This window comes from Humulus lupulus, chromosome 4 (assembly GCF_963169125.1).
Source record: "Humulus lupulus chromosome 4, drHumLupu1.1, whole genome shotgun sequence".
Taxonomy (NCBI): Eukaryota; Viridiplantae; Streptophyta; class Magnoliopsida; order Rosales; family Cannabaceae; genus Humulus; species Humulus lupulus.
The window spans coordinates 78,901,858-78,973,946 of NC_084796.1; the positions used below are offsets into that span (position 1 = coordinate 78,901,858).

Consider the following 72,089-nt stretch of genomic DNA (forward strand, 5'->3'; position numbering starts at 1 on the left):
ACTTCAATAAATTTACCATATGACAAGTACCACGGGAAAAAAATTCTAATGTTGATGCCCTGGCTAAGTTTGCGACCCCCAAGGACGCCAAGTTAATCGATGTAGTCCCTACAGACTACTTGGCTGCTTCGAGCATCTCAGCCCCCTAGGAGGTAGAAGCATTCCAGCCCCAAAATGGTTGGATGAAACCCATTGTGAGGTATCTTGTGTCCATGTAGTCACCGCAGGATAAGAAAGCAGCTTCGAAACTACTTTACCAGGCGCCTCCGTACTTCATCATGGAGAATAAGCTATACAGGCAAGGATATTCATTGCCCTTACCCCGATGTGTGTCCAAGCAAGAAGCCAGTCTTCTACTCCGGGAAGTACATGAGGGCTTTTGTGGGGACCACACTGGGGGGCAGAGCCTCGCCAAGAAACTTTTGACACAAGGGTACTTATGGCCCACTATGAATGGTGATGCGATGGATTACGTCAAGAAGTGTGACAAGTGCCAACGCTTCACCAACATAACCTGAGCTCCTCCGAATGACCTTATCGGGTCATTGCCCGGGGGAAAAAGAGAGTGAAAGATGTACTTGTGGCGGCCGAATACTTCACCAAGTGGGTCGAGGTCGAACCCCATGCTACCATCACCTCCAAGAGGGCGCTGGATTTCGTCATCGAGAATATCGTTCGCCACTACGGGTTCCCAAGGAAGATAGTCTCCAACAATGGCCTGCAGTTTGATAGTGAGTTGTTAACGGATTTCTATCAAAGGCATGGGGTGGAGAAGAGCTTTTCCTCCATAGCTCACTCGCAGGCAAATGGGCAGGTGGAAGCAATCAACAAGATCCTCAAAGCCACCTTGAAGAAAATACTGGAGCAGGCAAAAGGAGCTTGGCCCAAGGAGCTTCCTAGGGTATTGTGGAGTTACCGCAATACTGCCAGGACCTCCACTGGCCACTCACCATTCTCCAAGGCCTACGGGTACGAAGTCATGCACCCACTAGAGGTAGCAATCTCCATGCGCTAGGGAGATACGTATGATCCGACCACAAATCACACTTTACTCCGAGAGTCTCTGTACCTCGTGGAGGAGCTCCGCGAAGCTTCTCTACTTCGGGTAGCGTCCTACCAACAGAAAGTAGCCAAATATTTTAACTCTAAAGTGACTGGTAGAAAATTTGGGGATGGATATTTAGTGTTTCAAATACTCTTCTTAGCCACCCGAGATCCTGGTGTTGGAGTGTTGGGCCCTAACTCGAAAGGTCCATACCAAGTCGAGAGCATTGTATGTCCAAGGACTTACAAACTTGCCCGACTAGGTGGGGAGTTGGTACCCCGCATTTGGAATGTTGAGCATCTCCCCGATATTACTAATGATATGAGCAATGTATTTTTCTTAAATCTTGTAATCATTTTGTAGGCTCCAAGCACAATTAATGGAAACCAAGTAGGCAAAACACGGTAGAGAATTTAAAAGAATATTCTTATATTTTAGTTCATTTTTTATTCTATTTGTACTGATCGTAGAGCACCCGCTCGCTGGCCTGGACAAGTGAACGCAGACTTTCCCTCCAATCACTTGGGGGGCATGGGGATAGGGCAGCCTCGCAGACTATAGTGTCTCATGGAGGATGACCTAGGAAACTAAGCTCATCACGAAGTGGAGTAATCCTAGTGTCAATACCCAAGGAATATAAAGATCTAGGGAACTAAACAACGTTTGGGGAAGCCCATGACTTGATGCTTGTAGCGCGAGAGCAAACTTGGGTTATCTTTTGAGGACTTTGAGCCCGATGAGCCATGACCAAGCTCTTAGATCTTGAGATGCGAATGGAAACCCAAGTCCTCTATACTCGGTCCTAAAGACCTAGGAAACTATGCTGGGCATGAACAGAGTAGGCTTAGTGTCACGAAAATTCGAAGATTAAAAATCATAGTAGCGCGAGGGAAAACTTAAGTTACCTCCCAAGGACATTGAGCCTGAGGAGCTATGACCAAGTCCTTGAAACTCGAAATGGGAATGGAAGCTTGAGTCACCTATACTCGGGCCCAAAACTTTGATTTGCCAAAACTTGAGCACCGTAAGGTTAATCCTTGCGCTGGGAGTCAAAGCCATGGGAAGCTAAACTAGTCGACAAGCAAACCAACGTAAATGTCATGGGACCCCGAAGCCAAGACATGGGAAAGATTCCAGCGTCAGAAAAAATACAAGTAATGTGAGGATTGACCTAAGGTATTCTCCCGAGGACTGCGCACATCGGAGGAGAGAAAACCAGGTCCTAATCCTCAAGATGTGAATGGAATCTCGAGTCATTTGTACTCGGGCATAGCCCCAAAATAATTATAACATCCCAAATTTCCTAATGTGACTTAGTGCCTGGATTAGGGGGCCGGGAGGCAATAACTGTGTTATTATGTGAATTATATTATAATATAATTATGCTTGCATGTTAGAAATATTAAATATGTGTATGGGGGCCAGTTTCTTATAAGAAGGGTATTTTGGTAATTTGACCACGTTCAGGGTATAAATGCAAATATGTGCTTGTGTAATTGATACCACATTATTATGTGGATATTATTATATTTTAATATAATGTTTGATTGATTAAATAAGTGTTACAAAAAGTGATTATTTAATCTAGTGGGGGAATGTTATATTATTTCATATAATATAATATTAGATTAAATAATGTGACAAAATGTGATTTGTTAAACCTTGTAACATATTATTGAGAGTCACAAAATTAGACACATGTGTGTGCCCAAATGTGACATATTTTGGAGTTACAAAATCAATTACAAATTTGTAACTCCCAAATATTACCCAATAATGTGTATATTATATGTTACACATTTGAGATTGGATTTCACAAAGTCATGATGATATATGACTGTTGGAGACATGTTTTTAACTCCCAATAGGTGTTTGGAGGTTACAAAATCATGTGGGAAAGGATTTGGGACGTTTTGGAATGTTTTGGAAAATTACTTTTTTGTGCTGAAAATGGCCTGTGGCCGCGGCCTGGGGGACAGAAGCCAGTGGCCACGGGCACTGAAAAGTCGTGGCCACGGCCAGTGAGGCTGACAGCCTATGTGAATTTTCATTTTTTTCCAAATTGAACGGTTCTAACATCCCAAATAACTCCCAAATCTCCATTTCATTCCATAAACATCCAATTAAACATTGGTAACATCCATGAGGGTTGGTGGAATTTGAAATTCAAAGGGGTATCTCAAACTCTATAAATAGGAGCCTAATGCTCACTTGTAAGACACACCATTTTTCATCCATAAAGTACTTGGCTGAAAAATACACCAAAAGGCTTGATAATTCCAGAGAGCTATTTCCTTGAGAGATCCCTTAGTGCTCAGAGAATAGGGGAAATAAGCTTTTGGACAAAGGTCTTGAACCTTGTTCAAGTTGGTGATCCCCACTACTCTACACTTTGGTTGAGTGTGAGAGTTTGTTTGTGTTTTCATTCTTTTGTTCTTCTTATTTACTTGTATTATTATAGTATTGAGTTTGTAATCTTCTTCTTCTACATCTTTCTATTTACTTGTATTTTGAGCAATTGAGTTGTAATATTTATTTAATCAATATTATCTTGTCCATTGTATTTTTGCATAGAGTTGTATTTGGTTTTTCCATATTTCCATTGAAGTATTAATATATATTCTCTAACAGATATACTAGATTTACTCGACGCGAGGTGATCCCGATGAGCAAGTGAGTGGAAAAGTCACAGCGGGTTTTTATACTCGGCTCGGGTTGAGCTTGGGGGTATTTTAGTAATTTAGTACATTACCGGGAATTAGTGGGTAATGGGAAACTATTGGTAATCATTTGAGAATATTGGAGGTAACGGGAATCAAAAGGACGTAAATTGTGGATAGCGGGGTTTGAGACAAAGGACAAAATTGCCCTTGTGAGCACTTGATGAATAGGCTAAGGTTAAGGGGCAAAATAGTCATTTCTGTCTAAGTATAGAGTTTGGTGGGCTGGGAATCTCTGCGATGGTTAAGGAAACTAAAGGAAAGAAGACTCAGTAGCTTACCCTTTCTCTCTCCCTCGTTTTCTCTGTTTTCATGAAGCTTTAGGATTTTTGAGGAAAAATTGGTGATCAAGCCTAGGAATCAAGGTGTTAGGCTTGGGGAACTAGAGGATTAGCTCAAGAGGATCAACATAGCAGAGGTAAGGTCTTTAATTAAGATTCAAGTATGAAGTAAGTTTAAAGTTTTGCATGTGTTGATAGGTGTGAGGATGAGTTTTGAGATTATTGGTGAGTTTTAATCTGGTAATTAGTTGGGTCTTGCTGCAGGAAAGGGTTGTGTTAGTTATGGGAATTGAGTTGGAAGATTGGGATAGAATTGGGTGGTTTTTTAGTTGGGTTCGGCTAAGGAAAAAACCCAGAAATTCTAGGTTTGAAGGGCTGGGCCGCGACCTTGTTCTTGGTATGCCGCGGTCCTATGGAGTAAGAAGGAGCCAGGAGGGCTCAGAGGCAGAGGTGGGCCGCCGCGCCTCAGAGGCGCGCCACGGCACGTGTTGGTTTTCCAGGGGGGCATGGGGACTTATTGCCCTAATGAGGTTTTTAGGTCGGAAACTTAACCTCTTGGGCTCGGGGTCGATTCTACTTCCTTGTTGAGTGGAATTCGACGACCCGGAGGCTAGGATTTGGTCTGGAAGCTTTTATTCTCCCGTTGTTGATGGAATTCCTTATTATGGTTGTGACTAGGTCTACGCTAAGGGCTCAAATCAGGGATCGTACTCAATGGGCATTGCTAGTAACTTGCATTCGGATCGAAGGTAAGAAAACTGCACCCATTATGTGAATGTGTGATTAGAGCTTAGTCAATGCTGAATACAGCTACGATTAAGGCTTGCATTCAGATAGCAGTGACATGTACATATGCAGTCCGCTCGACCACCACTACCGAGATGCTCAAGGGAACTAGGGTTAAACCCAACTTTTTCCACCTAGGTCAGCTTATTATGTAACTTGAGTGTTGTAACCAACTTTTAAACTGATGTTTTTGGGATCCCGTGTAAAGAACATGTTTTTAATTTAATGAAAATGGTTATGAGTTGACCAAAGGTTTTAATACCTAAACCTTTAGTGGCTTTATCATGCATTTAGTCCAAATGACTTGTTTAGCAAGTCCAGCACTGGTTTTAAACACACTTGGTGACAGACCCTAATTAGTAGGGCATTACCATAATCACCCTGGCAGTAAGAAACCTAAGTAATACAAGTGTTGACTCGAGATGTGAATAGAAATCTAACGTCACGAGGCTCGTCCTAAGGACATGAGACTCAGTTGCATGCTCCAGGGACTTCCACATGGAGGGGGTCTCAGTAGTTGTACTCGGGGGGCAGTGCCATTAGCCCTAAATAACATCACGGGGACAGCGCTCCCCAGGGCACGATTATCTCAGTACATTTGACCTCCTAGAGCCTGAGTTATTGGCACTTGAGGATACCGAATGGCATTAAATTTAATCACGAGGACTATGAGCCTAGGAAGAAACACTAAATGTCCTGAGTGTCAATTTTGAGATAGGAAACCTTGAACCCTATAATGCAAGACATCCTAAGGCCCAAGTTGTTGGGAATCGGAGGCGTAGGATCGTAAAATTTTCCATTTGACAAGGCGTTAAAGTTAATCCTAAGGACTTCGTGCGTGGGAGACAACACTAAACGCCAGAAGCCTCTAAACACTAAAAGGAATATCTTCATGCTCTAAGTATAATGGGTGGCCTAGACCCCGAGTTGTTGGGACTCGGGGAGATAGGACTGCGTTAAGTGTTCCCAATTTGACCGCACAAAAAGTAAATCCCAAGGACCACGGGTCTGGGGACAACACTAAGTGTAACGCCCTACTACCTTAGAGCCGTTACCAAGTGAGTTTTAAAAGAAACTTTGTGCAATGAACTCGCTAACCGAGGTTTTTAAAACAAAAGCGTGACTAAGCAAAAGTTAAGGCTGTAATCTTTAAAAATGCGTTGTTTCATTGAAAACTTCTAGTATTTAACATTTGGGATCCCAAAATAAGATTTGAAAACTATTTACAACTTAAAATAAGTTTACAGTTAATTAATTATTAAAATCATAGATTATTACAGCCATTTCTCGAATAAACCCCCAACCAAAGCAGTCGGGCAGGCCAAACATGTACGCGTCGCTTCACGCTCTCCGTACTCATGGCTGGTGGGCTCAATCTTTGCTCTTACCTGCAACACAGAGCACCCGTGAGCCGAAGCCCAGCAAGAAAACTCATACAGTATATAACATATGCGAATTATATAGTTAACATATCAGATTATCCACAGATAAACAAGTATTCCATCAAACTAAACAAACACGGCCATGTCGTCCCGGAGGCATTACCTAAGCCTAGGGTCTCGGTCCTCACCGTAAGGATATCCCCTGTATCCATTGGGTCCCACCCTGTCTACAAGCACTTCACGTGCTAAGTGTTACTTCCGGTCCCACTGCCGTTCTCAGCCTTTCGCCGTTCTTGGCTCCTTGCCGTTTCAGCTCTTTTGCCGTTCCCGGCTCCGTTGCCATTCCCGGCTCCTTTGCCATTCATTCTTACTATAATCACAAATAGCATAACTTAAATAACATTCAAACATATATCAATCCAATTAAGTCTGCACCCTAACATGTACTGCAATATAGGGTCGTGCCGTGATATCAATTCAATTAAGTCTGCACCCTAACATGTAATACAATATAAGGTCGTGCCCTGATATCAATTCAATTAAGTCTGCACCCTAACATGTAATGCAATATAAGGTCATGCCCTGCAATCACACTATGGGCCCATGCCCGGTCCTACGGGTGCTATAGTTTTGTTACCTGTCAATTTGATAGCTTTCATCACTTCACTCCTTGAGCACGATCCCACTTGAGCCTTAGCGCACACCTAAACACAGCCATAGGCCAAAGTCATCACACAAACCTCAAGTCTGAAAACCTAGCCTTGGGACCAATCCCGAGCCCCCCGGGAAGTCCTAGATCCACAAAACAAGATCGTGGAATCGAACCCTAGGTCAAAATCCCTTAAAAATAACCCAAAAACCCCTTTCTGGGAATAGGGTAGCGCTACAGCGCTCAAAAGAGGGCGCTATAGCGCTACAAGCAGAACCGCACCACCCCAGAAACAGGGCCTAGCGCTACAGCGCCCAAAGACTAGCGCTAGTTGCAGGCAGGCAACCCTCATTTTCTTTTTCTGCGATTTCTTTGAGCCAATCTCAACCCAAACTTCCCCAAATCTTTACCAAACTCAAAATCAAGCTTATAAACACTCTCCACTCATCCCAAGCATCCCAAATCCTCAAAACCCAAGCACATTCATCCCAAATCACAAAATTTACCATGATTAACCCTAAACCCAGAAATTCAGTCAAACAACAAAGTTAAAGGCTTAGAATTCATACCGTTGATGAAATTTCGACCTTGATTCAATTCCTAGACCTCCTTAGCTTGCTCTCCTCAAATCTTGCCCAGAAATTCCCCTAAAGTTCCCATCATTCAACTTAATTACACAACTTAAACCAGCCAAACCCAAAACTGAAAACTCTAAAAACTTACCTCAAAAGTTGATGTGTTCTTGCTAATCCCTTGACAAATCTTCAAGTCTACCTTAGGATCCTTGATGCTCAGCCTATCCTAGCTCTCCACTGAGCTTTGCTCCAAGAAATTTGAAGAGAAATGGTGCAAGAATCCACAAACCGCCCCATTTGGAAAAACCCCTCTGTTTTTCTCTCTTTTCTTTTCCTTCCTTTTTCTTTCTTTTCCACAGCCATCTCACTCTCTCTATCAATCCCACTAAGTATATAAAGCCTCAATAAACTTACCTCTAAGAAGCCAATTGACCAAAATTCCCTCCCTATTAATTCTAAACCCATTTGTCCATGTAGGGCCATTTTAGTCATTTTACCCAATTCCTGCTAATTCCTCAAGTGTCTCTAATATTTTCCCGTTGCTTCCCAATACCTGATAAATCACCAAATATGTATTCCTCATCATCAAAATTAATCTCAATACATTCTCTAAATTCCTGTTTATACCCCCAGGCCCGCCCCGAGCCGGGTATAAATTCTCGCCTGGATTATGTATTCCTAATCTGCTCTCTCTGGGATCGTCTCGAGTCACAAATCACAGATACCTCCACATCACAATGTGGTCTCAACAATCAGCACGTATCAATACAGTTATGCCCAAAATGGCCAAAATTACAATTATGCCCTTCTAACACAATCAGGCCCTACATGCATACTAATACACATATTCATGCATCTCAAATAGTCAAATAGTCATATAACATGCTTTAAATCATAACCATGCATTTTACTCATTAAAGTCACACATAAATCCCCATATGCCCTCCAGGCATACTAATCAAGGCCCTTAAGCCTTATTAGTGAATTTGGGTCGTTACACTAAGTGCCTAAGCATATCTAAAAACTAAGAGAAGTTGATAAAGACTAGAGCTACTAAGATCTGAGCGAAAGACCTGAGTCTAAGACTCGGGGCCCACAAAATGTGGGTGAGTTGAAGTTTCGGACTCTCGCGACATTACGACACGATGAGAGGCGTGAAAACCCAACTAAACTGGTGAGACCAAATTACATAATTATTATGTTTTAGCATGTTAATAAAAAGCAATAATGGTAAGAAAATTAGTGTAAGCTGCAGAGGTTAAAAGGTATTTACAATTGGGCTCGGGGGTGCGAGCATTTAATTGTCTGTGCCCTAGTAAACAAAGGCACACAGACCTACTTAAACAAAGGGAAATAAAATCACTTCATGCTCTCTCCTAGAGGAACTTTTGCCACCATCTCGATGATAGGATCCAGATCAGGAGTGTGGCTGGCCGCCATGGCATTCCTTTCCTAAGCTGTCTTGGCCTCCTTGGTACACAGATGCTCCCTGAGCATCATCCGCATATTGGGCTCCTCAGGGAATGATAGGTCCATGTCTTTGTTTCTTTGCCACACCACAAACATGGTATCATCATCCATCACATCAAGATCCCTCTCTAATTCCTCTGCTCAGAGCCTAAAGTTCTCGACACGAGATGTTGTGAGCGTAGCTTCTTCTCTGGCCTTAACAGCCTCCTCATGCACTCTGGCCAGCTCGGCGACTTGGACCAAGGACTCCTTGTGACTCAGTAGGAGTTCCTCCTGAACTGCTGTGAGCTCCGCTGACAGCTTTTCCTTGGCCTCCTCCACAGATCAGGTTTGGTTCGTGGCATCTTCCAGCAGCTTCATGGAGGTGTCCTTGAGGGATGATAGCTTAGACTGCTCTATGGCCAGCCGAATCTCCAATCTAAGCCACATGCCTTAAGATCCTCAAATTCCTTCTGAAGAAGCAAGTGCTCTGCCAGCGAGAGCGCAGTCTCCTTGAGTTGTGCTATTTCCTCCTGAAGCTCCTTCAGCTCAAAGGACCTCATGGTCACGATGTACCTGAGCCGCTGGTTAAAGGCTGCATTCTACACAAGAACAATATTCATTAGCTAAGTAAAAAACTAAGACAAGAAAAAGGGGAGTTAGAGGTATTTGAACCATACCCTCAGAGAGATGTGGCGCCCGGCAGCTATTAGCGAGATCTCTTTTTCACTGCCACAATGAGCGAAGCTATGGAAGGGCATGTCGTACAAGGACGCTACCATTCCCTGAAGTAGCATTGCAGCGAGTGGGTCATCCTCGCGTTGACTCTCCTCAAGAGTATAGCCTCATACTCCCCACAGCTAGAGGGATGTAGTGTCCCAAAATATTTACTTAGCTTGCTAGATAGTAGTAGTAGCTAGTATTAGTTAGTAGTATGTTAGTTACTGTGGATTTTGGTTCAAGTCGGGACTTAGTTGGAAACTCATAGCAACAGTTATGGATTTTATAAGTTTAACCTATAGTTTAAGAATATTAATTATAACATAAGGTCTGATTAATATTGCTTCTCCTAGATATATTATTTATTATAACCTAAGGTTTAGATAAAGCCAATAAGAGCATGACACTTGTCATGCTCATGATTATTAAGGAAATTAAGTATTTTGATGAATAGTTTTTGTACGCCCTGGTTTTCCCACAGGCTGATTAGCAGGCCGAGCTACGGACTAATCACGATTAGCCCATTAACATCCCCAAGATCGGAGCTCCCGTTTCGAGGTCGTACCTTCTTAGCTCGAGAAATCCCTGAGGACTCGCCAAGGTTGCCCAGGACTGGGGGAAGGAATTCGAAGGCCGAAGGTCAGGTCAGGGGAGCAGCTCGTGGCACGAGCTATGTATGGAGCTCTGACCCTCTGTAAAGTCAACACACGCAAGATAAACGTGCATATATCTGACATCACGTGTCCGATATCTCCCTTACTTCTTGGACACGCAGCAGGAACGTGCGTGTTCAGATATCCACGGCTGGGTTGGGCCGTGCGGCCCATTATCTCCTTACCTATCGATTTGACCATACTTATGTGTCAGGTTTAGGAATTAATCATGAATGTCACAGAGTTGATATGACAAATAATAAGGTCACGGGATGACCTCCTTACCAACTTCCAGGTGCCTTCTCCTATAAATATGGAGAACCTGGGAGTTGATAAGGGTTGGAAAAAATAGTCTCTGGATAGATATATGCTTTGTAACAAAATACCCAGAGTATATCAATAATATTGACTAGTGGAGTAGAAGGATTTTAACCTTTGAACCACTTAAAAACGTGTCTTGAGTCACCTAGTTCATTCTCTAAGATTCTATATCTGCGACGGTTCTATATTCAGCACTAATCCTTTTCTCTTCCTCTTTTAATTACCTGTTGGCGAAGAACCGCGTCAACAGTTTTAGTAAAAGAAAGATCTAGAAGCTCTAGAACCTTCCAGCAACTGTTAGGATCGTATTATGACTCAGTCAAAGCTGTTTATCCAATTAAAATTATGCTGAAAAAGTGCAAATACGTGTTTAATATATCTACGTATGCCGATATATCGCAGCTTAGGGGCTGATATATCGCCTAACAGAAGGTACGGAAAACACATCGACTTTGCACGAGCGATCGAACGAACTTCAAGAATATTGGGGGAGGCGATATATTGCCAAGGGTGGGCGATATATCGGCTCCATGGGTATAGTTTTGAAAGTTTGACTTTTTGAGTTTTAAAAATAACCTTAACCACTGAGACCTACCTTTGAACGATTTGGACCAAGTTCTGGGCGTCAGTTGAACGAAAATTCAAATCGTTTTCATTATATAATCATTTACTTATTCAAATTAAAAGGAGTTAGTTACACTTCTTGAACTCTGTAAATAGGACCTAGTACTCAACCATTTTCTTCATTCTTCAAGCATTTGATCAGAGCCTCCAAGGTGTTAGGTACACTTGGGTTTTGGGTTAAAGCTTTAACATTCTAAGCTTTTATAAACACTTGGGAAGTGAGAAATAGTGTGATTTCAGTATTGAGGTTTAGACCAATCCATAAGGTCATTCAAGGTATTCCTATTCCTTAAGTCTAGTTCTTTATAATTCTTTAGATTTCTTTAAGTTTCTTTTATTCAGATCCTAACTCTTATTATTGAGTCTTGATTAGGAATTTAAGTTCTTGAAACTTAAGGTCTTTCTTGGTAAGTTTCTTCTTGATGGTTTAGTTCCCATATTCATCTTTATTCTTAAAGATTCTCACCCTTTTTCTACTATTGGTTTATAGGACTTATGTTATGATATGTATATGTATAGTATGTTTTATAGTCCTTGGGCATATGACTTGTCTAGCTAGCAAGCCCCAATAATTTATGGGCATATGACTTGCTTTAGATAGCAAGCCCCACACAAATTTATGGGCATATGACTTGCTTAGTTAACAAGCCCCAAGAAGTATGATGGCCATTATAGTCCTATATGATATATGTTTTATTAGTCATATGTTTATAGTATATGTTTATGGCCTTATGTTTAGGATCTATGACTGTTAGTAGATTTTTCCTTGCTAGGCATTAGGCTCACTCTTTTATTTTTAGTTGGATGGAGGAAAATACATATGGAGGCGAAAGGATTCTTTGTAGCTTGGCTTGTGTGTTAGGGATGAATGGACTGAGTGGACTGTGTGTTGATCTTTTCAATTTTGTTTCTTTTGAAATTCCACATTTAGTTTTTGAACAATTAGTTTAAAGTTATGTTTATGTTTTACAAAAAATGGGTACCCATGCCATATTACATTTTAAATTTATAATTTTATGTTATTGATACAATATTTATTTTGGAGTTTTAATAAAGTTATGATTATTTCTTATGTCTCCTTCAAAAGTAGTAGTTAAGTCTAGTAGTTTTTAATGGTCCAAGGTCTTAGAAATAGTTGGGTCATTACAATTGGTATCAAAGAAACGGTCCATATGCATGAAGTTCTCCTTGATACACACGCTCAAGCTCCGAATCTAACCGCCAAGGTAAGTGCTTATGTTATAGTTATTATGTTTATGTGTTTAACCTTATGTTTTCAGTTAAGAATGGATGGAGCCTTAACCTATGCGGATATCCGAGCCATTAAGGCCTTGAAAAGAATTAGAGAGCCAAGAAATACAGTAGGAGTGCTAGAAAGAATCACTCGAAGATTACTCTTACTCCACCATGAGATAGGTCACCTCCAAACAACTAAACAAATCATGATGAGAGCTATGAGATATTATTTTCTCATCCTTAGGTTCACCTCTAAGATGGAATTCCAATTCTCAAATGAGCAAAAAAATAGAATCTTTACGAATCTTCCTAGAGGGAATTTTGAGGCTCACAATAATGATGATTACGAGGAGATAGATGATGATATGTTATATGAAGGGTCAGATGTAGAAGATCCTGATTTTTAGATTAGATTAGTTTCTTTCTTTCTTTTATTTATTATCTTAGCATTTATGATTGTATTAGTGAAAACTGTTTTTCCAAATAAATATCATTGTCATTTTTTAATGACATGTATGAGTTGGATTTTTTTACAATCATAATAAATAATAAATTTAATAAATAATGACCAAGTTCGGTGAGGGTGGATACAAATCAATGAACTGGGTTCTAGATTGAGAGTTAGGGGGCCATAGTAGTGGGAGTGATTTTACTGATCCCAGCCCTCCCTCAATATGGTTAACTTTGGAGCAACGAGGAGTTTCGAGTCTGAGAATTAAGTCATATAGAATGATTAGAAACACACTTAGAAAATAATAAAGATGGCTTATTTTTTTCTATGTATAGAAACACGCCCTAATTATAAAAAAAAAGGCTTATATAATTCTCTTCATAAGAAGTCATAATTAATAGGTCTGAGTTATGTTTGCTTAGATTAAGTTTTGTTTTAGAGCCTATTAGGGTAAGTGCTAACATGTTTTTCTCGACTGTTAGGACTCTTTTGAAGATGTCGCTCAGAAGGTCTGCACTTACCAATGTCAATGCGTTCAGCGTCGCACCTGATACTAATGAAGCCCCTCCAGTTCACAGAAGGGGAGAGCGTGCTACCACTGCTGTTGCTAACCGAAGTGCACCGCCGCCGCCAGTTGATAACACCGCAGAAATTGTCAGACTACGACATCAAGTGGAAGAATTATTACAGCAACATTGACAATAGACTCAGACTCAGCCTCCACCTCCACCTCAACCACAGCCTCAGCAAATGGCTCCAGCGCCATAACAAGTAGGTCCGTATGGGGGATGGCCAATGGAAAACTATGCACCATACCCTGCTCAGTACATGGAGCCAATCTACAAGCAGTTTTGTAAGCAACACACTCCAAAATTTGAAAGGACAATAGACCCCTTCGAGGCAAAAGAATAGCTCAGAAATGTAGAGCCAATCCTAGCACACATGAATCTCGGCAACGCAGACCGCATATCCTGTATTTCGTCTCTGCTTAAGAAGGATCCTAGAATATAGTGGGACTTAGTTCAGCAGACTCACGACGTCACCACCATGACATGGACAAGATTTGTGGAGTTGTTCCACTAGAAGTACTACAACTCGGCAGTCATCGCCACAAGGGTCGAGGAGTTCACTAGTTTGAAGCAGGCCAACTTGACGATAGCAAAGTATGCTTGGCAGTTCGACCGATTAGCTAAGTTTGCACCAGAGATGGTTCCAACTGACTTTTTGACTAAGTTCGTTAAAGGACTTAGACCAAAGATTGAGCTAGGGTTAAACTAGCAAATATGCCGATGTTCTAGAAACGGCTAGAGAAGTAGAAAGGATTTAGGCGAATGTTAGTAAGGAGGAAGCTAGTAAGCCTGAGCCTAAACAGCAAGGTCAACCTCAGAATGGTCGGAACAACAACCACAATAGCCATCAGCATAGCAACAATAGTAATGGTCAGAAGAGAAGGCATCTTGACAACAAGCAGTCCGGCAACGAGAAAATAGCACAAATGAACAATGGAGGTAGTAGGTCGGGTTATGTAGAATACCCGCAGTGATCTAAGTGCCAAAAGAAACATCCTGGTGAGTGCTGTGCAAACACTAAGGGATGCTATAATTGTGGTCAGGAAGGACATCGGAAGAGAGAATGTCCCCAACTCAAGCCAGAGGAGAAAAAAGACAATAAGATGATTTCTGTCAGATTCTTTGCCTTAACTCATGGAGAAGCTGATGCTAGCAATAAAGTCGTCACAGGTCAGATTCCTATCCTCAATAATGTATGTTCAGTATTATTTGATTTGGGAGCCACTCACTCGTATATCTCGTTAGGAATGATAGAGAAATTAGACAAACCTTATGAAATATTTAGAACTAGGTTTGTAACATAATTGCCTTTAGTTAAAGTAGTCTTATCATCACGGATCGTAAGAGGCATACCAATCAAAATTGAGGACGTAGAGCTAGAAGAAGACATGATAGAACTAGAGATCAAAGACTTCGACATGATACTGGGAATGGATTGGCTAGCAAGGCATGGCACAACCTTTGAATGCAGACGTAAGCAAGTAATGTTTGAGACTCCTCACGGTAAGAGACTATGCTTTATGGGAAAAGTTTTAGGGTTACGCACACCGCTTATTTCATCTCTCAAAGCTTAGAGGATGATAGAAAAAGGATGTCACACATTCTTAGCTAGCATCACAGATGTGGTAAAGGAAACAACACTAAAGGTTGGAGACATCTGCATCATAAAGGAATTTCCAGAAGTATTTCCTGACGATTTATCAGGGCTGCCACCGACTTAGGAAATTAACTTCACAATCGAACTAGTACCAGGAACCGAGCCTATTTCCAAGGCACCATACCGGATGGCACCTACCGAACTCAAGGAGTTAAAGATGTAGTTACAAGAACTCTTAGACATAGGTTTCATTAGACCAAGCCATTCACCATGGGGAGCATCAGTTCTATTTGTGAAGAAGAAGGACGAAAGTATGTGAATGTGTATAGATTACCGCAAGATGAATAAGGTAACGATTAAGAACAAGTACCTGCTACCCCGGATTGATGACTTGTTTGATCAACTCCGAGGAGCAACCGTGTTTTCAAAGATTGATCTATGGTCTGGGTATCATCAACTCAAGGTACGGGAATAGGATATTCCTAAGACAACTTTTAGAACTCGTTATGGACATTTGGTCTTACCAACGCTCCAGCCACATTCATGGATTTAATGAATAGGGTCTTCAAGGATTACTTGGAAAAATACGTCGTAGTATTCATCGACGATATTCTGGTATACTTGAAGGACGAAATCGAACACGAGGAACATTTAAGGATGACCTTGTTACGACTGAAGAAGGATCAACTTTATGAAAAGTTCAAGAAGTGTGAATTTTGGCTTTCGCAAGTAGCATTCCTCGGGCTCATTGTATCCAAGGAAGGAGTTGCTATAGACCCATCTAAGGTAGAGGCTGTGAAGGATTGGCCAAGACCAAAGAACGCGTCTGAGGTAAGAATTTTTATGGGACTATTAGGTTATTATCAGAGGTTTGTAGAGGGCTTTTCTAAGATAGCCACTCCGTACACTAACTGGACCCAGAAGCAGCAAAGATTCAACTGGACTGATAAGTGTGAAGAGAGCTTCCAGTTGCTTAAGGATAACCTCTACTCAGCACAAGTACTTTGTGTACCGACACCCAATGACAAGTTTGTAGTCTACTATGATGCGTCGAAGCAAGGGTTGGGTTGTGTGTTGATGCAAAATGACAAGGTAATAGCCTACGCCTCAAGGTAGCTGAAGGAATACGAGCAACGCTATCCAACGCATGATATGGAGTTGGCAGTGGTGGTCTTTGCGTTGAAAATATGGCACCATTGTCTTTATGGAGAACGGTGTGAGATTTATATAGACCACAAAAGTTTTAAGTATTTCTTCACTCAAAAAGAGCTCAACATGAGGCAATGCTGGTGGTTAGAATTAGTAAAGGATTATGACTGCGAAATCCTATACCACCCGGGAAAGGCAAGCGTAGTTGCTGATGCGCTAAGTAGAAAGAGTTATGGAAGTCTAGCAGCGATAGCTGGAATAGAAAAGCCTCTATAGCAGGAGCTGATCAATGCCGAAATAGAAATAGTCATTGGTAAACTGGCTAACTTGTCTATCGAGTCAAGTCTATTAGAAGATATACAGATTGGGCAAGGGCATGATGACACATTAGTAGCACATATGGATGCTGTTAAACAAGGCAAGGCCACATAATTCTCAATCTCAGGACAAAGGTTTTTGAGATATAAGGATTAGGTATGCATGACGAATGATCAAGGGACTAAGATGAAGATTTTAGAAGAAGCGCATAATACCCCATACTCAGTTCACCCAGGGTCGACGAAGATGACTCACGACCTTAAGGCGTTGTATTGGTGGCCGAGAATGAAGAAGGATAGAGCAGAGTCTGTGTCTAATTGTTTAGTATGCCAGCAAGTGAAAGCAGAACATCAGCGGCCTGATGGCTTATTTTAACCGCTTAGTATTCCAGAATGGAAATGGGATGACATATCTATGGATTTCATGACGGGATTGCCACGAACAAATAAGCAGCACAACTCAGCTTGGGTAGTAGTAGATAGACTAACCAAGTCAGCTCATTTCCTGCCTATTAAGACTACGTATACAACATATCAGTATGCAGACATTTATGTTCAAGAAATAGTAACACTGCATGGAATCCCTAAGACCATAGTGTCCGATAGAGGATTGGTGTTTACATCGAGATTTTGGGGAAGCTTGCAGCAAGCTATGGTTACCAAGTTAAGTCTTAGTATGACATTTCATCCTCAAACCAATGGTCATTCCGAAAGTACCATACAGATTTTAGAAGATATGTTGCACGCTTGTGTACTTGATTTATGAGGATCATAGAATAAGTATTTGCCACTGATAGAATTCTCCTACAACAATAGCTATCAGTCAACAATCGGGATGGCACCCTACGAGCTGCTTTATGGAAGAAGGTGTCGATCGCCTTTACATTGGGACGAGGTAGGAGAAAGGAAACTTCTTGGACCCGAAGCAGATAGAGAAGCTCGGGATGTAGTAGCGCTGATTAGGAAGCATATGCTCGCTGCTCAGAGCCGTCAGAAAAGTTATGCGGATGCCAAGAAGCATGATGTGGAATTCAAAGTTGGAGATCAAGTCTTCTTAAAGATATCTCCTATGAAAGGTGTGAAACGATACTGGAAGAAAGGCAAGCTTAGTCCCCGGTTTATAGGTCCTTTTGAGATATTGGGCAAAGTAGGAGCAGTTGCATATAGATTTTCCCTACCACCAGCTTTAGCAGATATCCACAATGTGTTCCACATCTCGATGCTACGTAGATATGTGTCAAACCCATCTCACATCCTCAAGTATGATACGATAGCACTTCGGAAAGACTTGAATTATGAGGAACGATCGGTTAGAATCCTAGATAGAGGGATGAAGGAATTACGGTCCAAGAGTATTCCGATAATCAAGGTCCTATGGAGTAATAGTTCTGAACGGGAGGTAACGTGGGAGTTGGAGGAGGACATGTTAGCCCGTTATTCAGAATTGTTTGGTAAGTAAATTTTAGGGACAAAATTCTTTTAAGTACGAGAGAATTGTAGTGTCCTAGAATAATTATTTTGCTAGCTAGATAGTAGTAGTAGTTAGTATTAGTTAGTAGTATGTTAGTTATCGTGGATTTTGGTTCAAGTCGGGACTTAATTGGAAACTCATAGCAACCGTTATGGATTTTATAAGTTTAACATATAGTTTAAGAATATTAATTATAACATAAGGTTTGATTAATATTGCTGCTCCTAGATATATTATTTATTATAACCTAAGGTTTAGATAAAGCCAATAAGAGCATGACACTTGTCATGCTCCTGATTAATTATAACATAAGTATTTTCATGAATAATTTTAATAAAAGAAAGATCTAGAAGCTCTAGAACCTTCCGGCAACTGTTAGGATCGTATTATGACTCAGACAAAGCTATTTATCCAATTCAAATTATGTTGAAAAAGTGCAAATACGTGTTTAATATATCTACGTATGCCGATATATCACAGCTTAGGGGCTGATATATCGCCTAATGGAAGATGTATACAGAAAACACGTCGACTTTGCACGAGCGATCGAACGAACCTCGGGAATGCTGGGGGAGGCAATATATCACCTAGGGTGGGCGATATATCGGCTCCATGGGTATAGTTTTGAAAGTTTGACTTTTTGAATTTTAAAAATAGCCTTAACCACTTAGACCTGCCTTTGAACGATTTTGAACGAGTTCTGGGCGTCAGTTGAACGAAAATTCAAATCCTTTTCATTTTATAATCATTTATTTATTCAAATTAAAAGGAGTTAGTTTCACTTCTTGAACTCTATAAATAGGACCTAGTACTCAGCCATTTTTTTCATTCTTCAAGCATTTGATCAGAGCCTCCAAGGTGTTAGTGTTACTATAGAGAGAGACACTTGGGTTTTTGGGTTAAAGCTTTAACATTCTAAGATTTTATGAACACTTGGGAAGTGAGAAATAGTGTGATTTCGGTATTGAGGTTTAGACCAATCCATAAGGTCTTTCAAGGTATTCCTATTCCTTATGTCCAGTTCTTTATAATTTTTTAGTTTTCTTTAAGTTTCTTTTATTCAAATCCTAACTCTTATTATTAATTCTTGATTAGGAATTTATGTTCTTGAAACTTAAGGTCTTTCTTGGTAAGTTTCTTCTTGATGGTTTAGTTCCCATATTCATCTTTATTCTTAATGATTCTCACCCTTTTTCTACTATTGGTTTATAAGAGTTTCTAAATTATGTTCTTGTTCCCAAATATCCCGGCTTTTGGTAAGGAAAATAGGATAGACTTTATGTGCTTTTATGTTATGTTCTATTTATGTTATGTTATGTTAAGCTTATGTTATGATATGTATATGTATAGTATTATTTATAGTCCTTAGGCATATGACTTGTCTAGCTAGCAATCTCCAATAATTTATGGGCATATGACTTGCTTAGATAGCAAGCCCCACAAAATTTATGGGCATATGACTTGCTTAGTTAACAAGCCCCAAGAAGTATGATGGCCATTATAGTCCTATATGATATATGTTTCATTAGTCATATGTTTATAGTATCTGCTTATAGCCTTATGTTTATGATCTATGATTGTTAGTAGATTTTTCCTTGTTGGGCATTAGGCTCACTCTTTTATTTTTAGTGTGATGCAGGAAAATAGATATGGAGGTGGAAGGATGCTTGGTAGCTTGGCTTGTGTGTTAAGGATGAATGGACTGAGTGGACTGCATGTCGATCTTTTCAATTTTGTTTCTTTTGAAATTCCGCATTTAGTTTTTGAACAATTAGTTTAAAGTTATGTTTATGTTTTACAAACAATGGGTACCCATGCCATATTACATTTTAAATTTATAATTTTATGTTATTGATACAATATTTATTTTGGAGTTTTAATAAAGTTATGATTATTTCTTATGACTCCTTCAAAAGTAGTACTTAAGTCTAGTAGTTTTTAATGGTCCAAGGTCATAGAAATAGTTTGGTCATTACAAGGGAGCAACTAGCCCCTGCAGTCTGTCTTCCAGCAGGTACTCCACGAGGACTATGAAATCCTCCTTGCCTTTGTAAAGACTGGAGTTGAAGTATTTGACTACCTTCCTGTGATTTTCCAGGTCTCCTCCCTCGAAGTATTCGAGAAAGACCACTAAGTGAGGTGCCCTGACCGAGGGATGGTTAGACACCCCAGATGGGATTTCTTTTCCCTTATGAGAAGGCCCTTCATCTTAAGGGGGGAGGCCTCGAGGTCAATGACCTCCTCTATAACCGTTGGCCCCGGAGGAGTGGCCAACAGGGCATCTCCCGGGACTGTGGGAGCCACAGGGGAGGACTGGCCATCGGGGCTAAAGGAATGAGTGTCGGGATACCTCTAGGTGTCTATTTGAGAGGGCTTTTTCACCCTCTATTGTTTCTACCTGACCATGTCGAACAATCCCATGTTTTTTGCGCAAAGAAACAGGAAAGATTACTCTTCGGAAGAAAATAAAGGAAGCTATATATACAAATAAACATGCGTGCAAGGCACAAAGTAAATTTCCTTGGGAGCCCCACCATAATAAGGCTCCTCTAAGTGGAGAATGGAATGGAAAAACTCACGAACGAGTCAGCCCATATCCTGTGTTGTGTTGGTGTCATATTGACAAAACCATATCGCGTGCATGGATGTCACCTCATCTAGACGCATGAGCCCTTGGGGTTGTTTCCTCCTCTTCAGATGGCATTGAAAAATGTTGATAAGATCTTGGTAGTCCGGGTCCTCCTCGTCGATCTAAAGATGCTTCAAAACTTGCCCGTACTCGAGGAGTGATGGTGATAATAAGGAGTGGTCGTGGCTAATTCCCTCCCCTACGTGATGGGCGTAGTTAACAACTATTCTGGATTTACCTTGTGGCATGGAGATTTCTTCGATCCCAACCTCGAGCTTGGCTACAAGCTCCTCGTCTTCTTTCGCATCTATGGCAGCTTGGATAGTGAGTACGCTCTCCATATGCTCCTCGTGGAGACAATGTTCATACTCGTATTGGGGCTTCGCCTCAATGTAATGCGTGTGGATCCTCGCCTCATTAAGTGATTTCTTTGAATCACAAAAGCCAATGAGAGTCATGGCGCTAATCCTTTGACCCTTCCGAAGCAGGTCGTACAGTCGAAGATTGGCCTCGGTGACGAAAAGACCGAGGTTCATATCTTCCTTGGGTAGTGCATTCAATTTATTAAACCTTTCATTATAGGCATCAAGGAAAGGAGTACGGTGAAAAGGACCTGAAAAGAAAATGGTTGAGACTAAGGAACAACTACAGGCGGAGGACTAATAAGTTGAATAACTCGAGAGGTGAAACTTACCAACCCTGTTGAAGTCCAGGAAGAGTCGATTTGGTCCGCGTAGGGATGTCACTTTCCAAGAAGAAGTGGTCCTTGTAGTCCCTCATGTGGTTCTCGCACGCGGCCTTGTTCTTCATCCCGAGGTGCGTATGGTTCATCAGTGTGTAGTATTTGTCTCGATCTTCCGTCCTCGGACACGGTCGAAAGCTTTAGATATAACATATCTCAATTGGACAAGGAACAGGCCAATTCTACCTCTTGTACAAAACATATATCTCGTCCAACACCTGATATCCATTAAGAGATAGCTGGAATGGAGCTATGCCGACGAGCTTCAACAATACGACATAGCACCGATGCAGTGGCAATGCTGCACTATCTTGGAGATGAGACACACTCCAAGCTCTGAGGCCATGGACACTTTTATGTGCCCTCTTGTCCTCCCGAGACAAGCACACCAATATCGCAATGTCAACCCCATGGTGGGTTACAATCCTGTCCAGAGCTCCTCTGTGTCTGAGCTTGTTGAGGATCACCTCTGCCTCGAGCCCATGGCGGCGACGTGTGTTTTGTCTTACAATATAAGGTTGGAGTTTGCCTCTTCCTCCAAGATTCTTTGTCAGAGAGGCCTTGTCACCGTTGAGGGATTATCTTTCCTCACTACGAGTGCCCAACTGCTCTCCGGCTGTTTCCTTTTCTCGGGGAGTCTTCCTACCTCTTGAGCCATATCCAATTTCTCGGCGTCGAATGCGTAGAATGACTGCTCATGTAATTGTTGAAGCTCCTCGGACATCTGAAATAAGAAACCAAGTAGTTAGTATCATAAACCAAAGAAAGATATGCCAAAGACGAGAACCCTTAAGACTACTGCTCAGGATGTTGAGAAGGATAACTTCTACGGGGCTGGGATGTCTTCGGGACCAAATGATGGTCACCAGAGAAGACCACTGAAAATTAAGGATATCACCAGAATCTAGTAATTTTCCAAATTCTGGTCAGATGTCCAGAAATGTGAAAGTCACATGCAGAGCTTGGGGGACCATTTAGATCATTTCTACCGTCAAAATGTGCCCAAAAAGACCTAAAAGATGTCAAAATGACCTCTAGGGTGCCAGTAATTCAATATCCTAAACATGAAACTTAAATCCTTAATAGATTTCAAAAGTAAACACGAAACCAGACAGAAGATAGAAATAAAATTTACTCGAGATGAAGCACTGGTAAGTGCTAAACCGAGTCCTGACTCTGAAAAACTGCTTGCTGCCTAACCAAAAGTACAATGATTCTCGCCAACCGTCTAGAGCATTGAGATCTCATAAAATGGGGGAATTTTGGGAAGTAGAGAGGTGAAGAAGAAGAAGAAAGAGTTTGAATGTTCTGGGATTTTCAATTTCAAATGCTAAAAATGATTTCTAAGAGGCGATTGTCGGGGCTTTATACTCGAACAACTTGGGGGGGGGGGGGGGGGGAAGCAGCTCCACCCTGACTGTTGATTACCTATGACATAGGCACTCGAGAATGATCCAATGGTCAGAGTCCAAAAGGCGTGGATCGTGATCATTAACATGGGGAAAGGATGCCTCGGATATGGAGTGAAAGGACACCTAGGATACAAATTAGATGTTTTGGGTAGTGGAGTGGACTCTTCATTGATGGCACTTATTGATGGGCCCAGCAATGGGGAGTCGACAGGTGTCACTACCTTTACCAGGAGCGATGCCATGAAGAGCCCAAGTGTCTCCTCCAGAAGACCTTTCAAAATTACTCCTCTCAGTCTAAGTGACCACTATTCGAGGACAAGTAAAGAATTGGGGGGAAAATGTTGTCCCTTTTTTCACCAGAGGACATGTGGCATTCATTATAGGAGCAATTAGGCTCCTCAAGCGCTAGTGAGGTTTTGTACTTTGGTTTGGCAAGACGTGGATGTCTCCAAGTTAGGCCATGCCCTGAGATCTGTCTACAACACGCATATGTCTCCAAGTAAGATCCTGCCCCGAGAACAATTTAGATGGTCCTTGCTCTCTTCATTCACCAATTCTGCAGGTCTAAGATTATTGTCCTTGGGCCCAGAGTATCTGCTAGGTGTCAGTTGTCGTAGCTGTGGCCCACTAGAGGATCATCTGACAACTTTTGGCAAGCCTCGATTAGTGGGGTCGATTTCATACCCTCGACAATCAACATTTCCCACAACGCCTCTTGACATGGGTGAACATGCGCCGTATCCTGACATTACTCCTCAACTCCAATTCCAGCATCCTCTTCCTCTTCATCATTGTCAACATCATTATCATTACGACGCGAACTTTTTTTTCTTCGCATAGTTGGTGGAGGTGTGAGTGATGGGGTGGAAAGTTTAAAACCTTGGCGATAGTGATTGGAGCCATTTCTTTGCGGATAATGTCCCTATCAAGAGCCTGCACATCCCAAGTCTCACATAAATCCGTTATCAAGGATCCATGACCTAAACCTCCCATAGTAGTTAACCGAAAAAATATCACAAATGCTCATACGAATCACTCGGTCAATATCAATCGAGAAACCTTTCAAAATGGCATAAACCAACAAGATATGATCTTTGCAAATATCTGAGAAACAGGTGGAAGGCAACAATCGAGCACTCACAAAATACGTCCAAGCACGAGCTACTGGGTTTAACTGATATCTCCACATGTGCTTGGCCACACCTTGTGAAAAAGTTAAACGAGCACCCGACATGCCTATTGTTTCAGCAATTTCAACAAAATGAACCTCATTAAAATGGACAAACTGATCATACTCATCATAAATTGCACGTAGAGATGGCAACCCATACAAGGCATTTATGGTTTGTATGTGACAAGGGACTCCCTTGCCTCTACCAAAAACATCTTGTTGTGCACCTTGTTCCGGGAAATTAGCGTGAAATTCATAGACTAAGTAAGAGTTAGCCTTAGTCATTTTCTTACCCACAAAATCTTGCCATTTTCTCTGCTCAAATTTATGTCCTAATGCTTTCATAAGTGGGGTTGTTCACATAGGGCTGGTCTTGGTATTCCATACCCCGCTCTAGAACCAAAGAGCGCTCACATAAACATTTATACAAATCAAATGCCTTTTTATTGACAAATTTGTGAGCATCAAATTAATTTTGTTGTGTAGGTTGCGGTTGAGGAGTATTTCTAGAGGATGAGGCTTTGGATGATTGGGGTTGGTTTCTTTTCAGACCCATGATAATAATCTTCTCTAAAACTCAACTTTTCTATCAAAAATATGGCAACACTTCCCCTTATTTTTTTCACTATCCCAATTTTTCAAAACAACACAAATTTCTCAAAAATCACTACACAATCACCACAAAGTCCCTGCCCCTCCCAATTAAGAAATTAACTCAAAATCAAAAGCTTGATTCTTAACAAAAATTTTTGAAGGCCACTTACTTGTACAGAAAAGTACTCCAAGTCTACAATGAGCCCACATTACCCCAAGAACCATCTTGAATGGAGAATTCCCTTCCAATTTCTACCTAGATTTGGATTGGGAGAAATAGGTGATGTTTGGGGAGATTTTAGGGGTAAAAGTTTGATGGGTGAAGATTCAAGGAAATTGAAATGGAGAATAGTTGATTAATTTGTGAGAGTGGAAGGTAGAAAATGTTGAAAATGGGGGTATGGGTTATATTGTATAGAGAGAATGGGAGAAAATGGTGAAAATTTTGGGGGCTTTTGGCCTTAAAAACCATATGTTGTTGAAGTTGCGATGCGACTTATGTCTCTGGGCGCCGCGACCCATGTTTTTTTTCTGGACAAAATTAACGCCAAGAGTCACGGCTCTCTTCCTCTGTGTCGTGGCCCATGTGATCTAGCCAAAAATCCAATGGCCTCTGGAAGTCCCCTAGCCGCGGTGCTTCATACCTGCGTCGCAGCTCAAAATGCTTCGAAAACAAAGGGGCCGCGGCTAAAAAAAAGGGCGTCGTGACTCAAAAAATGAGTGTCGCGGCTCGAAATCCCCACAGTAACTCTTTCCACGGCACACAATTTACAAGATTAATTCCAAAACAAAAAATTAAAATTGTTCAAAAATAAAACAAAAACAAAAAATAAATTCTAGTAAACCAATTAAATGATTGGGCTGCCTCCCAATATCGCTTTGTTTAACGTCATTAGTTGGACTTTTCCTTCACTTCAGACTGACTTCAACATGATGATAGACTTGGCTTGATCAACGTGACCACCCAAGTATGACTTCACTCGTTGACCATTTACCTTAAAAGTCTCATTATTTTTGTTCAGTAATTCCACCGCTCCATAAGGAAATACTCTTACTACAGTATAAGTTCTGGACCATCTTGACTTCATCTTTCCTGGGAATAGCTTCAACCTAGAATTGAACAATAACACTTGCTTCCCAGGTTGAAACTCCTTGCGAACAAGATTTTTATCATGCCAAGCTTTAGTATACTCTTTATAGATCTTAGCGTTCTCATAGGCCTCGTCACGAAACTCCTCCATCTCATTCAGCTCCAAGGACCTATATTGTCTTGCTGATGTGGCATCCATATTCAAATCCATCGTTACCCAGTATGCTCTATGTTCTGATTCCACATGTAGATGACAAGCTTTTCCAAAAACTAAGCGGTGGGGTGAAATGCCAATAAGTGTCTTGTATGCTGTCATGTATGCCCATAATGCATAATCTAGCTTCTTAGACCAGTCTCTTCTTAATCTGTTGTCTGTCTTCTCAAGGATACTTTTTATTTCTCTATTGGATAGTTCTGCTTGACCATTGGTTTGAGCATGGTATGCCGAAGCGATTCCATGACTAACACCATAACAAGCAAGCAAGGCATCCATCATCTTGTTACAAAAATGGTTGCCTTCGTCACGTATTAAAGCCCTAGGCATGCCAAAATGAGTGAATATATGCTTGTGCAAGAAATTAAATACCACCTTGTTGTCATTTGTAGGTGTTGCTGCTTCCACCCATTTAAATACATAATCCCCCGCTAGCAGGATGTACTTGTCATTGTAAGATGATGGATAAGGACCCATAAAATCGATACCACATACATCAAATAATTCCACCTCAAGAATCCCATGTAAAGGCATCTCATCTCCTTAAAATACTGCCAACTCGTTGGCATCGATCACAAGCTTTCACAAAGTTATTTGCATCCTTCCACAACATAGGCCAATGGAAACCACACTATAATACCTTTGCAGCTGTCCTTGTTACTCTGAAATGACCACCACAATGGAAAGTATGACAATGAGTCAAAATCGACACCATCTCATCTTCAGGCACACAACTAAGAATAATGTGATATGCGCAATGCTTGTATAAGATGGGCTCTTCCCAATAATAATGCTTCACCTCATAATAGAATCTCTTGAGTTGCTGCCTTAATTTCTCTGGAGGTACAACTTTTGCTTCCAAAAAGTAGACATAATATGAATACCATGGTGTCACTAGATTTTCACTTACCCGAAATAGTTGCTCAAAGGGGAAATGATTATTTATTTGTACTTCTTTGGAATTTTGACTTTCCTCTATCTCAAGCCTGGACAAATGATTTGCTACAAGATTCTCTGGGCCTTTTTTATCCCGAATCTCCATGTCAAACTGTTGAAGTAATAATACCCATCTAATGAGACAGGGCTTGGCATCTTTCTTAGTCATCAAATACTTAATCACAGAATGGTCCGTATAGATAATCACCTTATTACCAATCAGGTATGGTCTGAACTTATCACATGCAAACACTATAGCGAGAAGTTATTATTTGGTAGTAGCATAATCTAGTTGAGCGTCGTTCAAAGTTTAGCATATTGTTTGAAATACCTTCTCAACTCTCTGCCCCAAAAATGCCCCCACTGCATAATCGCTTGCATCACACATTAATTTGAATGGTAAGTCCCTGTTTGTGTAACAACTATAGGTGTTGTAGTTAACTTTTCTTTAAGTATCTTAAAGGCATGTATACATTAATCATTAAAGTCAAACGAGACCCCGTTCATTAACAAGGTTGACAGAGGTTTTGACACCTTTGATAAATATTTTATGAATCTTCTCTAAAATCTAGCATGCCAATTAAAACTTCTAACTCCTTTCATAGATACTGGAGGTGGTAAATTCTCTATAGTAGAGATTTTTGCTCAATCCACTTCGATACCCTTACTAAAGATCTTGTGTCCTAGTACAATCCCCTCATTCACCATGAAATGGCACTTCTCACAATTCAGAACCAGATTAGATTCCTCACACCTGTGCAACACTGCCTCTAATTGCTTCAAACATTCATAAAACGAGGGCCCAAACACTGAAAATTCATCCATAAAAATCTCGATACTTTTCTCCACCATGCCAGAGAATATTTCCATCATACACTGTTGGAAGGTAGCAGGGGCATTGCAGATCCCAAATGGCATTCTCCTGAAAGCAAATGTGCCATATGGACATGTAAAAATAATCTTCTCTTGGTCCTCTGGTGCAATAGAAATCTGATGGTACCCTGAATAACCATCCAGAAAGCAGTAGTAGCTATGGCCCGCTAGCCTATCAAGCATCTGATCCAGAAAATGCAAAGGAAAATGACCCTTCCTTGTTGCCTTATTCATCTTGCATATTCTCCATCATGTCATAGTTCTAGTCGGGATAAGCTCATTATTGTCATTCTTCACCATAGTCATACCACCCTTCTTTGGCACCACTTGCATTGGGCTCAACCATGCACTATCAGAAATTAGATAAACCACACCCTTTTCTAACCATTTGAGAATCTATTTCCTTACCACCTCCTTCATAGTTGGGTTAAATATCCTTTGGGCTTCAATAGTTGACTTGCTATCTTCTTCCATAAGAATTATAAGCATCACTATTGAAGGACTTATCCCTCTAATGTCTGCTAATGTCCACAAAATAGCCAGTTTATGAGCCCTCAAAACTCTCAACAATTTTTTCATCTCCACACTAGAAAGACACGAGGACACAATCATTGGCAAGGTTTCATTCTCACCCAAATAAGCATAACAACGGTGGTCTAGCAATGGCTTTAACTCTAACACCTGTGGCTTTTCAATAGAAGGCAATGGTCTTTCAGGCCCTTGTCCCAACTCTTCATATTTCTTTCGATAGTATGGCTCATAAGAATTTACCCACTTGACATAATCCATGACCTCAGCATCATCAGAATCATCCTCCTCAAGCTGAGTCAAAACCACCTCAAGAGCATCGTTTCTCACATTCGTTTCAGAAACCGTCTCTTCTATCACATCAATAGAGTAACAACTGTCACTTTCTCTAGGATACGTCATTGCCTTGAACACATTAAAAACCACTTCTTGACCCTGAACTCAGAGCCTCAACTCACCTTTCTGAACATCAATAAGCGCTTGCCCCATGGCCAAGAATGGTCTTCCAAGAATAATTGGGACATCAGTATCCTCTTCCATGTCTAGAACAATGAAGTCTGCTAGAAAAATGAACCTATCTACCTTCACTAACACATCTTCATTAATAGCCCTTGGATGCTTCACTGACTGATCTGCTAACTGTAGAGTCACTATTGTAGGCCTTGCTTCACCCAAACCAAGCCGACAAAAAATAGGTAAGGGCATCAGGTTTATACTCGCCCCTAAATCACATAGAGCATGTTTGTACTCTAAGCTTTTGGGGAAGTTTTCTTTGCAAAATGGCACTGCACTCTTCAGTTAAAGCCACAGTTTAATAATCCTCCATCTTTCTGTTCTTCATCAAAATCTACTTCATGAATTTCACATAATTGGGCATCTATTCTAATGCTTCAGCGAAGGGAATGTTGATATGCAACTTTTTAAAGACCTCCAAAATCTTGGAAAACTTTTATCAAGAGAATTTTTCCAAAGCCTTCGAGGGTATGGAATCTTGACATGTGTTTCAACCTTCACTGGTGTGTTCTTGCCAATAACAGGTTGGTCTTCAGTAACCCCCTGTTCAACCTTTTCAGTTTTTTCCCCCACATCTTCATTCAAATCAACTGACTGTTGTAACCTAGGCTGATCAACTTGCTTCCCACTTCTCAAAGTTATTGCCTGACAGTGCTCCTTACGATTCATCATAGTATTTCTAGGCAAGTTCCCATGAGGCCTATAATTCAACATGTTTGCTAACAGACCCAGTTGTGTTTCCAGATTCTGAATAGAGGACCTAGTTTCTGTCATGAACTGAGTTTGGGTATTTGTAAGAGTCAACAATGCAACTTGCAATTCATTTGGCTTATCTTTAGGCGTTGGTGGTCTGAACTGTTGAGAAGTTGATTCTTGAGGCATAGATTTTTGTTGTTGCATGTTTTGACGCATATATAATGGCATATTCTGTTGATACTGACCCTGAAGTTGTGGGTGTTTCCTCTGATTATTTCTCCAAGAGAATTTAGGATGATTCCTCCACCTAGGATTAAAATAGTCGGAGAAGGGTTATTATACTGCCTCTTAAAGTTCCCCACCGCTTGAACCTCAGCTTGGTCCATAGGAACATTGTTCTGAGGGTCAATTGTAGTGCATTGATCAAAAGGATGAGGACCCCCTCAAATTTCACACCCAATGTGCATTTGAATAACATTGGCTGATATAGTGGTTTGCTACAACTACTTAGTTAATAAAGCTACTTGAGCAGTAAAAGTAGTGATAGCATCAAGCTCATGAACCCCAAACCCTTTTCTGTTATTGGTGGCTCTCTCTTCCAACTACTGGTGATTATTCATCGCTGTATCCTCTAGCAACTCATGTGCTTTAGTATCACTCTTGCTCGTAAATGCCCCACCAACTGTAGCATAAATAATCGTACATGTAGTACCACACAACCCATTGTAAAAATTATGGACTAACATCCACTTCTCAATCCCATAGTGGGGACATTGCCTTTGCAGCTCCTTTAATCTTTCCCATGCATCGTAAAGAAATTCCCCACCTAGCTGATAAAAATTATTAATTTCACCCCTCAACTTCGCAGCCTTGGATGGGGGAAGGAACTTGGGCAGGAACTTTTGAGCTAAATCTTGCCAAATAGTGATAGAATTGGACTGAAGAGAGTTCAACCAGCTCTTAGCTTGATCCCGCAGTCAAAATGGGAATAGCCTCAACCTGATTGCATCATCACTGACCCCACTATATTTGAATGTTTCACATAGCTCTAGAAAATTTGTTATGTGCATATGAGGATCTTCTGTGGGGAGTCCACCAAACTGAACTGTGAACTGGACCATTTAAAAATTGCTGGCTTTATTTCAAAATTGTTTGCAGCAACCACCGGTGGTCTAATACACGAATGTACTCCTGTAACAGTAAGGAGTACATAATCTCTGAGTGTTCATGCATTTTGGCTCTGAGCGACATAGCACCTACATTAACATTAGGTTCATCATCTCTAACATCACCCATACTGATTTATTCCCTTTTCTTTCTTTGGTTCTGCTTACAAGTTTTATCTATCTCAAGATTTATATGAACTAACCTGTCAGCTCTCCTTCTACTGCGCATATAACAATAGTACCTAAAATGGAGATCACAAAATGCACACAAACTGAACTGGAAAGTTGATCAAGTAACAAACCAAATTAGAAATATAATTAACTATTTTGATATTGATAATATTTCAGTCCCCAATAATGGTGCCAAAAACTTGTTGCGAAATATAAGCTACGCAAGTATACGTAATCACAATTTGTTATAAATCCCGGTAAGAATGAGTATCGTCCCACGAAGACTAATTTATCAATTACCAAATAATTAATTTCTAGTTTCTATTTGGCTAACGAATTTTAATTTGTAAAGTTTAAAATGAAGAAAGCATAAACAAATGTAAATTGAAAAAAAAAACAAACAAAAAGAACACGAGTTTAACACTAGAAATAAAGAAACAAAAGAGCATTAATTCAATAAATAGTGAATTAGGGAATTTAATCTCCTCTTCTATCCACTCTACTATTTTATTAATGCTTGATTTCACAATCACTCTTCTTATTAAGACAACAACTTTACAAAAGCATTTTATATTCAGATTAAGATATATAAAATTCGACCTAGATATGAATTTTCTATATTTCTATGATAAACTCACATATAAGAAGCATTAAGATCAAAAACTTAAAAACTACATAAATTATATTGATACTCTCGCTCAATATTTAAATTTATGTCCAATCAATTGTAGCATGTTTAAATCTCACCTTTCAGATTTTGACTCAAACTCATATGGATTATGTAAAAGATGGCCAATCATTCACATATAATAAACACAAATTGAAATGATCTTAAAGAAGAAGAAAGAAATATAAACTTTGCATTAAATCATAGTAAAGTTTCAAGAGATTCAATTAAAAACCCTAAAAATAAAATTAGTTCATCAACATGGCAAAGAAATCCATAATACTAGAGTTTCACATAAATAAAATTAAAGAAAAAGAACTGTAGATTCAATCTCTGAAATTGCTCCCAAAATATTCTCTTTGCCTCCTCTGATAAAAAACCAGCCTCTTGCCTCCTTCCTTGTTTTCTATCCCCCATTCTCTTTTTCCAAAACGTTTTCTGAAAACTCTTTCACCCTAACTTTTCCTGTGAAAAGTCACAGTTGCTCTTATTTTCAAAACGCGTACGAACACAAGCGTCGTGACTTAGCTTTCATTTGCCACGACCCTAGCACGAGAGCCCCAATCGAGGAGCCTCTGACTTCAATGGCGTTGTGGCCCAACATTATTGTGCCGCGACTCAAAAGGATACCGTCGTGGCTCAAAATCCAGAGGTATAAAAAAATTTCTGAATAAGCCAGCGCCACGACCCACCTTCAAGAGTCACGACTCAAAATTGCCCCTTTGAAAAAAAAACATTTTAAGCTTCCTTGCGACCCTCGATCTCTTCTAAAGTGCCCCAACACGACCAAATACCATTTAACGCAAGAAATATGTCATTTATCTTCTAAGTATCCCTTAGTTACACCACATCCACACCAACCCTTTCGTAATAACTAAAACCTAAAATCACAAAAAGCACAAGCATAATTCTGCACAAAAACAACCTAAAAGATTAAAAACACACACCTAAAACCTACTCTAAAATAGTACTAAAATAGACTTATCAAGCAGCCTCCTCCCGGGGAGATGGAGGTCCAAGAGGTTCAAGAGGAACGAGAGTCCAACGAATTGTACCCCATGGTTGAGAAGAATGGGTTGTTGAGGCCATGAAGGAGGCTAAGAAGATCATCCTAGACGCCTCCAATCCTGATAGAAAGACTAAAGTAGGGACTAACCTTAAGGTGGAGGTCTGAGATGCTTTGGTAAGCTTTCTCTTTAAGAACCAGAATGTCTTTGCCTGGTCCTACTCTGACATGATGGACATTGAGCATGATATCATATGACACGCCTTGAACATTGATCCAAATGTTTCCCGGTGCAATAAAAGTGGAAGACAATTAATTCAACTAGAGCAGAGGCCTTAAAGGCAGAAGTCGACAAACTTCTCACCAACAGTTTCATTCGAGAAGCCCAATACCTGAAGTGGTTGTCAAACCCGATCCTGGTGCCTAAGCTAAATGGCACCTGGAGAACATGTATAGACTTCTTCAATCTTAACAAGGCTTGCCCAAATGATTGATTTATGTTGCCCAAGATTGATTAGATGGTCGACGCTACATCCGGGTATGAGCTTTTTTCCTTCATGGATGCATACTCGGGGTACAGCCAAATATCCATGCATGTCGCAAAGCAAGAACACAACAACTTCAAAATAAACAAAGGTGTCTGCTGGTACAAGGTGATGCCCTTTGGCCTCAAGAATGTTGGTGCCCACATGGAGAACATGCTGGTGAAGTCGAGAAGATCCCCCGACCACGTGAAAGATCTGGCAGGAGTATTATCAGTTCTTTGCAAGTTTGGGATGAAATTGAATCCCCATAAATGTACTTTTGGTGTAGCCTCTGGGAAGTTCCTGGGATTCGTTGTTAGCGCCCGAGGAAAAGAGCCTAACCCCAAGAAGATAAAGTCTTTGATAGATATTCCATCCCCCAGAAAGCACAAGGATGTGCGGAGCTTAATTGTTGTTTCGTCTCAAAGGCGACCGATAAGTGTGTTCCTTTCTTCAACACCCTCTGGGAGGTCAAAGATTCGAATTGACAGATGAGTGAGAATAGGCATTCCATCAATTAAAGGATCACATGGCCAATCCCCCAATTTTTTTGAAGCCCATAGACGGGGAATCTGTCCTCCTCTATATGGCTATCTCTGAGAACACCATTAGTGTTGCCTTGGTCCGCGAGGAAGGTTGTGTCCAACATCCTGTTTATTATATGAGCAAGTAGCTCCTTGGAGCAGAGTCCAAATATTCGCGTATGGACAAGCTAACATTTTTCCTAATGATGGCTTCGAGGAAGCTAAGGCCTTACTTCTAGGCGCATCCCATCAAGGTCCTCACCAACCAGCCCTTAAGGAAAGTCCTTCAGAAGCTGGAATCCTCCGGCAGACTCCTCAAGTGGGCGGTCGAACTGAGTCAGTTCGACATCACTTATCACTTGAGGAATTCCATAAAGGGACAGGCAATAGTGGATTTCAATTCCGAGTGCACGGGAACACATGAGTGACCCAGGGAGGCCGCGAGGGATGGGCCCATATGGGTCCTCCAATGAGAATGGGGTCGGAGCAGGCATCATCCCAGTATCCCCCGAGGGCCACAGGGTTCACATCACTTTAAGGTTCGACTTTGGCGCCTCAAAGACCGAATGTGAGTACGAGGCACTCATTGCTAGTCTCTTAGTAGCCCTAGAACTAAAAGTTGAAGGCCTTGAGATATTAAGCGATTCTTAACTCGTGATAAATTAAGTCCTCAGAGAGTATCATGCTCGGGGAACAAGGATGGCCGCATATTTGGCTAAGGCCCAGGAAATGCTACATAACTTCAAAAGGTTTACCTTCTGAAAAGTGCCAAGGGAACAGAATTCCAATGTTGATGTCCTAGCCAAGATTGGAACCACTAAGAATGCTAAGTTGATTAATGTGGTCCCTATTGACCACTTGGTAGAAGCAGTCCAACCTCAAGACAGTTGGATGGAACCAATAGTGAAGTATCTAGTCTCTAGAGAGTTACGTAGGACAAGAAAGCAGCTCGGAAGCTGCTTTATGAGGCGCCTCGATGCGTGATCATGGACAGTAAGCTATACAGGCAAGGATCTTCATTACCATTACTCCAGTGTGTGTCCAAACAAGAAGTCAGCCTCATTCTCTAAGAAGTGCATGAGGGCTTTTTTGGGTGTATAAAATGATGAATGAATTGTATATTTTATTCATGTAAATAACACATATTTATACAATATTAGAGAAACTAAACTAGGAAAGTACGAGAGAACTTAGGAAACTAAATAATTACAATTGACCTTAATTTCTAGCTAATTTACAGCTCATATATTCTAACACTCCCCCTCAAGATGGAGCATAAATGTTAAGTATGCCCAACTTGTTACAAAGATAATCAACCTGCACCCCATTCAAGGCCTTTGTGAAAATGTCTCCTAATTGTTCTCCAGTCTTCACATATTCTGTGGAGATCAAGCCTTGTTGAATTTTCTCATGATCAAAATGACAATCAATCTCAATGTGCTTAGTTCGCTCATGGAACATAGGATTTGAGGAAATATGAAGAGCTTATTGATTATCACACCACAATTTTGCTAGTACTAAAGTCTTAAATCCTACTTCAGTCAAAAGCTGATATATCCACATTATCTAACACACAGACTGTGCCCTAGCCCTATATTCTGATTCTGCACTAGATCTAGACACAACATTTTGCTTCTTACTTTTCCAAGAGACCAAATTTCCCCCAACAAAGACACAATAACCCAAAGTGGATCTTCTATCTACCTTGGAACCTGCTTTATCTGCATCTGAGAAACACTCAATCTGAGTGTGCCCATGATCCGTGAAATAATACCTCGTCCTGGTGCTCCTTTTAAGTAGCACAAAATTTGCTCTAATGCCGCCCAATAATGAATTGTTGGAGATGACATAAGCTGACTGACAACACTAACTGAGAATGCAATGTTTAGACGAGTCACGGTAAGATAATTCAACTTTCCAACCAATCTGCGATATTTCTCAGGGTCTTCAAATGGTTCCCCATCACTCATAAGGTACACAACAGGATTCATTGGAGTACTACAAGGTTTTGCTCCCAATTTTCCTGTCTCAGTTAACAAATCAAGTACATATCTCCTTTGAGATAGAAAAATACCTTGTTTACTTCGAGTGACTTCTACTGCCAAGAAATACTTGAGCACCCCCAAATCCTTCGTGTGAAACTAGGTATGAATGAAAGATTTAAGGGATGAGATACCTCTAGTATCATTTCCAGTAATAACAATGTCATCCACATACACAACTAACAAAATAATACCTGCAGGTGATCTTTTATAGAACACAGAATGGACTGATTTACTTTTCAACATACTGAATTTCTCAACAGCCTGACTAAATTTACCAAACTAAGCACGAGGACTTTGTTTCAAGCCATATAAAGATTTGTGAAGAAGACATACTCGCCCTGACTCCCCCTGAGCAAAAACCCAGGAGGTTGCTCCATATACAACTCTTCTTGAAGATCTCCATGAAGAAAAGCATTTTTTGATATCAAACTGATGCAATAGCCAATGATGAGTAGCTGCCATGGAAATAAACAGCCGAACAGATGTCAGTTTAGCAACAGGAGAAAAAGTATCACAATAGTCCACTCCATAGGTTTGAGCATAACCCTTAGCAACAAGATGAGCCTTCAAACGAGCAATTGATCCATCTAGATTGACCCTAACCGTGAATACCCATTTGCACCCTATGGCCCATTTTCCTGAAGGTAAATCAACCAAGTCCTAAGTACCATTCACATCTAAGGCATTCATCTCTTCTATCATTGCATCATGCCAACCAGGATGAGATATGGCTTCACGAACAGTTTTAGGAATCAAGAGAAGCAAGTAAGGAGCAAGAAGAAGAAGGTAAATGATTATAAGAAACAAAAGAAGAAATAGGATAAGTGCACTAGCATTTACCTTTACAAAGTGCAATGGGAAGATCATCACCGCTTGGGTCTGGATCTGATGATGAAGAAGCAGGTTCTGGACATGAAATTGGAGGTGGATACCTGGAGTACACTTTAATATGTGGCCTTGGCATGTCAGGAGCTGTGATCGAGGCAGGTGGAGGATCAGGAGACTCGTCAGAACATGTGCCAGGGGCAGAAGATGTGATAGAATATACCAAAAAATCATCATCCTCCCCCTGACGAGTAGGAGTAGATAAAGACGGAAGATAGGGTGTGTTTTCCACGAAATTAACAGCAATAGAAACAAGATATTTGTTAAGATCAAGGCAATAACACCTATACCCTTTCTAAAGATGAGAATAGCCAATAAAGACAAACTTTAATGACTTAGGATCTAATTTGGTGACATGTGGATGAACATTCTGAGCAAAGCAAACACTGCCAAATATCCGAGGAGCAACTGAAAACAATGACTTACTAGGAAAAATAATTTTATAAGGGATCTCACCATTAAGAACAAAGGATAGCATGCGATTGATAAGAAACCATGTTGTGAAAAAAACATCGGCCCAAAAATGTTTAGGAACATGCATTTGGAACAAGAGGGCTCGTGCAGTTTCAAGAAGGTGTCTATTTTTACATTTTACGACACCATTTTGGGATGCAGTATCAACACAAGAAGTTTTATCAAGCATGCCACTAAAGATCATATAAGATTGAAATTGAGCAAATGTATATTCCGTGGCATTATCACTTCGCAAAGTACGAACATAAACATTAAATTGATTTTTAATTTTAGCACAAAAAGTACAAAACTTAGAAAACAACTCAGAACAATATTTCATTAAATATAACCAAGTTACACGAGAATAATCATCCACAAAAGTAACAAAATACCTGAATCCAGGTTTAGACAAAATAGGAGGACCCCAAACATCAGAATGAACTAATTCAAAAGGAACACTAGCATGTTTATTGACTCGAGGACTCAACCTAAGACGATGATGTTTGGCAAACTGACGCGACTCGCAATCTAATGAAGATACCTTACTATATTGGGGACAAAGTTTCTTGAGCAAAGGAAGGGATGGATGGACTAAAGGACAATGAGCCTTAAAAGTGGAAGCAACACTCGAACAAGAAATTGAGGTTGGTGGTAGTGGATCAAGATCATACAGGTTGTCAGTTTCATGTCCTTTACCAATAATCTTCTTCGTCATAAGATCCTAAAATAAACAATGATCAGGAAAGAATGAGATGCAACAATTTAGATTACGAGTGAGTTGACTAACAGAAAGCAAACTAAATGATAAATTAGGTAAGTGTAAGACTGATGACAAAGTAAGCAAAAGTGTAGGAACAATAGTGTGAGATCCAAGAACAGAAGATGGTGATCCATCAGCTAAGGTAACAGTAGAGGTGGGACTATGAGACTGAAAAGTGGAAAAGAGATTGGAATTACCTGTCATGTGATATGTGGCACTAGAATCAATGACCCATTTTGAGGTTGTGGAAAGAAGGCATGTATTAGAGTTACCTGAATCAGCAATCCCAGTGACAGAAGGAGATGATGACTTAAGTGATTCCTGGTACCTTGAGAACTTGGAAAATTCATCAGCAGAAATAAGGACCAATTTTTTAGATGCATCACTAGTGCTTGCAATATTAGCAGAGTGTTTCTGTTGATTCTTGAATTGTAACTTCCTACACTCAAACTTGGCGTGGCCTGGTTTCTTACAATAGTTGCACATAATGCTTCTGGAATCCGGTGTTCGATTTTCAGGTCCTTGTGAATTTCCTCCTCTGTATCCACTTGGAATAGAGGTTTTCCATGGTGCTTAATTATTACGACTCCCCAAAGCATTACTGACAGGAACATAAGAAGTAGTTTATGTGCAAAGAACACGGGTAAATGCATCTTGTAAAGAGGAGACATTAGAACTAGAAAGAACCTGTGACTTTGCAGAGTGAAATTCATATGAGAGCCCTGCTAGAAAGTTCATAACAGCCATCTGCTCTCGTTGGCGCTATTCAACCTTCACATCAGGACTAAATGGCAGCAACACATTAAGATCTTCATACATTTACTTAAATGCAATAAAGTAATTCATTAGAGACTGATCTTGTTTCTCCGTACGGTAAAAGGCTTTGCAAGCATCATACATACGAGATAGATTTACTTTTCCAGAATACAAAAACTCCAAGTAATCCATTTGTTCTTTAACAAATTCACAGTGATTAATCAAGATAATTACCTCATTGTCAATAGAGTTCCGATTTCGAAGAAACAAACGAGCATCCTCCCATAGCCACATCTTTCTCGAATCATCTTTTTCTGTTGGAGGATCATCACTCAAATGATCATCTTTCTCAATACTCCTTAGATAAAGTCGAATCGTCTTACTCCATTCTAAATAATTTGAACCAGTCAATTTATGGTCTGTGATTTTAGACATCACAGGAACCACATCAGATACAACTGCTAATTTTCCCTCTGATTTATGCTCAGCCATAATGTCGTAACAAAGAAACAAAGCAACAACAAACTAAAACCAAGGTAGGATCACAAGAAAGAACCTAGACCAAACCTTGATAATCACAGGTACGAACAAGAGGTGACAAAAAATGAAGCACTGATTGTTCAGGAACTCAGAGATGAACAACCGGAATGAAAATGACCACCAGAATATGGTCTAAGCGCGCGCGTACCGACACGTGTGGAAGCGGGCAGAGAGATACGACGACGCGTGTGGACCACGTGCAGGGAATCTGAGCACTCGACTTCGGTGGTTTGAAGATCGGTGCCTGAGCAATCCTCCTATGTCGGCGGTGAGAGCTACATATCACTCCAAAGAGGTTTTCTAAAAAAGAACCCCTTAAGAAAAAAGAAGAATAAACCCTAATTTTGTGAACAACCCAAATTTCGAATTTCAAATTGCAAATCCCTAATCTAAAATTTCTCTGATACCATGTAGAAATTGATGAATGAATTGTATATTTTATTCATGTAAGTAACATATATTTATACAATATTAGAGAAACTAAACTAGGAAAGTTAGAGAGAAATTAGGAAACTAAATAATTGCAATTGACCCTAATTTCTAGCTAATTTACAGCTCATATATTCTAACAATGGGGACCACACTGAGGGGCAGAGCCTCGCCAAGAAAATTCTTAGACAGGGATACATCTAACCCACAATGAATGGTGATGCAATGGATTATGTCAAGAAATGCGACAAGTGTTAGCACTTCGCCAACATCCCCCGAACTCCTCCATATGAGCTCACACAGATGACAAGTCCTTGGCCCTTTGTAGGTGGGGTATTGACCTAATCCGGTCCTTGCCCACGGGAAATGGAGGAGTAAAGTACATTATTCTTGCATTCAACTACTTCACGAAGTGGGTTGAAGCCAAACTTCTCACTACAATATCCTCCAAGAAGGCTCTTGACTTTGTCATCAAAAATATAGTTTGCCACTATGGGCTCCCAAGGAAGATTGTCTCCGACAACGGCCTGCAGTTCGACAGTGAGTTGTTCACAGATTTTTGTCAAAGGCATGGAGTTATGAAGATCTTTTCCTTCATAGATCACCCTCAGGAAAATAGACAAGTGGAAGCAGTCAATAATACGCTTAAGGCCACTTTAAAAAAAAGTTGGAACAAGCAAAAGGTGCCTAGCCCGAGGAGCTGCCTAAGGCATTGTGGAGCTACTGCACCACTACTAGGACCTCTACTGGCAATTTTCCATTTTCCATCGCCTATGGATATGAACCCATGCTCCCAGTTGAGGCAGCAATCTCCATGCACCAATGAGACACTTATGATCCAACCACAAATCATGCTTTACTCCAAGAATCTCTGGAACTTATGGAGGAGCTCCTATAAGCTTCACAGCTTCTTGTAGTGTCCTAGCAACAAAAGGTGGTCAAATATATCAACTCTAAAGTGAAGGATAGGAAATTAGGGATCGAATACTTGGTGCTGGAAAGAGCTTTCTTAGCCACCTGAGATCTTGGAGTTGGAGTATTGGACCCTAACAAGGAAGGTATATACCAAATCAAAAGCAGCGTATGTCCAAGGACATACAAGTTGGCCTGACTAAACGGGGAGCTAGTAACCTCCCGAGGACCATGTGCTCATGGAGTAACACTAAGCAAGACCTAGGAAACTAAGCTTATCATAAGCGTAGTAAGCCTAAGGTCAAAGCTTGCGGGACTAGGGTAAACTTAGTGCTACATGCCTAATGGACTTGTGCCATCTCTCGAGGACATTGTGCCTGAGGAGTAATAGCAAGTTCCCAATTCTCGACGAGAAAAATAAGCCCTGAGTCACAAACATTCAGGCGCAAGCCTCAAGTTTCCAAAAACTTGAGCGCTCAATAACTTAAGAAGGAGAACTCGATCCATGATCCGAGGACATAGAGCCCGAGGATGAGTTCCCAGTCTCCTCAGATAAAATCTTCAAATAACAATTACTCGAGGGGAAATATTATGACGGTGGCTGAGAAAAAGTTCCAATGTAATCTCTTGAGGACAATGTGCATAGGGAGTACCACTGTGTTCTCAAACCCTAAGTTAATTTGAACTCTTTTGCCTTGAGGAACCTCCTCAAAAACTTCGATGATGGGGTCCACCTCTGTACCATCCCAACTTCAGTAGCTATGACATTGGTAGTATCTACAGCCCTCATTGCCCTTAGATGCTCCTCGAAGAGTAGCTGGTACTTGCCTTCTTGGCCAGTGAAGTCAAGGCTCATCTCTTGATTAAGGAACCAGATTATGTAAAAGGCTTTCTCAGTAATGGTATCGACCTCCCTCTTGAGGACCTCCACCTCCTGTTGAAGAGACTTCTCCTCCTCTGCCACTTGTGTGGCCTTATCTTCAATGGATGTAGCTTTTCCTAGAGCAATCACGGTATCTTCTCGGGCCTTGGTGACCTCCTCCACAGCTCGGGCAGCTTCGCCTACAAACTTTGCAGCCATATCCTTGGTTCTCTAGACCTCCTTCCTGGCGATCTGAAGTTTCGAGGATGCTCTACGAGCTGAATCTTCAAGCACCTTGGTCTGGGCTTGCTCCGCCTTGAGAGAGGTCCGCAGGCGAACAAGTTCCTCTAGAGGCATTCTAACCCTTTCCTTGAGCATGGAAACCTTGGCCTGGGCTCGATGAATCTCATAGGACTTCTCCATCATTATGTCCTTGAGACGCTGGCAGGCCAGAGATGAATGGAAAACAAGGCATATAACTAATTAGCCGGTGCCATTATAGAAAAAATGGTAAACAAGTGATGGTGCGCTAACTTACACGGACGATGGTATATCGGTAGGCGGTGACAAGGGATGCCTCATTTCTATCACCCAACTGGGAAAAGCTCCGAGCAATGAGCTCACACATGGTAGAGCTCACCCCTTGGAGAAGCTCCGCCGACAGTGGAGCCACCGCCCCTCCCACCTTAGTCGAGAACAGAGTCTCCAACTCTGGATGGCCAATTGGAGGCACAAGGGGCCTTTCCCATGGAGGCTTTAGTTATCGCAAAGCCTTCGCAGTCTCGTAGAAAGCCATGTTCTCTTCCTCCATGCCGGCATCGAAATCCTGGACCATTTCTTGATAATGCTCTAGCATCTCCCCTTCAAAAGACTCCAGATAAACTAGGAGTTGGGGGCGGGTCATCGATCTCTGGCTCTTCACTCCTAGAACCTCCTCACCAACTAAAGATGGAGAAGAAACCTCGTGGACATGCGTCTCCTCCGCTTGAGAAACCTCTCCCTGGGGGAGGAGGTCCATTGCCGCGTGGCTATTGGAGGGGTAGCTCCATCCTAAAGAGGTTGCGATCCTCCCATTAAAGATGAACTCAGGGCCCCTCCGAGTCTAAGAGTTGATAGATAAAGAAATGTCTGCCAGTCCCATGTGATCTGCAAGGAAAAAATGACAGTTAGCAATTACACGAAAATAAAGAGTTAGCATAAGCTAAAAGCACGAGGGCTTCTCGGAAGCCTAACCACTAAGCTCCTCCAAGTGAAGGATTGTAATGCCTTGGATAGGCAAGACGATTACACTGTGTATTTTAAATAGTGCTGGACTTGCTAATCAAGCCATTTGGATATAAACGTGTAACTAAGGACAATTACTTGATTAGGGTTTAAAGATTTTGATCATAGGAATAGTTTTTTCATTAAAAAGTTTGATTTTTTACATGGATCCCAAAAATAAGTGTTTACAAGGACTTTATAACTCCCAAAAATAATTACAACGTAAACCAGCCTAACTGGCAAAATCAATGTTTTGGCTCTAGTCCTTGTTGATCCCTCGGCCATGGCGGTCGAGCAGCTGGAAATGTACATGCCGCTCCAAAACCTCTCCAACTCACAGCTGGCCCAGTTTCCCCTTTCCCTTACCTGCACCACATAGAACCCTTGAGCCACGGCTTAGCAAGAAAACTTAAATCAACAGATTCAATAAGCAATAGAATATAAACAATAAGCTTAGTAGTAAAAATTTGCTCAAACAAACACATGATCCAAGTTAACAATCAATAAGTTAAACAAGTGCAAACGACACTTCTGATTATTTAGTTGACGCTTAGGCCAGGCTCTCTTAGGCCGAAATCTTAGACCATATTGTCGACCTCGGCACTCTTAGGCCGAGCTGTGTTCCGCACGCTTGATTTTGGCCCTAACTCCCTTAGGTCGGGCTTTCTCGTTAGATATAAGCAAACATATAGATTGCATAATACACAATCAGATGCAGCATATACAAGCATGCCTAATCAAACAATCACATTTATAACCACAGTCATATCCATTTATAGGGGTCCATACAGCGATTACAACCTGGGCGCAGTTTTCTTACCTTGTGTCCCGAGCAAACAATGTATGGCGATCCCGATCACGATCCCTAGCGGTTTAGCCTAGTCACAATGAAATTACAGAAAACCATCAATCACTTAGACTATTTAAGAGCTTCAAGGTAAATGTCTAGCCTTCGGGATCTCGAATTCTACTAAACCGGGTAGTAGAATCCTTCCCAGGCCTTTAGATTTGAGTTCCTAGTCTTAAAAACCCTATTTGTCCAAAATTCCCTATTTGAGTTGCGGTGCTCCTCACACATCGCGGCCCTTAACAAGTCAGAGAGAAAAATCCCTATTTTCTTCTAGACATGTGTCGCAGTGCAACCCACTCAGCGCTAAGGTGGTTCAGCGAACCCCCCTACGCCTCTGAGTTCATGTGGGTCATAGCGCTCCAAGAACTGCGTCGCGGCGCAACCCCACAAACTCAAAATTCCCAACACTTTACTTGTGTTTTCTACGAGCCAAAATCATCAAAATCCACCCTAAACATAAACCCAAGCCACAATTGAGTCTAGAACACTCAACAACGAAGCATCAGCAACACAATTACCCCAAAACACTAAACCACAATCTTTTCACAACTCAACAACCAAAGCTACAATTAAAACTTAGTCCAAAATTGAACTAATCACAGGATTCACAACAAAAAATCAAGTTATAAAGCTTACCTCAATAGTGATTTCGACCCCTGGATTGAACCTCAATCAATCCCAGCCTCCAACCTTCAATTTCCTAAGCAAGCTCCTTCAAAATAATTCAAACCCCATCCAAACCTCAAGGGAGAGAGAGGAACGAGAGAGAGAGAGAGACTAAGTGAGTTTGTTTCCTTCTGTTTTCCTTCTACAGAAACCTAGTGGCTAAGTTACTTCATGGCTAAGTCTATCCCTTTGATGCCAAAAAGACTAAAATGGCCCTAGAACAAAACCTTACTCCTTAATGCCACCAAGGGCGAAATCATCATTTGCCACATTTCCCGCTAATCCTCAAGTAGTCCTATAAATTTCCATAATAATCCCGACATACCCAAATAATCACTAAATAACTACCCATCACCCGATAAATTCCGACTACGCACTAAGTTTCCCAAAATACCCCTAGGCTCACCCTAAGCTAGGTATTTGACCCCGTTGTGACTTTTTTGCCAACCCGCTAACTAGGATTGCCTGGAGCAGCATATCACAATTACATCCACATAATAATGTGGTCTCACTCACATAACACATATAATTACATTTATACACTCAACAAGTCAAAATTACAAATATGCCCTTATTAACAAAAACAGGCTGACATGCATATTTAATACATATAAACATTCATAAATGTTCATATTACCATATAATTCATATATGCCTCATAATCACACATATATTCAATTAATCTCACATATAAATCCAATTATGCCCTCCCGGCACACTAATCAAATCTCTAACCCTTATTAGAAAATTTAGGGCATTAGAACGACCCGCCCATCGATGTTCTTGATGTGCTGGGAAGCCAGTTCTCAGGACTTGTGGGAAAACCTGAAGCCAGTCAAGTCCATGTTGCTAATGTGTTGCCCTGTTTGTAGGAGACCCATTTCTCTCAGGTTATCCTCTCTCACCAAGTGGCTTAGTTCCAACTCGATGTCGAAAGGGCCTACATCTTCTGCAAATGGTCCTCGTACACTTGGACAAAGGGGATTCGACGGAAAGGGCCTGTGGGCACGAAAATGACTAAGTATGGGACAAGCTATGGAAACGCAAAAAGAATAAATCATGACTAAAATAATAGTCACCAACACTGGAGAACTCGAGTAAAAGTGTGGGGTTAGTGCGAGTTAGGAAGTCGTTGGTGAAGAAAAATTGGTCTTAGTAGTCCCGACAGTGATTCTTGTTGTGATGTGGTGCCTAGTAGATCAACAAGGGCTGGCCATACTTCATCAATGTGTAATACCCATTGAGATCACTTTGATTCATCCTTGGCATGGTTAGAAAGCTGTAGAAATACAGGATTTCCGCAGGAGAGGGTGTTGGCCAGTTCTTCCTCCAGTACAGAACGCACATGCCTGTCAGGACCCTTTTCCCATTGGGGGGAGCTGGAAAAAAGCTATTCCCACGTACTTCAGGATATCCACGAAGTACCGGTGCAAGGGAAGGTGGCTCCAGCCATTAGGTGTGCCTGGCTCCACGCTCCGAGGTCGTGATCACTGCGATGTGCTCTCTCTGAATCTCAGGAAATGCACACCAGGAAGTCCTCAAAATTTTGTAATGCCTCATTATGTGGTCCAAGGCAAGACGATACTTAAGCTTGCAAGGGTATTGCTCAGCCTCAAAGCCCGCAGCCCCATACTTTTTGGTGGCATGAGGAATGGTGGCTAGTTCACCTCTACCTCTATCATTGTACCTCTACCTCGAAAACTGGAGCCACTTCCCGTACCACCAGTACTCATGATGGGGTTGGGGCCTCCGCCCGAGCAACTTCTTCTGGCCTACGGTCTTCTCGGGTCATTGTCCATATCTCGTGATTTAAAGAGTAAAAACCTTGCTGGTGCAAGTGTTGGGCTCCTTGTACATCTCAAACTAAGCCAAGCAGTTAGCATCTTGACCAGAAAAAAAGGCCAAAATACGAGAAACCATAAGACAATTGCTTGGGAAGTGGAGAAGGAAGAGAAATATAAGGGACTGGGTGTCCTCGGAGCCTTGGGTCCGATTCTGGAGAACACCACCAGAATTCAAAGGTTTCACTGGAATCTGGAAAATTTCTAGATTTTGGTCGAATGTCTGAAAATGTGAAAATAATGCAAAGAGACCTTAATGGCCCATTTTTCATAGCCTTATTGAAAAAATCAACCTAAAATGACCAAAAAGGGGAAGGAATGACCTCTAAAATTCCAAAGACCACAAAATAACTAAGTATGCAAACTATAAATCATCCAGAGTAACCCAAATAAGGAAAAGAAAACAAAGAAGGAAATGCTCACCCGAGAAGAACTAACGATAGGTGCTAAGTCATGTCCGAACGCGAAGATATTTAGTGACGTTGACCCAGAAATAGCTTGCTTCCCTGTAGCCATCCAAAATCTCTAGTGAAAAGGTTTCTAGTGAGGATTTTTTATGTGAGACGATGAAGTGGTTGTGTGAGCTCTGGTTTGTGGAAATTTCAAATGATAGTATAAAAGAATGGGAGGCAAATTTTAAGTTATATACACCAAAACTTGGAAAGGAACTTACTCTTTCTTGACATTTGATTTCCTATGGAGTAGGTGTTGGGAATAGTTGCCTTAAAAAATAGTAGTAGACAAATATTTTAAATGAAATAAATAATTAAATTGAATTTATATATATAGTGTAACGCCTTGGATACCCAAGACCGTTACATTGTGTGTTTATAATTGTGCAAGACTTGCTAATCAAGTCGTTTAGTTGAAAATGTGTCCCTAAAGTCATAATCGAGTTAGGGTTAAGAGATTTTTGTCATAAACTAATAAAATTTTCATTTTATGAAAAAAAAAACGTTTAGTACATGGGATCCCAAAAACAGAGTTAAAGGATAAATTTACAAACTTTCAAAAATGAAATATCCACAAAGGCCACTCTTCTGGAAAAATACACATTTTAGGTTTTCCTGTCCCTATACTATCCCTCGGTCGTGGCAGACGAGCAGCTGACAATGTACACCTCGCCCCCAGAGCTCTCTAACTCATGGTTGTTCCATCTTACCCTTGCCTTTACTTGCACCACATAGCACCCGTGAGCTGAGGCCCAGTAAGAAAACCATATAGCATAGCATAAATAATGATGACAATCAAATGAATCATAAAACAGTTAAACAAGCATTCAACATGTCATACCGGTCGCCTACTCAATGATAACAAACGATGAATCACAAACCATTTATTTCAACATTTAACAAGCCCTAAGCATCAAATTAGCAATAGTAAACACATTAATACTCAATAGTTTATCATAATCATCACACAATACCCAGGGTCGAAGCCTTTAGGTTTCACCCTCTATTTAACCCACTGACTCTGGCTTACTTAGGCCGAGCTTAGTGCTAATCTAGTTGACCTCAACTCTCAGTGGCTGAGCCGCGTCCTATGCGAAAATATCAGTCCCAACACTCTTAGGCCATTAATTTCATGCTCATATGGCATATCATAATCATACAATCTCTGTATTTAAATATAGGGAACCTTAGTCCTAACACAATCACACAAGGGTGCAGTTTTCTTACCTTTAATTATGAGTGGAGAAAGTGAAATGGTTCCGAGCACGATCATTAGCCCCAAATCTTGGCGATAAACCTAGTCACAATGGCCAATGGGTATCCATCAACTTCCAATCGAAATAAAATACCTAGGAAGCAGAAACTAGCCTCTGGGACCTCAATTTCTACTAAACCGGGTAGTAGAAGTTGTCCCAAGCGCCTAGCTATGAACCCCCGAGCTATACCAATTCTAGAAATAATTCTAAGGCTAAAATCCCCAGGCGGGTCATGACTTGGCTTAGTGCGTCTCGACTTGCCCCAAGTCAGAGAGAAAAATACCCAAGCCAAAGGAGGAGGCGCGCCGCGACTAGGCCTAGTGAGTCGCGGTGCGCCCCCAAGTCAGAGGCCATGCCCAGGCGAAAATGGCCACATGCACCACTGCATCCCCAGGCTGGGTCGCAGCGCGCCCCTTTAAACCCAGAAAATCTGGGTTTTCACTCCATTTTTCCCAGCCAAGAACACCAAGAGCCAATCCAAGATTTCCCCAACAATTCTCTTAAATTCAACCCCAAATCAGTTACGAATTCAATACCATAACACCAATTTTTAATCCCCAAAAACTTAGCAACAAAATTCAAAGTCACTACCCCAATTCATCATCTAATATCACCCAAGAAGCTCAATTTAATTCAACACTCAATTCATGCTCAAGAACCTAGAATTAAACCTAAACCAATTCAGCAAAACATAGAGATTAATTACCAAGATTCTTACCTTAAATTGTAGCTCAACTTCCTAGTAGAATGCTTGCACCAATTCAGCTTAATCCCTAGACTTCTGCTCTGTTTTCCAGCTTAATTCCTCTCTAATTCCTTCAAATTTTACCAGCCCAAAGTCTAGCTCAAGCCACTTTGTTCCTTAGCTTCAAATCTCATCAAGCAAGAGTGAGAGAGAGAGAGAGAGAGAGTACGTGAGAGATGAGAGAGAGAGAGAGAAAGCTGAGAGACTTTTCTTTCTTTTCCTTGAGTTATTCTACAGTTTTTAATTTTGTTCTAATAGTGCTGAATATATCTTCTAATAGCCAAAAGAACCATTTGCCCCTCTAACCTTATCAATCTTTCAAGGGTGCCTAAAGGATATTTTAGTCATTTTGCTCCCAGTTCCCGCTAATTCCTCAAATGTTCCTAGAAATTATCAGTTAATCCCATCATCCAATTAACTTTCAACATCTTACCCAATGTCTAATAATCCTCGATATATTTTCTAAATTCCCGAAAATACCCCAGGCTCCCCCGAGCTGGGTATAAATCCCCACCGTGACTATTTTGCTCATCTGCTCACAAGGACCGTCTCGAGCCATATACTGCGAATATATCCACATAATAATGTGGTCTCAATAATTAATCTCATATAATCACATTTATGCCATCAACGAGCCAAAATTACAAATGTGCCCTAATAAGCTAAACAGGGCCCACATCCATATTTAATACTAATAAAGATGCATTTCACATAACCATATAATCATATACTCATGCATGCCACATAATCTTGCATTTAATTATTGAATCATACATAAATCAATTGTGCCCTCCCGGTACGCTAATCAAGGCCCTTAAGCCTTATTAGCAGTTTTTGAGACGTTACATATAGACTATGTCCGATGTTATGTTGATAATATTAAGTAAATATTAGAAAATTCCAAAGTTTATCCATATGGTCTTAATCTCATATTAGTATGAGAGGATTGAGATTAAGATAATAAACTTGAAATAATTCGTAGTAAAATAAATTTATGGAATCTTTAGATTAATTATTGTTAGTACGGTTCGCTGATATTATGAATACATGTGACCTAGATCTGGGTCAGTAGTGTAGTAGGACACTTTAGTGAAGGTACTTTATATATAGTGATATATAGAACTGGACCAGATGTGATTTGTTAATACTTATTTAAACAATGTTTCATAGTATTAATCAAACACATCAAACGATGATCATATACATGAGGATCTTAATCCTGAGGTTACTATGAACTCCTATGTATGTCATCTGATCCTTTGATTCATGCGCTAAGGTTTGTCAGAATGATCAGGCTAAGAACAATTGTTTTGGGGACTCAATGATATATATGACTAGGGACATAGTTTAACAGATATGGAATATATACCTTCTTATAGATTGAATAATGGTTCCCTATTGGGTTGACATTTGGAACTGAAAAGGTTGTGAGCGCTCACGTCACAAACTTGTTGTGACACAACCTTCACTAGTAAAGTCAATGGTACACTAGGAACTAGATATAGTTAAAAAGGTAAAATGGTAATTTTATTCCCTTTGAATTATGAACCATTAACAAAGGATTAACATTGTATGTAATGATTCTATCAATGGACACTTTATTCTTTAGTAAAGTACTCTGTAAATATATGTCTATAATTATCAAGTGTTCAATCTCATATTTATAGTGAAGTAATCATGAAATTAATAAATATGACTATTAAATCAGACAACTTTGATTAATAATCTAATATTTATTGGAGCTTGATATTATAGGTCCATAGGTCTCTAGGGTGGCTCTATCAACACTATATCAAGGTAAGAGTTGATACAAGGGTAAAACTGTAATTTGGAAATTTGAGAAGAATTTTATTCTTCGGGTTAAATCTACAATTATATGAAAATTGAGGTTGAATAATTAAATTAGAATCAATTATTAAATTTTTTAAAATAAGTTTATTTATTTAAATATAGAATTCAAAATATATATATAAATAAATAAATTTTTTAAATTAATTATTTTATTTGAGTTGGAGAAAATGAAATTGGTAAGTCAAAATAGTTTTTGATTTATTAATTTTTTAAAAGTTGATGATAATAATGATCATCAATTTAAATTTTTGATTTTGAATTGTAAATTTAAATTTTGAAATATGGTTGTGATCCTTTCCTTAAAAAGATAATATCATATATTGTGGGAATGATTGATTTTAATTAAATGAATGCAATATTCCCTGGGAGGGAATACTGCTACACGCATGACACAGTCCAGCGACTGTGCCATGTGTGTAAGATAGAACTGATAAATTATCAGTATTGTTTTTATTTTATTTATTTAATTAATTAATAATTTAAAAATATATTTTTTTCAAATTTAGTAAGTTAGATATTACTTAAATAAATTCTTATCATCATTGTGATTGTATTATTATATACTATTATTATTATGAATAACAAGGTAATATATAATCTATATAAATATATAATATGTGATAACAAGAAATAAGGTAGTGGTAATTCATAAAAAGTTTCAGAAATAGTCAGACAAGAAATTGTCATCTTCTTATTTTATTCTAACATTTCTCAAGCCATAATCCAAGTACTCATGTGTTGATATAAACTTGTGATTTCTAAATTACAAACCCTTGTTCTCTATGTGCCTACACACATCTTGAGGTGTAGAGAACACTATAGAAGATCGTAGTTTGAGTACTCAAAGTGTTGGATAGGAAGATCGTTATATATACGAAAAGACTCAAGGGAACTTGATAGGCTTCAAGAGGTAAATATATATGAATATTTGTATACATGTGCATGTGATATATATAATTATGTGTATAATTATATATATGTTGCATGATTAATGATATTGCATATTAGTGGTTCATGTCTAGATGTTTTCTTGAACATATAAATTGTTTATAAACTAGGTCCACCATGCCAATTCGCTGTGCACTCTGATTGTTTTTCCAACAGTAGGCATTCAAGCATGATCCAACGGTCACAAATATCGAGGCATGGATCTTAATCATAACACGAGAAAAGAATGCCCCGAATGCAGCATGAAAGGACACTTAGGGTGCGGAATAGACATTGTGGGTGTGGACTAAACCCTTCATTAAATGGAGTCGATTGATGGGTCCAACAATTTGGAGCCGACATGTGGCATCACATTTTGGTAGGTTTGATGTCTTGATCATCCCAAGCGTCTCCCCCAGCATTCGTTCCTTGAAGTACTACTCTCAATCTAAGTCTCCACTTTCCGAGGACGAGTGAAGACTTGGGGAGGAAATATTGTTCGTGTTTTCACCAAGTGACATGTGGCAGTCTCCAAGATTAGTTAGGTTCTCCAATAGGGTTTAGTAATATCTATTGAGCTCACTGTCTACTTGGAAGATAGGTTGCCTCCCTTCTTCGGCGGCTCCTCAAGGGAAAGTTGTCCTCCAGCAGGCCACGCCCCGTGAACCTTGGATATGTTAGCACAAGGTCCCTCCATCTCAGTCCATTAGATTTGTGAGAAGACCTCTCAGAGTCTAGATGGTAGCGCCAGGTGTCGCACACAAACATCTTGGCCCACAAGTAATTATTTAACGAAGTTGTTGTCCTATAGATCTGTTGAGCCCGTACAGGCAATAAACAGCATGTCCTAATGTGCCGCCTGGAGTGGGAAAATGTGCAGCCACTCTCTGACAGTGTTAGGAGCATGTCTCCCTAGAAGATGGTGGGCTGCAACCTCGTAAATGGGCCTCGTCTAATACGCACGGGCCAAGCACTTCCTTTTATTACAAAAAGGTGTATTAATTAGCGTTTAATCCAAATTGTTTGGGAATATTTTGTAATAACCTCCCATTGAGGGAGCTAATGGCTTTCAGCCTCTATAAATAGGGCTAGGGCATCAATTGTAAAGGGATCCACAACTTTTAAATTCAGAGCATTGAAAAAACGCTACTTGAAACTCTATAGAAGCTTGCACAACCAAACTTCACATATCCTAATACAATAGCCTCGTGGACTAGGGTTAATTAATAACCTAAACCACGTAAAATATCTTGCTCTTTTCTGCTTTTCTTTGAAGTTCTGCTTTATTAAGTCGATAGCGAAAAAGGCAATCAACATACATCTTATAAGCAAAAGTGTGATTTCATTGGAGAGAATTGTTTGTGTGAGACAAAATGTGGCATCTTAGTCTACTATTATTTTAAGCTACATATGCATTTTGTGTAACTTGTGCTCATAGCTTCTTTAGGTTAAAAAATTCATCAATCTTTGGGAGAAGATCTAGAAGCCTTTTTTCAAAAGGAAGAAAGCTGCAACTTCGGAAGAAGTTTTGACACCAAAACAGTGAATGGAGTTCAAGAGTGAAGGTGTAGAAACAAAATTAGAAGACGACACTCAAACTTGCAACAATTGAGTGGAGGGAGTCTACCTTGCATAAGTCAATTGTATTTGTACCACTGATATATTATTAATCATGTTTATTCTCTTGGTGTGGCTCATTGTACTATGAAAATTGAACCATGTAAAAAATTTGTCTGTCATTTAAATATTTCAATCATTTATGTACTCTATACTTAGCATTTAGTGAACAATCTGAAGTAGAACAAATTACGCATCTAACATAACTGATTGCGAAATTGATCAATAAAATTTTTATATTTATGCTGTTGATTAAAAATTTGACTAGTCAAGTACTTGGTATTAGTATAAAAATGGGAATTTCATGGTTTTAATTTTTCTCTAAATAACACTTCGAGGGACCTAAAGAGGAACCTTGGAGTCATTTTGTTCAATACATTTAGATTGTTCTTGAAAGCTTTGTGAGGATCATCACTAACTTAAGTGTCAGACTTCCTTGTGCAGGTACCCTTGGTCGATCTTTCATCCTTTCAAAACTTGGTGAACTTGTCTATGGAGAATTATTGTTGATCTAACCTAAGTGATATTATTCTATATGCAACTCATGACCAAAATATGGGGGAGTTGTGTGATATGTCTTGTTAAACTTTTTTTTTTCAAAAAGTTGACAATTCTTTTCTTTGTTAGTATGCTTGTTTGCAGAGGGGTTCTTAGGAACTCTTATTTTTTTTAACAAAGTGTTTGTTGCATGTTTTTGAGCTCATATTGCTAAAAATATATTTTGTCTAAGAAGTTTCCAAAGGGGGAGATTGTAAAATCCTATTATTGGCTAACCTTTTTAATAAATATATTTCATTATTTAAATTATATTTTTTGAAATTATATATTGGGTATTTAAGTGTGATGTGTCTCATTTACGTAAGAATTAATTCTTTTTTAAGTGCATTTTATATATAGTCAGGTTTCCTTAAATATTTATGGTAACCTTGTCTATATAATGAGTATGTGTATTAAAGAATTATTCTCTGTATATTTTCCCTTGATTTTATATGTCTAAAATAAGAAAATTGAATGAAGCTTGTGCCTAAAGAAAGGAAATTTTGAAATGAACTTTATGGGGTTTAAGACTAGGTTCGTCCTTTTTCTAATGCTATAGAATGGTTGTCTGTCACAACTCGAAATTCCTGTAGTAAATAAAATGAGATGTTATTTTGAGTAACTTCCCAATTCATTCTAATTTAGGCCATTAACGAGATTGGCTGGATTAGGGGTTTCTAAAACTCTATAAATACTAGACCTAAGCAGCAGCCATTCTCATCTCTTCACCCTTCTAACGTTTCATGCTTTGAAGAGATCTTTTATATGTAAAGAGTAGTCTTTGTTCAACTATCTCTTTGTTTGTTTGTTTTGCTTTGTATTGTTTATTCTTAAACAGGTTACAAAGTTTGTGAATGTGACACACAATCTTCGTGAGAAGATTTCCTTAAGACTTACTTCGGGATGAAGCGAGCACTCATCAAGTTCATAAGGGATTTCGTGTTCTTGGTGTTTATCAAAATCAAATTATTAAAGTGGAGTACTACAAGGTTGTGACAAGGATTTAGAGGAGTATAAACTTGTATAAATCAATTTCTTATTGTATTCTTGAGACTTTACTAATTGATTTTATCTCAGGGTGTGGCCCCGTGTACTAGGTTTTACGAACCACGTAAAAACTTCTTGTGTTAAGTTACTTTTAGTTTATTTACTTTCTGTTCGTATATTCTTATTCATCAGCAATCTATCTTGATACATCAGAATATCTATTTGTTCAAACAATTGTTGAGCTATTCCACATTAATTAAATTATTTGTTAAATTCAATTGGTAATCTTAAAAACTAGAATTTCAATTGGTATCAGAGCGGTTCACTAAACTCTTAGTGAGATCTTATGTTTTTCTTTCTTTTTGTTTGTGTTTCTTTTTGCAACATGTCATTTTTTTTGTAGAAGGGAGTTCTATAACTCTTCTGCCATTGCTTAATGATTCAAACTATCCTGACTGGAAGGTTAGAATGAACGCCTTCATCAAATCTCAAGATGAGAAGGCGTGGAGATCTGTCTTGACAAGTTGGTCAACACCGACTAAGGTTGATGCAAAAACAGGTGAAACAACCATAAAATCTGAGTTAAATTGGTCAACTGGTGATGATTTATTGTCCAGTTACAATAACAAGGCCTTACACGCTTTGTTCAATGGTGTTGGTGAAGGGTATATTAAACTTATATCATCTTGTGATTCAGCCAAAGAAGCTTGGAAAATCCTTCAAACTCAATTTGAAGGAACTGTTGATGTCAAGCGTTCTAGGTCCATTATGTTACAAACAAAATTTAAGGATCTTAGAATGTCTGAAACTAAAACTCTTACTAATTTTTATGAGAGATTGTCTGATGTTGCTAATGAATTTTTCGCCTTAGGTGAAAAACTAGATGAATATGTTTTAGTTCGAAAAATTGTTCGTGTTTTACCTGACAGGTTTAGCATTAAGATAACGTCCATGGAGGAGGCCAAAGATCTGAATTCCATGAAAGTTGAAGAACTAATGGGTTCTCTACGAACCTTTGAACTAAATCAATAGATCAGAAAAAAAGAAAAGTCAAACAAGGTAAAAGAAAAATAAAATCTATTGCTTTGAAAAGTTATGAAAGTGTAAGTTCAGATGATGAAGATGATAATGAGTTGGCTATATTGACTATAAATTTTCAAAAATATATGAAAAAATTGGGCAATAAAAAGAATTTTTCTAAATTCTCAAAAGGGAACACATCTTCTAATCCTATTGTTCCTAACAATAAAAAGGGAGTTCAATGTAGGGAATGTGGTGGCTTTGGTCATATTCAGTCAGAATGTGCAAATACCTTGAAAAGAAATAAGAAAAGGTATGAATGCTAATTGGAGTGATAATGACTCTGAAAGTAGTGATGAAGATGGTGAAAATGTTGCTTTAACATCTGTGTTCTCTAGTCTTTCTTGTTTTTGCAGGAAAATAAAAAAAACTTATTTGTCTAAACAATATTATTTCGATAAATAAAGTTATTGATGAATTAGAAATCAATGAAGATTTGTTGAAAAAATCTTACAAAAAAATGTATGATGAATGGATTAAATTATGTGTTGTAAATCGGTCAAATGCAAAAATTATCAAATCTCTTTCTTGCAGAAATGATGAACTTGAACCAAATGCTAAAGTTTTTTAAATTGAGATTTTCGATAAAAATGGTGAAATTAACCGTCTGAAAAAAGAGCTTGAACTTATTAAGAAAAATGTTAAGATGCTTAATCCAGGATCTACAATTTTTGAGGAGGTCCAGAATGCAGGTCAATGAAACAATGCTGGATTGGGATCTAAAGGGTCTCAATCAAAGGAAAAAAGTGTGTTTGTTCAAGCCCGTTCATTACCTATTTTTTCTTCTGATCTAATATTGTCGGTTTCTGATCCATCAACATCTCAAAATGTCTCATCAACAAAGGGAAAGATAGGTAAGAATCTTACGTCCTATGAAAGGACTAAGAAATTCATTCCCACTTGTCATTTTTTGTGGGGTCAAGGGTCAAATTCGACCAAAGTGTTTTACAATGATGAATTTTTCAATTCAAATTATTTTCATCATGCAAATTTAATAACGGTGCAAAAGAAACATCTTGCACCTAAACTAAAATAGGTCAAAAAGGATGAGAATAATTGTCTTGCTGCATTTACATTGATAGTGAATGTTTTAGACATATGACTGGTGACAAAAACATTCTCATCAATTTTAAGACTGTAAATTATGGTACAATCATTTTTGGTGATGGTGTAGCAGGTAAAGTTCTTGGAAAGGGAACCCTAAATTTGGAAGGGTTACCTAAACTGAAAAATGTTCTGCTGGTTGATAGATTGAAAGCTAATCTAATTAGCATAAGTCAAATTTGTGATCAAGGATACACTGTTAATTTTTCTTGTGATGATTGTAGTGTGATTGATCAAAATGGAAATTGTGTTCTAAAAGGATTCAAATCAGTTGATAATTGCTATACTCTCTCTCAAAATATGTCATGTCACTCGGCCACAACAATTCTACTAATCTGTGGCATGAAAAACTTGGTCACATTAATTTCAAAAACTTGAAAAAAATTGTCAAATGCAAGTGTTGTTCGTGGTTTACCCGAATTGGGTAAAGAATTTACCAGTAAGTGTGAATCTTGCAACCATGGTAAGCAATTAAAGATCACTCACAAAGGTATCACAAATGTGAATACCACCAAGGTCTTAGAATTGCTTCACCTGGATCTAATAGGTCCAATACATACATTTTTGTGTGTGTAGATGAATTCTCTTGTTTTACTTGGGTTGATTTTTTAAGAGAAAAACTGACACTTTTGAAGCTTTCAAAACTCTTTGTTTAAAATTAAAAGTTGAAAAAGATTGTAATATTTGCAAGATTGTTAGGATTCGTAGTGATCATGGAAAATAATTTAATAATGTTGTGTATGATGAATTCTGTAAATCTTGTGGAATATCTCATAAATTTTCAGCTCCCAAAACTCCTGAACAAAATGGAGTTGTTGGAAGAAAGAATCACACTCTTTAGGAAATGGCAAGAGTAATGTTGAATAGCAAGAAACTATCCAAAAGATTGTGGGCAGAAGCTATTAATACTGCTTGTTACACAATAAATAGTGTTTTTGCGCCCAAGTATTGTCGAAACTCCTTATGAGATCTGGAAAGGTAAGCGTCCAAATGTAAGTTATTTTCACATTTTTGGGTGTATGTGTTACATATTGAGAGATCGAGAAAATGTTGGAAATTTTGATGCTAAAAGTGATGTAGGTGTATTTTGTGGTTATTCCATAAACAGTAGGGCATATTGTGTGTACAACATGAGGACCTAAACTATTATGGAGTCTACTAATGTTGTTGTTGATGATTGCAACGATTTTTTAAAATTTTCAACAGAAGACGAGATAGATAAATTTATGGAAGAATCTCTTGATCAATAAAACTCCAGAATGATGTAACAGCAATTCCATTTGTTGCCATAGGAACTGAAACTGTATCATCGCCTGACAAATCTGATACATCCTCATCTGAACAGACAGAGATGCAAATGCCTAAAATTATCACTGGTCCAATTCAGAGAGAGCCTTCAGCCAGGGTTAAAAAGAATCATCCAGTTGATCTCAATCTTGGAGATTTAGAAGAAAGCATTTTCAAAAGGAAAAGGAATGTAAATCGTGTCCAATATGTGTGTTTTACCACTTCACTTGAACCAATAAATGTGAAAGAAGCTTTAACTGACGAGTCTTGGATTAAAGCTATGAAAGAAAAGGATGGCATGAAAAGCACAAGTGGCAGATGTTTCTATTTGGGGAACAACTTGGTGCCATGGCACAACCAAAAGCAAAATTTAATTCCATTATCTACTGTTGAGATCGAGTACATTGCTCGTGGAAATTTTTGTACTCAACTATTGTGGATGAAACAAATGATGACTGACTATGGGTTTGAATTAGATACTTTAACTGTTTTTTGTGATAACACCAGTGTAATAAATTTTTCTAAAAATCTTGTTCAACACTCACGCACAAAGCATATTGATATTAGACACCATTTCATTTGAGAGCTTGTTGAGAATAAGACTTTGATCATGGAATACATTGAGATTGACAAGCAAATTGTTGATATTTTCACAAAGTCCCTGGATTTAGTTCGGTTTGATTCCCTTAGGAAATCTTTGGGGGTGTGTAGTATGTAATTATTTATTCTCACATGACCATCCTAGTTGTTTATCTTTTATGTGTTAAACGATTCGCAAAAAATTTCAAAAAAATTGTGAGTACCTTCAGTTAGATTAATTATTTTTGATATATGACATGCTAAGTTTATTGGTTTCAAAATAAAAATTTCTTCACAATTTATTAATGGGGAAAAAAGCCTACTAAGAGGGCATTGAGCTTAATTAACAAATCTTCTTCAGTTTCAGGTTCCTCTGTGAGAATAGAGCTACCTATGCTAGTGTGTGAAAGCCAGCTTTGAGTAAGTTGAGAATATGTAATTAGACCTTTGTAGAGGACACGCTACCATTGAAAAGGGCTACCGCTGGTGTAGTATGACAGCGTCTCCTTTGGGTACTACAGAAAAATGCCAAAATTGCCAACATGGGCAATGACCCTATTTTTACACTTCACACACAAATACATGTTCTGTACAAAGAAAAAGTAAAAAGTGTAAGTCTCATCCTCTATGTTAATGTTTTTCCTAAAAATACTTTGTGCTCTAGAAAAATTTATTTTTGCTCCAACACTCTCAAGCATGTTATATAAATCAAATAACCGTTCTAACATTATCATTACTCACTTAATTTTTGTATTTGTTAGTTATTGTTTTCATGTTTCACATTTTTTTATAACAGCAAAAGGAAATGTTTTCGTCATTTATTGAATAAAATATATATATATATAATGAAATATCAAAGAAATTTTTTTTTTGAAGAGTAAACCAATTGAATCTCATGGGGTATATTGAATTTCGTTGCTTGTTCATTTTTTTTTCCAATATGATTTTGTGTTATTTTTGTCATCTTTCTCTCTAAAGTTAAGGTTGTCTAATTATTAATTGTAATATGTGTGAAGAAAAAGGAAAGATTGAAAATTTACTCAAAAATATATATTTGTTGCCCTTTTGGCTTGGCCATAATTAAGACAAAAGTTGCCTTTTTCTCTCATAGTCAAAAATGGGTAACTACCCATTTCGTTCTGCCTATATCCCATGTTTGGCACCTCATTCCCACGATCACTCTATCACTTTCCCATTTACTCACTTTATCATTTTTTTTGTTATTTTCTCCTTGGTTCTTCTCTGTTGTTTTTCTTTATTGTGCTTCCTAGTGTGCAGGAATCAATGGTTCGAACCAAGACCGTCGGTTATCCCCCGCCCTCTACCAGTGCTTTCAGTTCCTCTGCTCCATCTGTTGTTATTCCGTAGACATCAGAGGTTCTCGCTGTCAAAGTTGATCTTGCAATGGTTAATAATCGTCTTAGAACCATGGAGGCCACCCAACAAGCAATCATTGCTCAGCTGTCTGCCATATCCAAGTGTGTTTAGTTTTTTTATCTAGCTTTATTTTTTTTCTTGGTAATTTTTTGTATGTGTGTCCAACGCACACGATCGCTTGTCTTTTATTGTTTTTTCGTGACTTTGGCTCCTTTATAGACAAAAATGGGGAGTAGTGGTATATTTTTAACTATTTTGTGTACAACTCTGGACCCTATTTTCAGGGGGAGTGTGTGGTATGTCTTGTTAAACTTTTTTTTTCAAAAAGTTGACAATTATTTTCTTTGTTAGTATGCTTGTTTACAGGGGGAGTTCTTAGGAACTTTTATTTTTTCTAACAAAGCGTTTGCTGTAGGATTTTGAGCTCATATTGCTAAAAATATATTTTGTCTAAAAAGTTGCCAAAGGGGGAGATTGTAAAATCCTATTATTGGTAACATTTTTAATAAATATATTTTACTATTTAAATGGTATTTTTTTTAAAATTATATATTGGGTATTTAAGTGTGATTATATCTCATTTTGGTAAGAATCAATTCTTTATTAAGTGCATTATATATATAGTAAAGTTTCCTTAAATATTTATGGTAACCTTGTCTATAATTAGTATGTATATTAAAGAATTATTCTCTGTATATTTTCCCTTGATTTTATCTGTCTAAGACAAGGAAATTCAATGAAGCTTGTGCCCAAAGGAATGAAATTTCGAAATGAACTTGGTGGGGTTTTAAGACCAGGTTCGTCCATTTCCTGATGCTACAGAATGGTTGTCTGTTACATCTGGAAATTCCTACAGTAAATGAAATGAGATGTTATTTTGAGTAACTTCCCGATTTGGCCTGATTTAGGCCATTAGCGAGATTGGCTGGCTTAGAGGTTTCTAAAACTCTATAAATACTAGACCTAAGTAGTAGCCATTCTCATCTCTTCACCCTTCTAACGTTTCATTGTTTGAAGAGATCTTTTATATGTAAAGAGTAGTCTTTGTTCAACTATCTCTTTGTTTGTTTGTTTTTCTTTGTGTTGTTTATTCTTAAACAGGTCATAAAGTTTGTGAACGTGACACACAATCTTCGGGAGAAGATTTCCATAAGACTCACTTCGGGAGGAAGCGAGCACTCATCAAGTTCGGAACGGATTTTGTATTCTTGGTGTATATCAAAATCATATCATTAAAGTTGAGTACTTCAAGGTTGTGACAAGGATTTAGAGGGAGTATAAACTTGTATAAGTCAATTGCTTATTGTGTTCTTGACACATTACTAATTGATTTTATCTCTGGGTGTGGCCCCGTGGACTATGTTTTCTGAACCACGTAAACAACTTCTTGTGTCACGTTACTTTTAGTTTATTTACTTTTTGTTCGTATATTCTTATTCATTAGCAATCTATCTTGATACATCATAATATATGTTTTTTGTTCAAACAATTGTTTAACTATTCTGCATTAATTAAACTTTTTGTTAAATTGAGTTGGTAATCTTAAAAAACAAAATTCCAAAGAAGAATAGGTACATGAAATCCATGACAAAAGGTGAATTAGATTTAAAAATGGAGGTTGATCTACAAGAACAGGATGAGTATGATCATGAATGTAAACTCCTAGCTTATATGAAGGCAATCGAAAGAGAATCATGTGAGCCACAAATGACTCTTGATCAAGATGTTGAGGTTATCCTAGATCCAACTAACCCGAAGAAGAAAGTATTAATGAGTGCGTTGTTGTCGGATGGAGAGAAATAAGATATCATCAAGTTCTTGCAAAAGAATTCCAGAACCTTTGTAAGGAGCTCAAAGGATTTGTATTGTAACGTCCCAAATTTGCAAATAAGGCTTAGTGCCTTGATTAGGGTGCCAGGAGGACAATAACTGATTTAATTATGTTAATACGTGGATTAAATGATTATGTGATTAGGAATGCATGTTTAGGTGAATTAAATATGCATGTGAGCCCGTTTTGGTTAATAGGGTAACGACCCTCAAAACATACAAGACCAAATCATGCAAAAATTTAAAACTTTTTACTTTGAACTCATTGCACTAAAAATCCATATAAAAAAAACTTTTAAAAAGATCGTGTGCGCATACTTTTAGTTTTAGCAAACGGAATTACAACTTCTCTCTTTCAGAGTTAAAGAAAAATAAATGTCATAAAACAAATAACACGCTCCCAACATTTCTTTTCAAAATGGTGTTCCATTAAAAACCTCCCCAGGTCGAGCCACATGTACATATCCACAAGCAAACTCCGGCGCTCACTGCTCCACTTTGCTTTTGCACCTATCTACAACATGAAACAACTAGGTAAGTGAAAACACTTAGTAAGAATAGCCTTGCACACAAATATACTAAACCCAGTAACGAGTTTCCCTAAGGTAGTTATCACTAACAATCACTAGGGTATTGGAATAAATTCCAACCTTATCATACAATTCTCAAACAATAGCCAAATCAGAAATCAAGAAAATTGGTTGCGCCCAACAACCCATTTCATACATATTATATCAACCTGCACTCAAAAAATCCCAGAATATTCAAGATATATAATTATACAATTTAATCAATTCAAACAAACACAAAGGATCCTGACTCCAACCCGTATTCGCTCTTAGCGCCCTGGCTCCAACCTGGACTATAACTTCACCATGTCCTAGTTCTAACTCGAACTTTATCTTACCATGTTCTGGCTCTAACCCGGACTATAATTTCACCATGTCCTGGCTCCAACCCGGACTATAATTTCTCAATGTCTTGGCTCCAACCCGGACTATAATTTCACAATGTCCTGGCTCCAACCTGGACTATAATTTCACCATGTTCTAGCTCCAACCCAGACTATAATTTCACAATGTCCTAGCTCTAACACGCCAACCCGAACTATAATTTCACAATGTCCTGGCTCCAACCAGGACTATAATTTCACCATGTCCTAGCTCCAAGCCGGACTATAATTTCACAATGCCTTGCTCCAACCAGGACTATAATTTCACAATGTCCTGTCTCCAACCCAAACAGTATTATAATAAGTTTCTGGCTCCAAACCGAACTCACTTACCATTAAGCCACAAAATGCATAAGCATTGCAAAGGTAGGCATTAAGCATACCCTGGTCTTAATGACCCAAAAAAAACTAGTGTAATCTACTACTACAAGTACACACTAGTATATTCATGCTGTAGCCAACAAAGAGAAAGGCTAACTTACTTGGAGTCCTTAGCTCCTAGATGAATCTTTAACACCGCTATTCGTTTTCCCTTTTCACGATTATTGTAATGTAATGACCTGACTAACTTAAAGACTTTGAACCATTGAAAACTACTATTTTGGAATACATACATAAAATAATAAAACTTTATTATAAAAATCCAAAATACGAGATCCCATTGTTATTACATTAGGAAAACAAACTCTTTAATTAATTGTTCAAATACTAAATGCATAATTAAAAAGACTTGAAACAAAATGTCATCCTTGATCTTTCCCATCTGTCCATTCATTCAGTCCTTTCCCAATACACATGCCAAACCTGCCACGAATCTGTCCCGCCTTCCAAGCTTTATTTTCCTGCACCATCTAAAATAAAAGGAATGAGCCTAATGCCCAACAAGGAAAATCTACTAAAACATAACATAAATCATAAGACTAAAAACATATACTATAAAACATATAACGTAAAAATGTATATCATATAAACATAGGTCCTATGTCTACTAATTGAGGTAGGTTAGATCACAAAATAGTATATGATAAACCATCTAGGTCCTCTCTCTACTACTTGAGGTAGGTTTAATCATAACTCTAATCTACGATAATGATAAAAATCTTGGAATTTATTTGCTATCTAAGCAACTATATTTCCCATGTGACTACAACATAAAACATATACATACATATATATACATAAACATAACATAGCATATAAACATATCTTAACACATACAATCTAACCTATTTTCCTTACCTTGAGTGTGGAGAGAAAAAGAAAGATAAGAGATTGGTTGCTATAAAAAAAGTCCAATCAACCTTAAATACAACATAAAATATTTATATTAGAGCCTTATAATAAAACCATACTTTCAAGAATTTTCTAAACCTCATAAAATCATACCTTCAAAATGATGAAATCCTGAGTCTTCTGTCTAATGTCTATTTCCAACAACAACACCAAGAGTTTGGATACTTGGGTAGATTTTTGCTATATATTGGCTTGATGAGGTTCAATATTTTGGCTACAATAGGGTTTAAAAAGGCAATAGTGTTTAAGGCAAAATAAAGAAAATTAAATAAAAAGATCCCAAGCACTATAAGGACTAGTGTTTCAGCTATGGCTATGTAAACTGTTTTTGGAAAAATGGAGAGAGCTTATGGGACTATGGATTTTGATATGAGAGGTTTTTGAGAGCTTTTGAGTGTGAGAAAAATGGTGATTGGTGAAGGGTAAGAGCTGATGCGCTAAGTAGGAAGAGTTAAAGAATCTAGCAGCAATATCCGGAATAGAAAAGCTGCTTCAGCAAGAGCTGATCAATGCCGGAATAGAAGTATTCATTGCTAAACTGGCTAACTTTTCCATCTAGTCAAGTCTATTAGAAGATATACGGATCGAGCAAGGGCATGATGTCACGTTAGTATCTCACATAGTTGCAGTAAAAGAAGGCAAGGCCATAGATTTCTCTATATCAAGACAGGGGTTCTTCAGATATAAAGGTTGGGTATGCGTGCCAAATGACTATGGAATTAAGATGAAGAATTTAGAAGAGGCACACAATACTCCATACTTAGTTCACCTAGGGTCGACCAATATGACTCACGACCTTAAGGCATTGTATTGGTGGCCAGGAATGAAGAAAGAGGTAGCAGAATGTGTCTAAATGCTTAGTATGCCAGCAAGTGAAAGCAAAACATCAGCGGCCTACAGGCTTATTGCAACCGCTTAGTATCCCATAATGGAAGTGGGAAGACATAGCAATGGACTTTGTGATAGGACTACCACGAACAAATAAGCAGCATGACTCGGCTTGGGTAGTAGTAGATAGACTAACCAAGTCAGCTCACTTCCTGCCTGTCAAGACTACATACACAGCGAACCAGTTCGCAGACATTTATGTCTGAGAAATAGTACGACTGCATGGAACCCCTAAGACCATAGTATCCGATTGAAGATCGTTGTTTACATGGAGATTTTGGGGAAGCTTGTAGCAAGTCATGGGTACCAAGTTAAGTCTTAGAACGGTATTTCATCCTCAAACCGATGGTCAGTCTGAGCGTACCATACAAATTTTAGAGGATATGTTGCACGCTTGTGTACTTGACTTCGGAGGATCATGGAGTAAGTATTTTCAACTGATAGAATTCTCCTACAACAATAGCTACCAGACAACGATCAGGATGGTACCCTATGAATTCTCTGACTTTTAATTCTACATCACGCCGCTTGGCATCCGCATAACTTTATGGAAGAAGGTTTTGATCGCCGTTACATTGGGACGAGTTAGGAGAAAGGAAACTTCTTGGACCCGAAGCTGTTAGAGAGGCTCATGATGCAATACCGCTGATTAGAAAGCGTATTCTCGCTGCTCAGAGCCGACAGAAAAGTTATGCAGATGCCAAGCGACATGATGTGGAATTCAAAGTCAGAGATCAAGTCTTCTTAAAGATATCTCCTATGAAAGGTTTGAAGCGGTTTGGGAAGAAAGGCAAGCTTAGTCCCCAATTTATAGGTCCTTTTGAAATATTGGACATGGTGGGAACAGTTGCATATAGATTAGCCCTACCGCCAACTCTAGCAGATAGCCACAATATGTTTCACATCTCGATGTTGCGTAGATATGTGTCAGACCCATCTCACATCCTCAAGTATGATACGATAGCACTCCAGAAAGACTTGAGTAACAAGGAACAACCGGTTAGCATCCTAGATAGAGGGATGAAGGAATTACGATCTAGGAGTATTCCGATAGTCAAGGTCCTATGGAGTAATAGTTCTAAACGGGAGGCAATGTGGAAGTTGGAGGGAGACATGTTAGCACGGTATCCGGAATTGTTTGGTAAGTAAATTTCGGGGACGAAATTCTTGTAGGTAGGGGAGAATCGTAGTGTCCCAGAATTTTTACTTAGCTAGATAGTAGTAGTAGTAGTAGTAGTAGTAGTTAGTATTAGTTTGTCGTATGTTAGTTTCCGTGGATTTTGGTTCAAGCCGGGACTTAGTTGGAAACTCATAGCAACAGTTATGGATTTTATAGGTTTAACCTATAGTTTAGAAATATTAATTATAACATAAGGTTTGATTAATATCTCTGGTTTTAGAAATATTATTTACTTTAACCTAAGGTTTAGGTAGAATTATTAAGAATGTGACACTTGTCATAATCATGTTTATTAAGGATTTAAGTATTTTTTATGCATAGTTTAAATAAAAGAAAGATCTAGAAGCTCTAGAACCTTCCAGCAGTTGTTAGGATCACATTTTGACTCAATCAAAGATGTTTAATCAATTCAAATAGTGCTGAAAAAGTATAAATACGTATTTGATATATCAACAAATGTCGATATATCGCAGCTTTAGGGATCGATATATCGCCTACTGAAGATACAGAAAACACGCCGACTTCACACGAATGAACGAACGGGGCTCAGGAAAATGGTCTAGGCAATATATCGCCCCTAGTGCATTTTTTTTAAAAAAGTTTGTGGTTTTAAATTTAAAAACAGCCTTAACCACTTGGACCTGCCTTTGAACGATTTTGACCGAGTTCTGGGCGTTTGTTGAACGAAAACTCAAATCTTTTTCATTTTATATTTATTTACTTATTCAAATTAAAAGGGGTTAGTTTCACTCTTTGAACTCTATAAATAGGACCTAGTACTCAGCCATTTCCTTCATTATTCAAGCATTGTTCAGAGCCTCCAAGCTGCTAAGGTTACTATAGAGAAAAACACTTGGGTTTTGGGATAAAAGCTTTACCAATCTAAGCTTTTCTAAACACTTGGGAAGTCAGATATAGAGTTATTTCGGTATCGAGGCATAGATCAAGTCATAAGATCATTCAAGGTATTCCTATCCTTAAGTTCAGTTCTTCATAGTTCTTTTATTCAATTTATTTTAGATCCTAACTCTTGTTTATGATTCTTGATTAGGTGTTTAAGTTTCTTGATACTTAAGGTTTTCGGTAAGTTTTTACTTGGATGGTTTAGTTCTCTTTTTCATCTCTTTTATTTAGAAACTCATGGTTTGTGTTGTTGGTTATTAGGAGTGTTCCAATCTTGTTCTTGTTCCCAAATATCCTGGTTTTTGGTAAGGAAAATAGGTTAGATTATATGTGTTTATATGTTTATGTTATGATATGTTTTATGCTATAAATATGTTGTAGTCCTTGGGCATATGACTTGCTTAGATAGCAAGCCCCTAGAATTTATGTTGTAGTCGCTTGGGCATATGACTTGCTTAGATAGCAAGCCCCAAGAATTTTTATCATTTTCATGGTTTAGAGTTATGATTTACCCTACCTCAATTAGTAGACAAAGGACCTAGATGGGTTTTCATATTCTATAGTGTGATCTAACCTACCTCGATTAGTAGACAGAGGACCTAGATGGTTTTATCACATACCATGTTAATGAGTTAATGACCATTAATATTGTAGTCCTATATGATATACGTTTTTATAGTCATATGTTTTATAGTATATACTTTATGATATAGCTTATATTTATGATTTATGATATATGTTGTTAGTAGATTTTCCTTGTTGGGCATTAGGCTCATTTTTTTCTTTTTAGCTTGATGTAAGAAAATGAACATGGAAGGCGGGAAAGATTCGTGGCTGCTTGACATGTGTGTTGAGGATGAATGGACTGCTGGAAGATCGATGATGACATTTTTTAAAGTCTTTTAAATTATGTATTTCCGCACTTAGTATTTAAACAATTAATTTAACGTTTATGTTTTATGTTGGGATCCCATATCACATTTTATATTTTTACCTTATTTTGTATTTTGTACAATATTTTGGGTTTTAAATAAAGTTATGTTATTTCTTATGTATGTATTCAAATTAGTAGCTATGTCATAGTAGTTTTTAATGGTCTGAGGTCTTAGAAATAGTCGTGTCATTACATGTAATTAATGCAGTGTACTCAGATTAAAGTATGGCATACTCGTATAGCTATTATTCTATTATAGCTACATTCAATAAAGTTCTCTTAGAGACTCTATACTGGCATGCTCTCTGTGCTGTGCATTTTAATATCTATATCTAGAAGACTCTCTCAATCATATTACATGTATTTTGGTTACTTATAAAAGGAGTTTTAAACGACTCTTAATCTTAGAAAACAACCCACTTTCTACTCAAGTACGGAGTTTACCGTTTTCCATTCTTTACCCAAAATACCGCGTTTCGACCTTTTACAATTTATTATTCGGTAACGATAATACTTTTCGATTTACGATTTTATAAAACATAACTCCCATTTGTTACCATGTTTAATCCATAACCTAGGATCTCTATTACGTCATTTTCAAAATAATGGGCTATTGGACCCCGTGTTTAGAAAATGGTAAAAATGAATTCTCAATAACCTTAAACTAATTTGGGATTTGTTAGATATCAAAAACTTTAGCTATTTTTTAAAACAAACTTCATTTCCAATTCCGAACCTAACTTTTTCACTATTCATTTTAACGTGATAAAAATCCTGCTTTTAAGCTCATATTCAATGTTAGGTTCTCGAACCACAACCAATTAAGATCCAGTTCACGTATTTTGCATCCTAACGAAGGGAACTAGGAAAAAGGTCACGTCAAAAATTCAATTTAGGTTAGGAGAACTAACCTCCCAAAACTCGTTTTTTGTTAAGGTTCGGAATTACTATTTTTCCCCTTTTTAGGTAACTTAGAAAACTTACTACTCTTAAACCGTGATATATTTTAATCTAAAATTTTACCAGGGCCTTAATACCTATCTTAAAAAATTTCTCACCAAGTTTCATAATATTTTGGAAGGCAAAACCCATCAAACAATTTAAAGAAATCTGGGTAGTGCCTGCTGCCCAGGAGTTTTTCTCAGATTTTTAGGGTTCTTTGAAAAATTATTTCTCTTACACCGTAGGCCAGTTTTTACTAAACTTTCACCAGAATCTTTAATCATATCTAATTTAGTTTCTCTCAAAATTTCATAACTTTTAGGATAGGGAAACCTATTCAAATATGTAAGACAATCTTGGCAGTGTTTGCTGCCCAGAAATTTCATTTTCAGATTATTAGGGCAAACTTTGAAAAACCATTACTCTTTAAAAAATTTGTATTTTCCTCTAAAAATGTTTTGTGATCCTTATACATATTTAAAATAACATTTTACCAAATTCCATAGCTTTTGGCTCAGTAAAACATGTTCAATATTCAAGACAATATGGGCAGTGCATGTTGCTCAGAAATTTTCCAGATTGCGTCAAGATGCCAAAAAGTTCATAACTTAGGTTTGAAAACACTTTTTTTCAATTTTCCAAAGCCTAAACTCAAGTACTCATCTATAAATATGCAACCATGTAAATTATTTCAACAAATAGAGGTAGTAGGGTATGATATGACCCGTTGGAAGTCAGACCACAAAAACTTGGCAGCATGCATTTCTACGCATACTAGCAAAAATAAACACAACTAGCAAATCCCTAGCCACATGCATGCATGCAAATAAAAAAATCAACCAATCTAACCCTCAAGCATAAAATAAACTTCAAAAACCAACAAAACAACCTATACAACCAGATCTAACATCAATAACAAAAAATAACTCAAAAACCAACCAAAAATGTACCTTTGATGGTTCTAGCTTGGAGATGAGGTTCCCTTAGCCTTTCAAACTTCATCCTTGTGTTCTATACACTCAAACCGAGCCCCAAGGTTCCACATGAAGATTTTTCAAAAGGAATGTTAGGGTAGAAGATGGAGATGAGTGGTGAATTACCAAAACTCTAAAATCTTTACCTTTGTTCTCACTAAAACATCTACAAGCTTCAAATCTTTGAGATCTTCTTAGAACAACTTCCCTTTAGACCTATAACAAAAGCTCCATGCCATGCATGGCTATTAGAATCTCATGCAGGAATAGTAAAACCCCTTAGGATTTCGTGTTTGAAAGAAAATAAGAAGGAAAAAATGTACTAGGTTCGAAACTTACACTTGCCTAGTGTACTCATGGGTTTTCTTCCTTCCTTCAATGGAGAGTGAGTGTTCTTGCTCCTTGGATAGAAATGGTAGTAATGGAAAGGGAAGAGAGTGACCTCTCATTTTTGGGGAGGAAAATGAAGAGAGTTTCTTTTTTGGTTTTCTTGAGGAAAAAGAAGGAAATAAAAAATAATGATTGGGTGTGTAAGAGAAATGAGTGGAGGGTTAGCCAATGGGTGAGGTAGCCGCTTACTCTTCCTAGGATAGATGTCATAGACACTTGAGTACACTAGAGCATAGCCTAGCTGCCAATCACACCCTCTCTCCTCCTTTGGAATGACTAGAATGCCCTTGCCCCTTTTAACCCACTTCTAATGCACTCAAGGGCCGTTTGGTCATTTCACTCTCCAAATTTAACCAAATTTTTACCCTATATTTTTTAAATATCTTCAAGCTAAAATAAAATAAATGCTACCGAAAATAAATTTTGTCACATAACACATAATTTTGGAAATTTACTCAAATTGACCAAAATGCCCTTAGAGGCTCGGGCAAGAATTTCCATTCTTAAGCCCAGTAAATTGGAATTAAATCCTCAATCAATTTTTCTTAAATTTACTGACTCGACTATACAGTCCCAGTTGCCAAATATTTTTATGCCATAGTATTCCTTATTTTACCTAATCCAATATTTTTCCGTTATTAGGGTTTGTCCCTCGGTCAAAGACCAATTTGCTTTGCATAGGCCTAAACCCTTTATCAAATTAGTAAAACGGCTAAAAATTCACGAAAGAACATAACTTCACATAATATTATTCATCAAAATAATATTTCACAAAATTCTTCATCGGCTCCAACCGGCTACTAACAGTTTTCAAAATAAAGGATGTTACAACATAATTGTAATTTTGGTCCGTTGAGGGCATAAATGTGAGTTATATGCGTGTTATGCTTGATACCACAAGACTATGGTGATATATTTGTGATGTGTGATATGAGACGGTCCTAGGGAGAGGAATAATGAAATAGTCACAACGAGGTCGAATACCCAGCTCGGGGAGAGCCTAGGGGTATTATGGGAATTTATTACGTGTTCGGGATTTCCTGGTAACGAGTAGCGATGTAGTGATTGTTTTAGTGTATAGGGGATTAAATGGGGAATTATAGGAACACTCGAGGAATTAGTGGGATGTGGCAAATGATGGGATTACCCTTGGTGACACTAAAGGGTTAAGGATAGACTTAGGAGCATTTTTGGACTTAGGCGGCTGAGGATAGAGTCAACTAATACTCTAGAACTAAAGAAAAACAGGAAAACAGAACTCCTCAGCCTTATCTCTCTCCCTCACGTTTCCCTCTCTCTCTCTCTCTCAAGGTTAAGGAGGAAATTTTCTGCTGAATTCAAGGGGGAGTCTTAGAATTCAAAGGGATTGGAGCTAGAGGTGATTAGGTTTAGCTCATAATAAAATCATCAATTGAGGTAGGATTCTGGTACTGAATTTTCTAAGTTTCTGCTGTGATTTTTGATAAGTTTTCTTAGGTTCAAGCTTAGTTTGATTTTTAGGTTTTGATGAGATTATGAGTTGGTTCTTGGAATGTTTTTACTGACTAAGTTGTGTAGACATGAATTATGGGTTTAATTTTGAGTATAGGGGTTGAATTGGGTGAGAATTTGTAGGTTTGGCTAGGGAAAACACAATAGAAATGCATGGATTTCTAAGTTTTGGGGCTCGTGTCGCGGCCCTATTCTTCAGGCGCCATGGCCCGCTTGAACTCAGAGGTTTGGGAGCCTTGGATTTTTGCCCAGGCGTCGTGACACAGGATGAGGCGCGCCGCAGCCCGTGTCTCTCAAATGAGAGAGTCGTGCTCTCTGACTTGCAATGGGCTATGGCCCTAGGGGGTGGGTCGTGACTCAAATTAGGGGAAAAGACCAATTGAAGGTTTTAAGCTTGGGAACCCAAATGTTAAGGCTCGGGAAGGATTCTACTACCCGGTTTAGTAGAATTCGAGGTCACGAAGACTAGTATTTTAATCTGAAGTTTTTAATTGGTTATGGATTGATGTATATCTATTTATTATGGAATTGTGACTAGGTTTTATGTGAAGACTTGGGTTTAGGAGATCGTGCTCGAGATCGCATTAGTCTACTAGCTTGGGACACAAGTAAGAAAACTATTGGTGCCTGTAGAGCAAGGCACTTGTAAATACTATTGGTGCTCGAGATCGCGTTATTCTACCTAATATTTGTGTTTAGTGTATATGCGAATACTTGTAAATACTATTCTATGTTGTGCATGATTATGAATGACCGGCAAAGACCGAGAACGACAAAGGACCGAGAACAGCGAAGGCCAA

At 38.8% G+C, this 72,089-nt stretch overlaps 1 protein-coding gene and 1 non-coding gene across 2 annotated transcripts; one reads left to right on the forward strand and one right to left on the reverse strand.

Moving 5' to 3' along the window:
* Positions 1–25,457: 25,457 nt before the first annotated feature.
* LOC133832320 (uncharacterized) lies at positions 25,458–26,381 on the reverse strand. Its single transcript, XM_062262681.1, has one exon. The coding sequence runs from the start codon at positions 26,379–26,381 to the stop codon at positions 25,458–25,460; it is 924 nt and encodes a 307-aa protein (XP_062118665.1).
* Positions 26,382–30,149: 3,768 nt separating this feature from the next.
* Positions 30,150–30,256, forward strand: LOC133833237 (small nucleolar RNA R71). The gene has a single exon (XR_009892631.1). It is a non-coding gene; the product is annotated as a small nucleolar RNA R71 (small nucleolar RNA).
* The last annotated feature ends 41,833 nt before the right edge of the window (positions 30,257–72,089 follow it).

Coding starts and splice junctions, on each gene's coding strand:
- LOC133832320 (XM_062262681.1), bottom strand. CDS start 26,381: ATGCCTTTACATGGGATTCTTGAGGTGGAATTATTTGATGTATGTGGT.